Source organism: Gossypium hirsutum, chromosome A13, assembly GCF_007990345.1.
Source record: "Gossypium hirsutum isolate 1008001.06 chromosome A13, Gossypium_hirsutum_v2.1, whole genome shotgun sequence".
Classification (NCBI taxonomy): domain Eukaryota; kingdom Viridiplantae; phylum Streptophyta; class Magnoliopsida; order Malvales; family Malvaceae; genus Gossypium; species Gossypium hirsutum.
The window spans coordinates 20,561,681-20,633,769 of NC_053436.1; the positions used below are offsets into that span (position 1 = coordinate 20,561,681).

The 72,089-nt window shown below is 38.9% G+C and overlaps 1 protein-coding gene and 1 non-coding gene across 2 annotated transcripts; both read right to left on the minus strand.

The window, feature by feature from the left end:
• Positions 1 to 30,135: 30,135 nt before the first annotated feature.
• LOC121212965 (small nucleolar RNA R71) lies at positions 30,136 to 30,241 on the minus strand. The gene has a single exon (XR_005908335.1). It is a non-coding gene; the product is annotated as a small nucleolar RNA R71 (small nucleolar RNA).
• A 13,215-nt stretch (positions 30,242 to 43,456) lies between these two features.
• LOC121212289 (uncharacterized) lies at positions 43,457 to 49,954 on the minus strand. The gene is made up of 8 exons (XM_041084742.1): positions 49,808 to 49,954; positions 49,680 to 49,735; positions 49,365 to 49,526; positions 48,510 to 48,756; positions 47,720 to 47,948; positions 47,191 to 47,393; positions 46,953 to 47,084; positions 43,457 to 43,588 (listed from the first exon to the last, which is right to left on the minus strand). The coding sequence occupies exons 1-8, from the start codon at positions 49,952 to 49,954 to the stop codon at positions 43,457 to 43,459; spliced, it is 1,308 nt and encodes a 435-aa protein (XP_040940676.1).
• Between the last annotated feature and the right edge of the window lie 22,135 nt (positions 49,955 to 72,089).

Genomic DNA, 72,089 nt, shown 5'->3' on the forward strand with positions numbered 1-72,089 from the left:
ACACTAGTCGAACGAGCCTGCAAGGCGGAAGAACTTGGAAAGGAGAAGAAGAAGGCTGAATTTGAAGCTAGAGACTACCGTAAAAGATCGACGGGTAAAGCCCCGTTCTCAGCCGTAAAGAAGTTCAGGGAGGACACTAATAAGTCGAGGACGACTACGGGAATTTCCATCAGAGCAAGACCATCGACGGACTCCCGAGCTACTTCGGTAGCTAGTGTGGGCAATAATCGTCTAGAGAAACCTGAATGTCCCCAATGTGGAAGACGACACATAGGTGAATGTTGGGGTAAGTCTATTAACAGGGCCTGTTACGGATGCGGTTCGAAGGACCACTTCATTAGAGATTGCACGGAGCTTGATGAGAAGAATAAGATTCAAGGTGCAAGACCTAGTGGAGTGACAACTAGAGGTAGACCACCGAGAATTTTAGGAGGTAGGGGTGGTAGTCAGAGAGGGCCTCTGATATGGCTGTTCGAGCCGAGAACCGCACTCCTGCTAGAGCATATGCCATCCGCGCACGAGAGGAGGCATCCTCCCCTGACGTCATCACTGGTACCTTCACTCTCTTTGATACTAATGTGATTGCATTGATTGACCCTGGCTCTACTCATTCATATGTATGTGAAACCTTAGCATCTAGTAAGACTCTACCTGTTGAGTCTACTGAGTTCGTAATTCGGGTGTCAAATCCCTTGGGTCGTTACGTGCTTGTCGACAAAGTGTGTAAGAGATGTCCCCTAGTAATTCGAGGTTCTTGTTTTCCTGCGGACTTGATGCTTTTGCCGTTTGATGAATTTAATGTTATTCTTGGTTTGGATTGGCTGACCGCGCATGATGCGGTTGTAAATTGCAAAAGCAAGACTATTGATTTGAGGTGCGCAAATAACGAGGTAATCCGAGTTGAGTCTACGGATTTGAAGGGGTTGCCAGCTGTAATATCAGCAATGTTGGCCCAGAAATATGTAAGAAAAGGGTGCGAAGCATACCTTGCGTATGTACTTGATGATAAAGAATTAGAAAAGAAACCCGAATCTGTGCGGGTGGTTTGTGAATACCCGGATGTTTTTCCTGAAAAATTGCCGGGTTTGCCACCTGTTCGGGAGATAGAGTTTGGTATTGAGCTTGTACCTGGAACTGCGCCAATTTTGATAGCTCCGTATCGTATGGCACTAACTGAGTTAAAAGAGTTGAAAGCTCAGTTGCAAGAATTGACGGATAGAGGTTTCGCTCGACCAAGTTTCTCACCTTGGGTGCACCAGTATTGTTCGTGAAAAAGAAGGATGGAACCATGAGGTTGTGCATTGACTATCGTCAACTAAATAAAGTGACGATAAAGAATAAGTATCCGTTACCACGTATTGATGATTTGTTTGATCAATTAAAGGGAGCATCAGTGTTTTCAAAGATAGATTTGAGATCGGGTTATTATCAGTTGCGGATTCGAGATTCGGACGTACCCAAAACTGCTTTCAGAACGAGGTACGGTCACTATGAGTTCTTAGTGATGCCGTTTGGGCTCACTAATGCCCCTGCGGTGTTTATGGATTTGATGAATCGGATCTTCAGACCATATTTAGATCGGTTCGTAGTTGTGTTCATTGATGACATCTTGGTCTATTCAAGAGATGAGACCGAACATACTGAGCATCTGAGGCTAGTGTTGCAAATTTTGCGGGATAAGCAGTTATATGCTAAGTTCAGTAAGTGTGAGTTCTGGTTAAGAGAGGTTAGCTTCTTGGGTCATGTGGTATCCGCATCGGGTATTCAAGTTGACCCGAGCAAAATTTCAGCCATACTTAACTGGAAGCCTCCGAGAAATGTTACCGAAGTTCGGAGCTTCCTAGGGCTCGCCGGTTATTACCGACGATTTGTCAAAGGTTTCTCGATGATAGCCACACCAATGACGAAGCTACTTCAAAAGGATGTTAAGTTCGAATGGACGGAGAAATGTCAGAAAAGTTTCGATCAACTGAAAACTCATTTGACTGAAGCACCAATTTTAGTGCAACCCGAATCAGGCAAAGAGTTTGTCATTTATAGTGACGCATCCCTACTTGGGTTGGGTTGCGTGTTGATGCAAGAAGGTCGAGTTGTGGCCTATGCGTCGAGACAATTGAAGCCACACGAGAGAAATTATCCGACCCACGACCTCGAACTAGCTGCCATCGTATTTGCTTTAAAAATATGGCGACATTATTTATTTGGTGAGAAGTGCCATGTATTTTCGGATCACAAAAGTCTCAAATATTTGATGACTCAGCGAGACTTGAATCTGCGACAAAGACGTTGGCTTGAATTGTTGAAAGATTACGAGCTTGTCATTGATTACCACCCGGGAAAGGCTAATGTGGTTGCGGACGCCTTAAGCCGGAAATCATTGTTTGCTTTACGAGCGATGAATGTGTACTTGTCTGTTCTACCCGACAATGTGTTAGTAGCTGAATTAAAAGCCAAACCATTATTGATTCATCAAATTCGTGAAGCCCAGAAAGTTGATGATGAATTGGTTGCAAAACGGGCTGAGTGTGTTCCGAACAAGGAATCGGAGTTTCAAATGGATGATGATGATTGTTTGAGGTTCAGAAGTCGTTTGTGTGTTCCAAGGAATTCGGAACTTATTTCGATGATTTTGAATGAGGCTCATAGTGGCCGAATGTCTATCCACCCGGGTAGTACTAAAATGTACAACGATCTGAAACGTCAATTTTGGTGGCCGGGCATGAAACGAGACATTTCTGAATTTGTTTTAAGGTGTTTAATATGTCAACAAGTGAAAGCGGAACATCAAGTGCCTTCAGGATTACTTCAGCCAATCATGATACCTGAATGGAAATGGGATCGAGTCACGATGGATTTTGTATCTGGGTTACCATTGTCGACGAGTAAGAAAGATGCGATTTGGGTTGTTGTCGATAGACTGACTAAGTCGGCTCACTTTATCCCCGTATGTACGGATTTTTCATTGGATAAACTAGCCGAATTGTATGTTTCTCAGATTGTGAGATTACATGGAGTACCTATTTCTATCGTGTCAGATAGAGACCCAAGATTTACATCGCGATTTTGGAAGAAATTGCAAGAAGCTTTGGGTACCAAGCTGCATTTTAGCACCGCTTTTCATCCACAAACCGATGGTCAATCCGAGCGGATAATTCAGATACTTGAGGATATGTTGAGATGTTGCATCCTCGAGTTTAGTGGTTCATGGGAACGGTATTTACCTTTGATCGAATTCGCTTACAACAATAGTTTTCAATCAAGTATTAAGATGGCACCTTACGAGGCTTTGTACGGTCGTAAATGCCGTACTCCATTGTTTTGGACCGAGCTCGGTGAAAGTAAAGTTTTCGGAGTTGATTTGATTAAAGATGCCGAACAGAAAGTAAAGGTAATCCGTGAAAGTCTGAAGGTAGCCACAGATCGTCAGAAATCGTATGCGGATCTGAAACGAAAGGACATTGAATATCAGGTGGGAGATAAAGTGTTCCTTAAAGTTTCGCCTTGGAAAAAGGTACTTAGGTTTGGCCGTAAGGGCAAGTTGAGCCCGAGATTCATTGGGCCGTACGAAATCTCCGAACGAGTAGGGCCGGTTGCGTATAGATTGATTTTGCCCCCTGAGCTCGAAAAGATTCACGATGTCTTTCATGTTTCGATGCTTCGACGCTATCGATCTGATCCATCGCACATAATTAGCCCATCAGAGGTTGAAATTCAAGTCGATATGAGCTATGAAGAAGAACCGATTCGTATCCTAGCTCGTGAAGTGAAAGAGTTGCGAAACAAAAGGGTTTTGTTAGTTAAGGTGTTATGGCTCAAACACGGGATCGAGGAAGCTACTTGGGAAACCGAGAGCTCGATGAAAGAACGATACCCAAACCTATTTACCGGTAAGATTTTCGGGGACGAAAATTCCTTAAGTGGGGGAGAGTTGTGACAGCCCAAAATTTACCCTAGTCGGGAAGTGGTTTCGGAACCACAAAACTGAGTTATGAAGATAATTAATTGTTATATTCTATGTTTATTATGTGTGTGCATGCATATGTGGAAGTTTCATGCCTTAATTTTGCCAATTGCATGAGGAATTATTAAATAGGGATCAACATGAGACATGGTGAAAAATGATAGGCTAATTTTAAAGGGGCTTATTAGTGCATGTCAACACAAAGGTGGACTTGCATGTCAAATTGCCCAATTTTCCTTATAGTGGCCGGCCAAGGTGGGTTGATGATGGGCAAAATATTTGTTGAAATTGATATTGGGTTATGGGATTTAATAAATAAAAGAAAAGAATGAAAATGTGATGAAAAAAAAAGGGGCTTCATTCTTGTCTTCTTGGCCGAATTGAAGGAAGGAATAGGGGCAAAGAACTTTCGGCCATTTGAATGTTTAATAAGGTTAGTATATTGTGTTAAAATTGTGAAATTTTAGCTTGTTTTAGGTTAATTATCATGGTTCTTACTTAGACCATGCTAAATTTTTTTTAAACTTTGATGGATGGATGGACCATTCGGCTATGGCTATTAAAGAAGGAATTTGATTATTTCCTTTAAGTTTTGATGGATAAAGAAACAAAAGGTTATAGATGGAAGAAGTTAATGTGTTAAGAGATTATATGAAACTTATTCATGTTTATATATGTTATATGCATTGAAAATGGTTGATGATTTTGGAAGTGATTAGATTGAATCGGCCATGGTATATCCATAAACCCGATTTATGCTTGTTATGTGGTGGAAATTAAGGGTTAAATGTATGAAATTTGATGTATATTAACTATAGGTAATCACATACGTAAGGTCAAATTTAATTTGGTATATTCGGCCATATAGGTGTATATGTTTGTGATACTATTTTTGTTAACTCTTGATAACCGATTGAAGGAGTAATATTGGCTTATAAGGTTGAGTTGATTCATGATGTTGTATATTAGAATCAAAAATACTCAAGACTAGGTTACCATAATAGCGATAATGCATTCGGCCTTGAAGCATTAATCGAATATGGTTAAGGTTTTGATATTTTGAACAAGGATAATTGTGAAATGGAGTGAAAACCATTAAATTATACATAAGTATCCAGCAAGAAAATTAAACCACTAAATGTGTTTATTATAGATCAAGACATCAAAGGGAGAGAATCAAGCAAAGGCAAAGAAAAGATCATCGAGTAGCCGAGTTGGAACCGTCTTACCCAACATAAAGTAAGTCATTAAGCATATAGTTGGTATTAATTCAAATGGTCATAACGTTTATGTAATGATGCTGAATGGAATGAATAAATATATATATATGCATGTACGTATGTGATGATGAAAGTGTTGAATGAAAAGAAAAGAGGTGAGATGTATTGAGTTGTTGATCTCGGCACTAAATGTGCGGGTATAAACATTTATGACCATGAGATTGGTGCTACGTGTGCGGGTTTAAATTGTGCAGCACTAAGTGTGCGAATTGACTATGTAGCACTAAGTGTGCGAGTTTGACTATGTAGCACTAAGTGTGCGAGTTGACTATGTAGCACTAAGTGTGCGAGTTTAGTTATGTAGCACTAAGTGTGCGAGTTGATTATATATAGCACTGAGTGTGCGGACTATATATATATTCTTGAATCATTATGGACACTAAGTGTGCGACGCTATTGAGTCGATCACGGACAGCGGATCGGGTAAGTATCTTGAGTTCATGGCTAATAGGTGCTATGTTTATAGTTGGAGTTGAGCTTGGTAAGTTGAACCTATGTGACAAATATACTTGAAGTCACGTACATAAGATTTATCGTGGAATGGGTGAAAGGCCGTTTAGTTGTATGATTGTAACGAAAATGAAATGATTTATGAAAATGCCTCGAATATTCTATTGATGAGTATATGGAATGTGAATGCATGATTTGGTATGAGATTGAACCGATAGGTCGGAGGAACTATGGTATGGTTCAGTATGGATGGAGTAACTAGCCTCGTTCCATTTTGTTTCCTCTTGTGATAATGTTATTAATGGATGGTAGTGTATTGCTTATGACTTACTGAGTTATAAACTCACTCGGTGTTTCCTTGTCACCTATTCTAGGTTTCTTGGACTCGTCTCTTTTTGCGTGGTCGGGCCGTCATCGAAGTCATCACACCGGATAGCAAGTTTTGGTACTTTCTTCTTAGTTGGCTTAGGAGAACATTTCGGCATGTATAGGCTATTATGTTGTGTTTGAACTTTGGTATGTAATCTTTTAGCCATGCGAAAATGGCATAAATGTTCGGTTGGGTTTGGATTCATAACGTTAGGTCGCAAATCTTGATAATTCGACCTTTTTATGCCATACGTCATGGTTGATTATTTTGGTGTTAAAATTCATGATATGGCAATAGTGTAGTAGGGGGAAATTTGACAATGATTAGCCTTTGGCATGGTTAGTCATGATCATAATTTGTGATATGCATGATGAATTATTAGTTAGATCAAGGAGTAATCACGAAGTGGGCATAGTTGCTTTCGTAACAGATGTTGGCAGCAGCAGTGACATGAGATTGAAAAATCACAAAAAAAAAATAGTAGGAGTGGAATTAATTGATGAATAAATTATGTAATTGAAGTTCGATGAGTCTATTTTCATATAGAAGTAACGAAAAGATCATATGGACAGTATGTTAAGAGATAATCAGGTTCTCGTGGGACAGGGCCAGAACGGTTTCTAGTTTCCCTGCTCCGACTTTGAAAATTCATTATAAATTAACCAGAGATAATTAGGAGTCATACCATATATGTATAGATTCCTCTCTGAGTCTAGTTTCTATAGAAACAAACGGCATCAGCATGGAAGTTCTGTACAGGGAGATATCCAGGTCGTAATGCGCAAAGGTCAGTGTAGTCGACCCCAGTAACATGGGAGACTTTTACTAATAAACTGTACTAATTGGCCCGACTAAAAATTCTAGAAAAAAATATGTAGATGGGAATATGATTCTAGTTTCAGGGAAAATTCACGGAACTGGATTTCGAGTTCCAGAGCTCAAGATATGATTTTTAAAGCGACTAGTACGCAGATTGACAGCTTGTTTGGAACATCTTAAAAAAATAAAAGAACATCTTAAAATAAAAGAACATCTTAAAAAAAATAAACTCCTTTCAATCACTTGTTTGAAACATAAGATTTGATGAAAATATGTCACTTAAAAATTTAGTTGCGGAAACGTAGAAAAGACATACTATAGTTTAGGAAACCATGTTCAACTTCTTATAATTACAATGAAAATAATAATAATAATTCGAGTAATAATAATATAATGAAAACCTTATAACAATCTGATCTGAACACACTTAAAAAGAAATAAAAACTTAAATGCTTAAAAAAAAACCAAGTCCGAATTATCTTACTAGCCGGCCACCCAGAGTCACTCCAAACATCGAACCTTCTACTTAGCATCACCTGAAAATAAAATAAAAGAGGGGGTGAGTTTTCGCAAACTTAGTGTGTACAACCCTCGATGAAAAACAAGCATTCAAAGATAAATCATCAAACATGCAATGCAATCCAATCCAAATTATCCATCCGCTACAGACCAGCTCCGTCCCCCATCACACCATGTGGGGATATAAATATCGACCCGCCCAGCCCACACACCAAGAGTAGCCCGGTTGCGGAACTACCTTTATTTACATATTGGGCTTTAGAAGCCGTCGGTGGATCCACGATTGTCAGGCAACCATGCGATCTTCATATACTTCTTCCGTACCATAATTCCCAACCCATGTGCAACCTAAGCAGAATATCATATGTATACATGTCACATCCACAAAACTTACATTCAACACCTAGGGATTTTTTGGTCATTTTTGCCCTTAGAGGCATTTTGGTAGTTTTCCTTTAGTTATGGTTTTCACTTACCTTGACCCGTTAACAAGTCTCGCGAGCTAAGATGAACGAATACTATGCACCAGGTAGGATTCTAGAGAAAAGAAGGTGGGTCATTAAGACCGCTTAAGTACCAAGCTGTCCCTAGATCCAATCCTAGACATGTATATACTCGTTGCCACACCTTAACCCTTTGACTTGTCCACAATCGCAATAATTAATTAAGTCTTATGTAGTTATCATATACTAGGCCCAAAACCCCTTACAACGTGTAACGCCCCAATTTTCGGGGCTTCTGTGAATTTTGGTAAATTTTAGAATTTTTGTGTTTTGACTGTTTGGCATAGGTTTAATTATGTTAGTGGGCCAATAGAAGGCCCAAGTTTAAGATTAAGTCTAGGGTTTAATTAATTTTGATCCATAAGGGAAAAGAGGGTTCTGGTTAACAGGGGTCTTAAATACTATTTGGGTAAAATAAGACATAAGAAAGCAAGTGGCAAAGTGGCATGTGGCGCCACTGGGAAGGCTATAAAAGTGGCGTGTAGAAGTGTAGGAAGAGCCCAAGTTCGACCCCTAAGACAACCAAATAAGGTGTTTATTTTTGTGCACAAAAAGGGAAGGTGATGGAACTCAAGGGGGAACTCTATTAAGGAGAGTTTAAGATGATAAGGGGATTGAGTAAGGATAAAGATAAGGGAGGAAATCTAGGAGCTGATCAAGGAGCAAGAGGTGGCCGGCCAAGGGACTTTAGCATGGGAAATTTGGCTAGGGTAATGCTTGTATTAATTCGACACAAGGGGGTAAGTGAGCCGTTTTCTGATCACTCTTCCTCTCCTTTTATTTTTCTTTTTCTCTACATTTGTATTCTTTTCTTTTTCTTTTCCCCATAGCCGAATCCTTCAGCCACCTTACTCTATACCACCTTCCTTCCATTATTTTTAAGACTGTAGCCGATTGCCTCAAATCCCGAAATCCCAAAAACTTGATTCCTCTTATACCGATTTCCCTAGCCAATTCTCTTATTTTTTTCTCATCATCTTTGGCCGATTCTCTCACCCTCTAAACCCCAAGTTTCTATCGACAATACTATAGTAAAACCCTCATATTTTAGCTTTCTCTACACTATTGCAAAAAAAAGCCGAAAATCCCACACTATCCTAGGGACATAGCCGAATACTGAGATCACTGAAGGCTTGACTTTTGTTATCGTTTGAGGGCTTAAAGCTGCAACAAAATCAAGTAGAAACTAAGGGGGGGACGCTGACTGAAAGAATCGGTGGTAAGCCTTTCCAACTTAGTCTATCTTTCGTATTTTAAGAAAAGCCAGAATCCCTAAAAGTTAGAGAGGTTGTCATTTTTGGAGTTGTAGCCCTAAAGGGTTGTGGTAATAGTATTAATTTGGTAATAGTGTGATTAAGAGGCTGTTGATCAAGGGCTTGGACAAGTGGAGCGAATGGATCTGGATCGAGAAGCTGCTTTCGGCAAAGGTAGGAACGCTAAGGCCTAAGGTGTTGTTGGCCGAATATGGTAAGGAGTTAATATGTAGTTCGTTTCGGTAGTTAGATTAACGTGGTAGTAATATAATTGTAGGTAGTCCGTGAGTGGATCTCGTCAGTGAATCATCATAAAACAGGTGTGTAACTGACACCCTATCGTAGACTAGATCGGCAAAAATCGAAAAGCCAAAATGCTGAAATGCCAAAAAGTCGGTATTTTGGGGGTTGCAAGTGTGCGAATGCTCGTAAGAAAGACTGATTAACCTATTTGGTAAGTTCAAGTGTTAAGACTGTAGAATGCGATATTTAGCATTATGACGTTTTGGGCTTAATAGGCCTAAATGGGCCAATGGGCCAACAGGCCCACTTTGGTTAAAAGATGAGGTAAGTGTTTTTGAATACTTGGTGAATGTTAAAACGAGCATGAAACCCTAGCCATAGGTAATAATTACTGAAATACCCTTATGCATGCAAAATTACCATTATACCCCTAGATGTAAATTCACCATTATACCTTTAGGGTTATTTTTGACTAAAAAGCATGATGACCTGATTCTGTATGATGTATGCCATGATTGTGAATCTGTGCATGGGGACATGGGTTATATTATGGAGGAAGCGTCCTGGTGGCTATGCCACAAATTATCTGATCTGGTGGCTCTGCCACATATATATCTGTTCTGGTGGCTCTGCCACGATTATCTGTATCTGGTGACCCTGTCACATTATCTGTTCTAGCAGCCATGCTACATATTTCTGAGGCGTGTAGTGGTTGGGTGGGTCAAGTAGTCTCCCTACATGGTGAAAGGTTGGTAAGGGGGTGTATGTGGATGGTTATGGGTTGGGTTCTGCATATACATGAAATATCTGATCTGATCTGTTATGGGCCTATGGGCTTAATTCTGTATACTGTTCTGGGCTAAGGCCAATTTATTCTATTTCTGTGGTTTGAGATGATATGGGCTATGGTTGGGTTAATTTTACACACTGAGTTTCCCCAAACTCATCCCCTATCTTCATCCATGCAGGTAACCCCCAACCATAGTGGGCTTGGAGCTGCGAGGGATTCGGAGTGGCCACTCGTTCTGTAATATGGTTTTCTTCTGGTGAATTGGACTTCATTTTTCATTTACTTTGATTATTTGGGTTTATGTAATAAGGCCGTTCTATTATTTTTTTATGGGTTTGGTTCATATTTTATTATGATGAACTGAATTTATATTAACCATCAAAATGGGCTAGATCTAGGGTTCGTTTTCAAAAACATAAATTGATTTCAAAATAACATGATTACAAACAAGGCTTCTGCTATGGTAACGTTTTCCAAATTTAAATATATTTTGTTCTAAAACGGACATAAATACAATGGTAACCTAAAAATATATGCGCTGTTAGAGTGTGGCAATGGCGGTGTACATGTCTAGGATTGGATCCGAAAGAGCTTGGTACTTAAGTAGTCTGATGGACTCACCTCCTCTTTTCCATTTTCCTACCTGGTGCACAGCTTCCATTCACTTTAACCCTTAATGAATTAATCCTTTGAACATCAAGTACGATTTTCTGGACATAGGAATGTTAAAAGTGTTGATGTGGCACGTCGGATCTGGTCATAACGTCTAGGCCGAGTTTGGGATGTTACATTTAGTGGTATCAGAGCCAGGTTGTAACAACTCGGCTGTGGAATGGGTTTACAAAAACAAAGATTTTCAAAAAAATATTCCTCGGTTTTTAAATTTTGGATCTTCTGAAGGTGGTATTCCGAATCTCCGGCCCAAGCCTGTAAGTATTACTCTGAACTTCTCTGAATATTTTATTGAAATATCTGTCTGTACTGAAAACCCACTAGGATAGGATGATACTGAAACCATAGGAAAATTTGATAAGAGACTGAAACTGTAGCTAGACTTCGGTTCTGTGAAAACAATCTCTGGAATACTGTCTGATTCATAAAACATCTGTAATAAACATTGGAATGATATTAATGCATAAAATTCATAATCAGATAATACGATATGAGTACAAGAGCCACTCATGGAAGAGGCCGTGGACGTGGCCGTGGAAGGGCTCGAGCGGGATCTTCGTCTTCGGGACATATGCTGGCGGCAGATGCACTGGCACCATCGGTAATGGAAGTAGAGTCTTGTGATCGTGGTCCCGGGGATGACACCCTGTCGCAGGCAATGCTTCGTGTTCTGAAAAGGGTTGCCGGGGCAAGTACGGGCAATAGAGTTTGGGGATCCATTTTTGAACGACTCCGGGCCAACGGAGCGGAGATCTTTAGAGGTGTGTCCGGTGTAGCCCCAAATGTGGCAGAATATTGGTTGGAGGCCACGAAACGGATTATGGACGACTTGGACTGCTCGGTGGAGCAGAAGCTAAAAGGAGCCGTATCGTTGCTACGAGACGAGGCCTATCAATCGTGGCTCACTGTGAGAGAAAGGACCCCAGCTGATAGGGTAACTTGGGAACTGTTTAAGACAGCCTTGAAAGGGAAGTATGTTGGAGCAAGTTATGTGGACGCCCGCAGGAAGGAATTCCTGAATTTGGTGCAAGGAGGTAAAACAGTTGCCGAGTACGAGGCCAAGTTTCTGAGGTTGAGCCGGTATGCCGTGGGCATAGTTGCTACGGAGTATGAGCGAAGTGTTCGCTTCGAGGATGGTCTTAGAGATGACCTCAGGGTGTTGATCGCTCCGCAGAGGGAGCGAGACTTGGCGGTCTTGGTGGAGAAGGCAAAGATTGCTGAGGAGGTTAAGCATGCTGAAAAGCAAAATCGAGAGAAGGATCGGAACTGTTTCCGGAGGGATTCAGGACCCTCGGGTGGTGCAAATAGGATTATTAAGAGAGCAAGAGTGGAGGAACCAGTTCGAGCAGTGCCGATGAATGTGGTCAGACCACCAATCTGTGGAGACTGTGGTAAGGTACATTTGGGTGAGTGTAGGAAACACTTTGGTGCTTGTTTCCGATGTGGATTTATGGAGCATAGAGTAAGGGATTGCCCTCAGAAAGCTGATTAGGTTCAAGTTGCTGAACAGAGGATTGCTCAACCCGCAAGAGGTAGACCCCAACCACCGAGAGGACATGGACAAGGTAGGGGTGGAAATGGAAATGGTCGAGGTCGAGGGGCACCTAGCAGGAGTGTTAGAAATGCTGAAGCTCGACAACTAGCATTGGTGTATACAGCTCGACGTCGAGAGGAGGCTGACGCACCTGACGTCATAACTGGTACGTTTTTGGTTTCTGGCATGCCATATACTGCTTTGGTGGATATTGGATCTACTCATTCCTATGTTGCATGTGCCATATCTGGGTCGTTGGGTGTGCACTCTGAGAAGATTGTGAGTGGGGTATCTGTGTTGAGTCCTTTAGGTCATTCGGTTAGGGTAGACAAATTGTATAGGGATGTACCCTTAGAAAGTCAAGGTAGGATTTTCCCTGGGGATCTGATGGAATTACCATTTGGAGAATTTGATCTTATTCTAGGAATGGGCTGGCTTGTTAAGCATAAGGCGACTTTAGATTGTGCTGCTAAAAGAATGGTGTTAAGGACTACGAGGGATGAGGAGGTTATGATGATAGGCGAGCGAAGGGATTATTTGTTTAATATGGTGTCGGCATTAAAGGCCGGAAAATGGATTCGAAAAGGTTGTAAGGCCTATTTGGCATTTGTAAGCCAGTCAAAAGTGGATGGACTGATAGTGGACAAGGTTAAGACTGTAAAGGAATTCCAAGATGTGTTTCTAGAGGAGCTTCCGGAATTGCCTCCAAACCGAGAAGTGGCGTTTGGAATCGACTTGTTGCCTAGAACGGCGCCAGTGTCTATCACACCATATAGAATGGCATCGAAGGAGTTGGTGGAGCTAAAGGCACAAATTCAAAAGTTGTTGGATAGGGGCTTCATTAGGCCAAGCGTGTCTCCATGGGGAGCACCGGTGCTATTCATAAAGGAGAAGGATGGTACAATGCGGATGCACATTGATTATCGCCAACAAACTGACAATTAAGAATAAGTATCCACTGCCAAGGATTGACGATCTGTTTGACCAGCTTAGGGGGGCTTCTGTATTTTCCAAGATCGACCTTCGATCTGGATATCATCAGTTAAGGGTCAAGGAGGCAGATATCCATAAGACGACATTCAGGACTCGGTATGGTCATTACGAGTTTCTGGTTATGCTATTTGGGCTGACGAACGCTCCTGCAGCATTTATGGATCTGATGGATCGTATGTTCCAACCATTTTTGGATCAGTTCGTAGTCGTCTTTATTGACGATATTCTGGTATATTCTGAAACTGAAGCAAAGCATGATGAGCATTTCTGTGTAGTGCTACAGTTGTTAAAGGAGAAGGAACTTTATGTGAAGTTCAGAAAGTGTGAATTTTGGTTGAGAGAGGTAACTTTCTTAGGACACGTGGTCTCTGCTGAGGGAATTAAGGTGGACCCTCAAAAAATTGAAGCGGTTTTGGAGTGGAAGCCGCCTAGGTCGGTGTCGAAAATACGGAGTTTCCTAGGATTGGCAGGATACTACAGAAGGTTTGTGGAAGGTTTTTCTGCGTTGGCTGCACCTCTGACAAAAATCATAAGGAAAGGGGTACCGTTTGTAGGGACTGAGACCCAGCAGGAAGCTTTAGAAAAGTTGAAGAAAGTTTTGACTGAAGCACCTGTGTTAATCCCGCCGGAGTCTGGGAAGGATTTTACTGTGTACAGCGACGCATCACATGTAGGTTTGGGCTGTGTGTTAATGCAGGAGGGTAAGGTGGTTGCATATGCGTCACGGTAGCTTAAGCCTTACGAGGGGAACTATCCTACTCATGATTTGGAATTAGCAGCAGTGGTATTTGCAGTTAAGATTTGGAGACATTACTTGTACGGAGAAAGGTGTATTATATACACAGACCATAAGAGTCTTAAGTATTTGTTGACGCAGAAGGAGCTGAACCTTAGGCAAAGGAGATGGATTAAGTTGCTTAAGGATTATGACTGTTCGATCGAGTATCACTTGGGCAAGGCTAATGTGGTAGCCGATGCTTTGAGTCGTAGAACCGTATCTAATCTGAGAGCAATGTTTGCTCGTCTGAGTTTGTATGATGATGGAAGTCTGTTGGCTGAGCTGCAAGTGAGGCCAACCTGGGTGGAGCAGATAAAGGAAAAGCAGTTGGAAGATGAGTCTTTGGTCGCTTGTTTTCAACAAGTTAAGGAAGGGGAAACTTCTGGGTTCGATTTAAATGATGATGGAGTTCTGTGTTTTCGAGGAAGAATTTGTGTTCCGAAGGACTCTGATTTAAGGCAGGCAATATTGAAGGAAGCTCATAGGGGACTATGTGCCATGCATCCTGGAGGGAATAAGTTGTATCACGACTTGCAAGAATTGTACTGGTGGCCTGGGCTTAAACGAGAAGTAACGGAATTCGTGGGGAAATGTCTGACATGCCAGCAAGTGAAATCTGAGCATCAATTACCTTTTGGACTGTTGCAGCCAGTGAAAATACCACTTTGGAAGTAAGAGAGGGTAACCATGAACTTTGTGAGTGGGTTGCCTTTGACACCATCGAAGAAAGACTCGGTATGGGTGATTGTGGATAGGTTGACCAAATCGGCCCATTTCATACCAATACGTACTGACTTTTTGCATCAAAAGTTAGCCAAGTTGTATGTGGCGGATATTGTACGGTTTTGGCAAAGGTTGCATGAGGCGTTGCGGACGCGGTTGAACTTCAGTACGGCTTTCCATCCCTAAATTGATGGTCAGTCGAAAAGGGTCATTCAGATTCTGGAGGGCATATTAAAGGGATGTGTGATTGACTTTCGAGGTAGTTGGGAGGATTACTTGCCGTTGGCAGAATTTGCGTACAATAACAGTTATCAGGCGAGTATTCGAATGGCACCGTATGAAGCACTGTATGGACGAAGGTTTCGTACACCTAGTTGTTGGACGGAGCTAGGGGAGCGACAAGTTCTTGGACCGGAATTGGTGGCAGATACTGAGGCTAAGGTCAGAATAATTAGGGACCGTTTGAAAGAAGCATTTGATAGGAAAAAATCATATACAGATTTGAAGCGTAAGGAGATTGCGTACTCAGTAGGGGATATGGTCTTCTTAAAAGTTTCTCCTTGGAAGAAGATAATGAGGTTTGGTAAGAAAGGCAAGTTGAGTCCGCAGTTCATTGGGCCTTACCGGATTTTAAGGCGAGTAGGCCCAATGGCTTATCAATTGGAACTGCCTCCTGAGTTAGACAGGATTTACAATGTTTTTCATGTCTCCATGTTACGGCGCTATCGTTCTGATCCTGCTCATATCGTGTAAGTTGCAAAAATCAACGTTCAAACTGATTTAACCTTTGAGGAGAAGCCTTTGCAAATATTGGCTCGAGATGTTAAGGTCCTCAGAAGGAAATCTATCCCATTAGTGAAAGTGCTTTGCCGTAATCATGGCGGAGAGGAAGCTACGTGGGAGCCAGAAGAGGCGATGCTACAGCAATACCCTCATCTGTTTGAATCAGGTAAAATTTTGAGGACGAAATTTCTTTAAGGAGGGTAGAGTTGTAACGCCCCAATTTTTGGGGCTTCTGTGAATTTTGGTGAATATTAGAATTTCTGTGTTTTGACTGTTTGGCGTAGGTTTAATTATGTTAGTGGGCCTCTAGAAGGCCCAAGTTTAAGATCAAGTCTAGGGTTTAATTAATTTTGCTCCATAAGGGAAAAGAGGGTTCTGGTTAACAGGGGTCTTAAATATTATTTGGGTAAAATAAGACATAAGAAAGCAAGTGGCAAAGTGGCATGTGGCGCCACTGGGAAGGCTATAAAAGTGGTGTGTAGAAGTGTAGGAAGAGCCCAAGTTCGAGCCGCAAGACAAGCAAATAAGGTGTTTATTTTTGTGCACAAAAAGGGGAGGTGATGGAACTCAAGGGGAACTCTGTTAAGGAGAGTTTAAGATGATAAGGGGATTGAGTAAGGATAAAGATAAGGGAGGAAATCTAGGAGCTGATCAAGGAGCAAGAGGTGGCCGGCCAAGGGACTTTAGCATGGGAAATTCGGCTAGGGTAATGCTTGTATTAATTCGGCACAAGGGGGTAAGTGAGCCATTTTCTGATCACTCTTCCTCTCCTTTTATTTTTCTTTTTCTCTCCATTTGTATTCTTTTCTTCTTCTTTTCCCCATAGCCGAATCCTTCAGCCACCTTACTCTATACCACCTTCCTTCCATTATTTTTAAGACTGTAGCCGATTGCCTCAAATCTCGAAATCCTGAAAACTTGATTCCTCTTGTACAGATTTCCCTAGCCAATTCTCTTATTTTTTTCTCATCATTTTTGGCCGATTCTCTCATCCTCTAAACCCCAAGTTTCTATTGACAATACCACAGTAAAACCCTCATATTTTAGCTTTCTTTACACTATTGCAAAAAAAAGCTGAAAATCCCACCCTATCCTAGGGACATAGCCGAATACTGAGATCACTGAAGGCTCGACTTTTGTTATCATTTTAGGGCTTTAAACTGCAACAGAATCAAGTAGGAACTAAGGGGGGATGCTGACTAAAAGAATTGGTGGTAAGTCTTTCCAACTTAGTCTATCTTTCGTATTTTAAGAAAAGCCAGAATCCCTAAAAGTTAGGGAGGTTGTCATTTTTGGACTTGTAGCCCTAAAGGGTTGTGGTAACAGTATTAATTTGGTAATAGTGTGATTAAGAGGTTGTTGATAAAGGGCTTGGACAAGTGGAGCGAACGAATCTGGATCGAGACGCTGCTTTCGGCAAAGGTAGGAACGCTAAGGGCTAAGGTGTTGTTGGCCGAATATGGTAAGGAGTTAATATGCAGTTCGTTTCGGTAGTTAGATTAACGTGGTAGTAATATAATTGTAGGTAGTTCGTGCGTTGATCTCGTCAGCGAATCGTCATAAAACAGGTGCGTAACTGACACCCTCTCGTAGACTAGATCGGCAAAAGCCGAAAAGCTGAAATGCTGAAATGCCGAAAAGCCAGTATTTTGGGGGCTTGCGAGTGTGCGAATGATCATAAGAAAGACTGATTAACGTATTTGGTAAATTTAAGTGTTAAGACTGTAGAACGCGATACTTTGTGCATTATGACGTTTTGGGCTTAATGGGCCTAAACTTGGCCAATGGGCCAACAGGCCCACTTTGGTTAAAAGACGAGGTAAGTGTTTTCGAATACTTGGTGAACACTAAAACGAGCATGAATCCCTAGGCATAGGTAATAATTACTAAAATACCCTTATGCATGCAAAATTACCATTATACCCCTAGATGTAAATTGACCATTATACCCTTAGGGTTATTTTTGACTAAAAAGCATGATGACCTGATTCTGTATGATGGATGCCATGATTGTGAATCTGTGCATGGGGACATGGGTTATATTATGGAGGAAGCGTCCTGGTGGCTATGCCACAAATTATCTGATCTGGTGGCTCTGCCACATATATATCTATTCTGGTGGCTCTACCACGATTATCTGTATCTAGTGACCCTGTCACATTATCTGTTCTGGCAGTCATGCTGCATATTTCTGAGGCGTGTAGTGGTTGGGTGGGTCGAGTAGTCTCCCCACATAGTGAAAGGTTGGTAAGGGGGTGTATGTGGATGGTTATGGGTTGGGTTCTGCATATACATGAAATATCTGATCTGATCTGTTATGGGCCTATGGGCTTAATTCTGTATACTGTTCTGGGCTAAGGCCAATTTATTCTGTTTCTGTGGTTTGAGCTGATATGGGCTATGGTTGGGTTAATTTTACACACTGAGTTTCCCCAAACTCATCCCCTATCTTCATCCATGCAGGTAACCCCCAACCATAGTGGGCTTGGAGCTGCGAGGGATTCGGAGTGGCCACTCGTTCTGCAATATGGTTTTCTTCTGGTGAATTGGACTTCATTTTTTATTTACTTTGATGATTTGGGTTTTATTATGTAATAAGGCCGCTCTATTATTTTTTTATGGGTTTGGTTTATATTTTATTATGATGAACTTAATTTATATTAACCATCAAAATGGGCTAGATCTAGGGTTCGTTTTCATAAACATAAATTAATTTCAAAGTAACATGATTACAAACAAGGCTTCTCCTATGGTAACGTTTTCCAAATTTAAATATGTTTTATTCTAAAACGGACATAAATACAATGGTAACCTAAAAATATACGCACTGTTAGAGTGTGGCAATGGCGGTGTGCATGTCTAGGATTGGATCCGAAAGAGCTTGGTACTTATGCAGTCCGATGGACTCACCTCCTCTTTTCCGGTTTCCTACCTGGTGCACAGCTTCCATTCACTTTAACCCTTAATGAATTAATCCTTTGAACATCAAGTACGGTTTTCTTGACATAGGAATGTTAAAAGTGTTGATGTGGCACGTCGGATCCGGTCATAACGTCTAGGCTGGGTTTGGGGTGTTACACAATGCCTAAACAAATTCACATACCTGTATCTGGCCCATTAAGCCCAATTATTTTCATATGGCTCATTAGGCCCAAATCACCTCTATGTGGCCCGTTAGGCTCAAATCACATTTATATGGCCCGTTTGGCCCAGTCACATTAATATTCATGCTCACATACAAATTCCTATCACATAGCATCAATATTCGATTTTTGCCTATTATGGCCCCAACAGCCTATCGGACCCATTTAGCTCATTCTGGCCTGTATGGCCAAATCACAACCCAAGTCCACAGAATCACCCATGGGCCTCAGGCAACCTATCAGTTTCCTCTCCCCGAGTGTTCACGCACTCGTGTGACTACCGTAGCCTAACTTTCGGCGTTTCGGCATTTCCGCTTTAGCCGATTCAGTGTGTGTGTGTAGTGTATGTACACACCTGGTAAGCAAGCATGATGCAATCTCCTTAGCCCAAACCTACAATAGATATCACTCAAATATTAATCTTACATACTTATCGAATACTTTCCCAAAAGCCAGAATCTCACCTTAACCTTACCTTGAACGTAAATCCCAAATAGCTTCTCCTTGATCACGTACTCCTTAGATCTGCATTAATCTTAACTATTAAACTGGAATAATAGATGACTCGTATCCAACAGAAGTCCCCTTACCTTAACTATGAACATTCGGCCAACCAAGATCAAAAGCACTTACCAAAGTCTCTCACCGGAGGAGCAAATCGGCAAATATCCAAGGATTGAGATTCATTACCTATTCTTACCCAAAATCGATTAGAAGAAGTGAGGGACTGTATACTCAATACTTAGCAAAACCTGATTATGAGAATAAAACACTTACACTAGGCTTTACCGATTAGAAAGGGTACTGGCGGCACCAAGATTATTCGGTTCCAAGGAAAAAGAAAGAAAAGTTAGCAATGAGGTAGAGGAAGAATAGAATTCAGCACAAGGAAGAAGAAAAAGAAAAGAAAGCACAGGGTTTTCGGCTTTTAAAGAAAAGAGTTTCTGGTAACAGGGTGAAGGAAATTCAGCTTTAGCTTCATACCCTAGCATTCAACACCTATTTATAAGCCTTATACCTGAATTTTCCCATGCCCAATTCCCCATTTGGCTCCATCACTTCTCCCTTCTCATCTCCTCGTTTTTCTCCCTGATAACCCCTTGATCCTTTCTTTAATTTTCTCTCCTGAACACTTCCCTTAGAGTCCACTTTCACGCCACTTCCATCCTTCTAGAATGTCAAAATTAAACTTCTAAAAACGCTAAGCTAGGATTCGAACCTTGGACCTCCTTGCTAGCTACTAACATCACGTCCTTACACTTTAAGTGGCGTCACTTAGCCAATCGTCTACAAGGCTTTTTGATACTATTTCCCCTAACTTTATTTAAAAGCCCAACTACTGGCCAGCCCTGATTCTTTTAATATCTAAACTATAATTTCATTTATTCCTAGGTTCGAACTCAAACCTTAACTAAGACCTACTAAAATTATCGCTTGGATAAGAATATTAAACATAATTTTTATCAAAATTGAAACAAAGAAAGTTCGAGATTTCGGGATTTTTGGGTTTCAGGATTTTTGGGGCGTTACATAATGTATTTAGAAATGAGATAAATTGTGATGATTATGGTACATTGTTTTGGTATGTTTTGAATATGAAATTGAGAGGTTGAATGGTTATGAATAGATGGCATGATATGAGTATGAATCGGCATGTTTTAGGTTCCTTAAAGATGTACTAAAATGGTATCATTTGGGTTTCTTTGTGTACATGAGAGTAGGGTGGCAAATAGGCTTTTTAAATGGACTATTTTTGTTCACACCGGAAGAGACACAGGCGTGTGTCTCAGCTGTGTGCGACACACGGTCATGTTATACGGCCGTGTGTCCCCTGGGGTACCCTTCGAATTAAAGTCAGTATACCCTACAGTTTTGACACGGCCTAGACACACAAGCGTGTCTATTGGCCGTGTGTGGCACACGGGCTGGCACATGGGTGTGTGGTCAGCCATGTGACCCAAGTCAGTAACCACTCTAGATTTTACAAGGCCTGGCACCCACGGGCATGTCCTCGACTGTGTGGTATAAGTCAGCATGTATACCCTGTTTTCACACAGTCTGTGACACTGGCGTGTCTAGTAGTCGTGTGAGGCACACGGCTGTTCACATGGGCATGTGACCCTTATATCCTTAGAAATTTTTTATGTTTCCTAAATTTTGTGAATGTTATCGGTTTAGTCCCGAACCACTTCTAAGCATGTTTTAAGTTCTCGTAGGACCTTACAAGGGACAATGTGATTGATATGAATAGATTTTGACTATGAATATATGAATGAATGTGAATTGTGTGTGATTTTCGGTAATGCCTCGTAACCCTATTCTGGCGACGGATATGGGTTAGGGGTGTTACATTTAATTAGTATCAGAGCTACAGTTTAGTCGATTCTAGGACTAACATAGCGTGTGAGAGTCTAGTATATAAATTGTAATAGTGTGATGATTCCTGATTTTAAAAATGTGTTTATCATATAGTAAATGGATCTTGATCGAGCCGTAGCTGATGATCTGGAAAGTAATACGCCTGCTCCTGCTCAAGGGGCAGTGCCAGCTGATTCCAGGCTGATTATGAGTAACCATGAGGGAGAGGCTAAGCAAGCCTTCTTCTAGATGATGAATGAGTGGTTCATTCAGTATATTAGAACTAATCCAGCTACTCCACAACCTTCACCCCCGCATAATCCTTCACAAATTCCTGTCATGCCATAAGTTGTGAATCTGGTTCAATTGAGTAAGCCTCTGATTGATAAAATTAGAAAATATGGGGCTGAAGAGTTTCATGCTACTACTGATGATGATGCTGAGAGAGCTGAGTTTTGGCTCAAGAATATGATAAGAGTTTTTGATGAAATGTCATGTACTTCTAATGAATGTCTTAAATGTGTTATTTCACTTCTGAGAGATATGGCATACCATTAGTGGAAAACATTGATATCAGTGGTTCCGAAAGAACGAGTCACTTGGGAGTTCTTTCAGACTGAGTTTAGAAAGAAGTACATCAGTCAGAGATTCATAGATCAGAAATGTAAATAGTTTCTTGAGTTGAAACAGGGCCATAAGTCTATTACAGAATATGAACGAGAATTTGTGAGATTAAGTCAGTATGCACGAGAATGTGTTTCGATTGAAGCAATTATGTGCAAGAGATTTGAAGATGGTTTGAATGAAGATATCCGCTTATTAGTCGAGATTCTGGAAATAAAAGTGTTTGTCGTGCTTGTTGAACAAGCGTGTAAAGCTTAGGAACTCGGGAAAGAGAAAAGAAAAGCCGACTTGGAAGCTAGAGAGGTACGAAAAAGATCATCGAAAAAGTCATTTCATTAAGCATCAAAGAAATTCCAAGATGATTTTAGCCATTCAAAGGTTACTGCGGGTTATTCTTGACGTGATCGAGACAGACCACATGTGAGTTCAAAAGCTACCTCAGTAGCTAGTGTTGGTAACATCAGGCCTAATCAAACTGAGTGCAAGTATTATGGTAAATGACATCTCGATAATTGTAGATTGAATGATCGAGCTTGTTCCAAATGTGGATCATTGGATCATTTCATTCGTGAATGTTCTGAGTTAGCTGAGCAAGATACAGTATAGAATACGAGGCTGAGTAACATTGCAACTAGAGGTAGACCACCTAGAAAAATGGGTAATGTGAGTAGTAGCCAGAAGGGAACTAAAGACACTGCTAATAGATTTGAGGCTCGTGCACCTACTAAAGCTGATGCTATTCGCACTTGCGAAGAATCTTCGTCTTCAGGTGTTATTTTGGTACTTTAACTCTCTATGATACTATTGTAATTGCATTGATAGATCTAGGATCAACTCATTCTTATGTATGTGAAACTTTTGTATCCAGTAAGACTTTGGCTGTAGAGTCTACTGAATTAGAGATTAGAGTATCGAAGCCCTTAGGCAGATATGTATTGGTTGATAAAGTATGCAAGAACTGTCCGTTGATGACTAGAGATTCATGTTTTCTGACTGATTTGATGTTGTTGCCATTTGACAAATTTGATATAATTCTGGGTATGGATTGGTTAACACTGCATGATGTGATAGTGAACTGCAAATGAAAGACGATTGATCTGAGATGTCAGAATGTTGAGATTATTCGGATTGAATCAAATGATTTGAATGGTTTGCCAGCAGTCATTTATTCAATGTTAGCTCAGAAATATGTGAATAAGGGTTGTGAAGCTTATTTAGCTTATGTGCTTGATACAAAAGTGACTGAAAGGAAGATCGAATCTGTACCAGTTGTGTGCAAATATTCAGATGTATTTCCTGAAGAGTTACAGGATTTTCCGCTGATCTGAGAGGTAGAATTTGGTATTGAGTTAGTTCCGAGAACAACTTCTATATCAATAGCTCCATACAGAATGGCTCCAACAGAATTAAAAGAATTGAAATATTAGTTGCAAGAGTTGACAGATAGAGGATTTACACGACCGAGTTTCTCGCCTTGGGGTGCACCGATTTTATTTGAGAAAAAGAAAGATAGAACTATGAGAATGTGCATCGATTATCAACAACTCAATAAAGTGACGATCAAGAACAAATATCCGCTACCGCGAATTGATGATTTGTTTGATCAATTAAAAGGGGTTATAGTGTTTTCAAAGATAGATCTAAGATCAGGTTACTATCAGTTGCGAGTTAAAGACTCTGATGTGCCGAAAACTACTTTTCGAATGAGGTACGGACAATATGAGTTTTTAGTTATGCCTTTCGGACTAACGAATGCACCTGCTGTTTTTATGGATTTAATGAATCAAATTTTCATGTCGTATTTGGATAGATTTTTTGTTGTGTTTATAGATAACATCTTGATTTATTCCTGTGATGAATCTGAACATGCTGAACATCTGAAATTAGTGCTACAAATTTTACGAGATAAATAGCTTTTTGCAAAGTTTAGTAAATGTGAATTCTGGTTGCATGAAGTTGGTTTCTGGGGCATATTGTGTCAGCATCGAGTATTCGAGTAGATCTGAGTAAGATTTCAGCAATATTGGATTGGATCCACTGAGAAATGTATCCAAAGTCTGAAGTTTTCTAGGACTCGCTGGTTATTAAAGACAATTCGTAAAAGGTTTCTCAATGATTGCAACTTTGTTGATGAGATTACTTTAGAAAGATGTTAAGTTTGAGTGGTTAGATAAATGCCAAAAAAGTTTTGATCAACTGAAAGCTTTATTAATTGAAGCTTCAGTGTTAGTTCAGCCAGAATCGGGTAAAGAATTCGTAATTTATAGCGATGCATCGTTGAATGGTATGGGGCTATGTTTTGATGCATGAAGGTAAAGTCATAGCTTATGTCTCGAGAAAATTAAAGCCGCATGAAAAGAACTACTCGATGCACGATTTGGAATTAGTAGCTATCGTGTTTGCAATGAATATTTGGCGCCACTATCTGTTCGGTGAGAAATATCATGTTTATTCTGATCACAAGAGCTTAAAATACTTAATGAATCAGAAATATATGAATTTGCGACAACGAAGATGGTTGGAATTGTTGAAAGATTACGAGTTAGCGATTGACAACCATCTGGGAAAGGCTAATGTTGTGGTTGATGCTTTAAGTTGGAAATATTTGTTTGCACTTCATACGATGAATACTTATATGAATTTTTTATAACGACTCGATTGCAGCTGAGTTGAAAGCGAGACCGTTGTTTTTACAACAGATTTGTGAAGCTAAGAAAGTTGATAATGAATTGTTAGCTAAAAAAGCTCAATGTGATTTGAGTTCTAATTCAGAGTATCGAATTGATGATGATGACTGTTTAAGGTTTAGAGGCCGAACTTGTGTTTCGAAAAATTCAGAGTTGATTCAGATGATTTTAAATGAATCTCATAGTATAACAAAAATGTATAACGACATGAAACAACTTTAATGATGGCTTGGTATGAAGCATGATATCTCAAAATTTGTTTCAAAATGTTTAATCTGTCAGCAAGTCAAAGCTGAGCATCATGTACTGTCTGGGTTACTATAGCCGATTATGATTCCTAAGTGGAAGTAGGATAGAATCACGATGGATTTTGTATCAGGTTTTCCCCTATCTCCGAGTACTAAAGATGCGATATGGGTGGTTGTTGATAGACTGACAAAATTATCTCCTTTCATTCTTGTGTGTATAGATTTTTAGCTTGACAAGTTAGCTGAATTGTACATTTCTGAGGTTGTGAGATTGCACTGAATACCTATTTCTATTGTTTCGGATAGAGATCCAAGGTTTACATGCGTTTCTGGAAGAAATTGCAAGATGCACTGGGTACAAAACTACACTTTAGTACTACCTTTCATCCGCAAACGGATGGTCAATCTGAGCGGATTATTCAGATACTTGAGGATATGTTGAGATGTTGCATTCTTGAGTTTGAAGGTACGTGGAAACGATACCTGCCATTGATTGAATTGGCGTATAATAACAGCTTTCAATCGAGCATTAAAATGGCACCTTTCGAATCATTGTATGGTCGCAAATGCTGAACACATTTATATTGGATTGAGGTCAGTGAGAATAAGATACACAGGGTCGATTTGATCAAAGAGACTGAACAGAAAGTAAAGGTGATTCGTGAAAGTATGCAAGCAGTGTCAAATCGAAAGAAATTGTAAGCAGACTTGAAACGGAAAGATATTGAGTTTCAGATTGGGGATAAAGTGTTTTTGAAAGCATTTCCTTGGAAGAAAATACTCCAATTCAGTCGTAAAGGCAAATTAAGTTCGAGATTCATTGGGTCGTATGAGATTATTGAACGTATTGGACTGGTTGCTTACAAATTGTTGTTACCACCTGAGTTAAAAGATATTGATAACGAATTTCATGTATCAATGCTTCTACGATACCGATCTGATCCCTCTCATGTGATTTCTCCATCTAAGATTGAAATTAAGCCTGATATGACATACGAAGAAGAACTGATCCGGATTTTAGATCGCGAGGTTAAAGAATTGAGAAATAAGAATATTTCTTTAGAGAAAGTCTTATGGCATCGACATGGGATTGAAGAAGCTACGTGGGAGCCTGAGGATGCTATGGGAGCCCGAGGATGCTATAAGAAAGCAATATCCAAAACTATTCCCCGGTAAGATTTTCGGGGACAAAAATCCTTAAGGGGGAGAGTTGTAACAGCCCGATTTAAACTAAATCAGAATAGTGGTTTTGAAACCACAAATCTGAAGTCGTAAACTTATTTTAATATTATTTTATGTGTTTATAGCATGTGATTATATATGTGTGAAAATTTCATGAGCTAATTTTATCGTTTAATAGCTCAATTTGAGAAAAAGAACTTAATCGCGTAAAATACAAAAGTGGCATGCTATAATTTAGAAGTCTTTATTTGCTATGGTTTGTTATTAATGAGGTCCTTATGATGTTATTAACCCATTGATAATGTTAATGGGCATTAATGGGAATTCTATCATGAATTTTGGTGGTTTTAATTAATGGATAAAATGGTAATTTGATTATTAAGTTATTATAATTAAAACAAAATCAAATTTTGATTCATCTTTCATCGTACTTAGCTGAAATTAAAGAAGAAAAAGCCATTTTTCATGTTCTAAGGTTCGACCATTGATAAGCTTAATTGAGGTATGTATTTTGCTCGATTTTTGATGATTTTTATGTTTTTGTGATCGTTGCTTTTAGTACTAACTAGCCCATACCATAATTTCTGAACTTGTTGGTGATTTTGAAACTTTCCATTGATGAGTTCTTGTGTTTTTGAATGTTTGATGATGAATTATTAAAGCTTGATGATAGATATCTATGTTTTGTAAAGTGATTTTTAGTGAAAATGCTTAAATAGGATTAAATTGTGAAAACTGTAAATTGAGGGTTTAAATTATGAAATAAATGAAAATATGGGCTGCTAGGGACCTATAAAGAACTCAGCTAAGCATGAGTTTTGTCAAATTTTGTGAATTTTGTGTATTTATGAAATAGGGACTAAATTGAATAAATGTGTAATTTTAGGGGCTAAAGTGTAAAAATACACAAATATGTGTTTGAGGTTGAAATTGAATGTGTTGATGAATAAAAGGGTTAATTTTGAATGTATATAGATCAAGAACGAAAGAAATCAGATTTAGATTGGGAAAAATAAAAGTTATCGAATAGTCGTCCCGTCCGTTTATTCCAACTACGAGGTAAGTTCATATGCAAATAAATGTATTTGAATTGATTTATTCATACTTATATGATATTGAAATGTAATGAATGGCCATGGAAGATGAATATGTGAAATTGAGAAAGCATCGACAGTGTTACGACGTCTGAAAGTCCCGTACGAACCATAGGAATAGAATAGCATACATTTGTCATGACATAGGATTCTGAGATGTGATACATGTAAGACCATGTCTGGGACATTGGCATCGTATATAATTTCGTATAAGACCTTGTCTAGTACAATGGCATCGATATTTGATAACATGTAAGACCATATCTGGGATATGGCAATGTACCAGTTTTACGAGTTATTTGAATATCCTTATCAATTCTAAATGGTTCAACAGGCATTATCGAGAAAGGGATTAATATGTGACTGAGTATCCGATTCAGGTACGTATAAAATGTACATGTTATTCAAGAATGAAAGGTGAGTATGTTACAAATGATGACATGTGAATTATAAGAGAATGAAATATGATTATATGTAAGTGAACTATGAACAAGTGAACTAGAGGTGATTTATGAAGTGAAATTGTGATTTGTATGATCTTTCTATGGATGAATTGGTTTAAGTTTATCTCATGTGTTATGATTATTTTTCTATGGCTTACTAAGCTTTTAAAGCTTACTTTGTGTGTTCTTTCTATGTTTTATAGATCATCAAAGCTAGCTTGGAATCGGGGATTGTCAGGAAACATCATCGCACTATCGATCATCTCGTTGGTATTTTTGGAAGCTTTGAATTTATGGTATGGCATATGTAGGCTGGTGTCATTTTGGTATATTTTGAGTTGTGATTTCAACCATGTAATATGGCTTGTAAATGTTAGTATATGGCCATTTACATTGGCTTGAATTATATGCGTGATAAATGATATATGAGATGTACAATATGTTCTAAGTGTTGGCTTGTTTGGAATTGTTGTTTTTTTGATTGGTTATTAATTCTGGTAATAATGTTAGGAAGTTGGCATATTGTGGCTTGATTTTGAGATGACCATATGGTATATTAAGTGACATGAAATGGATGATAGGTTGATGAGTTGATGTATCTGGAAATGAGATAAATTGTGATGATTATGGTACATTGTTTTCTTATGTTTTGAATATGGAATTAAGTGGTTGAATGGTTTTGAATAGATGGCATGATATGAGTATGAATTGGCATGTTTTTAGTTGCTTAAAGATGTACTAAAAGGGTATCATTTAGGTTTCTTTGTGTACTTGAGACTAGGGTGCAAATTGGCTTTTCAAATGGCCTATTTTTGTCCACACGGGAAGAGACACGGGCATGTGTCTTAGCTGTGTACGACACACGGTCATGTTCATGGCCGTGTGTCCCCTGGGGTATCCTTCGAATTAAAGTCAGTATACCCTACAGTTTTGACACGGCCTAGACACACGGGTGTGTCTATTGGCCACGTGTGGAACACGGGCTGGCACATGGGTGTGTGGTCGGTCGTGCGACCCAAGTCATTAACCACCCCATATTTCACATGGCCTAGCACACGGGCATGTCCTCGGCCGTATGGTGTAGGTTAGCATTTATGCCCTATTTTCACGCGGTCTGTGACACGGGTGTATCTGGTAGTCTTGTAAGGCACATAGCCTGTTTACTCGGGTGTGTGACCCTTATATCTTCAGAAATTTTCTATGTTTCCCAAATTTTGTGAATGTTATCGTTTTAGTCCTAAACCACTTCAAATCATGTTTTAATGTCTCGTAAGACATTACAAGGGAGAATATGATTGATATGAATAGATTTTGACTTTGAATGTATGAATGAATGTGAATTGTGTGTGATTTTCGGTAATGCCTCGTAGCCCTATTTCGGTGACGAATACAGGTTAGGGGTGTTACATCCTAAATCGATTAAATTGCAGGTTGCATAATAACCCTAACCAGTCTCTGTTATCTGCATAGTTTTTAGATTTGTGTGATTAAACTGTTTCAAACCTAACACGTCCCTGTTGCCTCACACGAATACTAAGAAACCCTTAGTAAATAAGGATCAGTAAAATGCGGATTTACTAAGAAAAGGATTCCGAAAGGAACTAATGTGGTTTCCAAACTCATTAATGATTGAGTTGCAATGGAATGTTTTTCCGAATATTATTAAGCATGTTGATAATAAGTTAAGTTTAATTAAAGAAACTTTCTTAGTTTATTTATGTTATAATTGTTTCAAATTGTGTTTAATTTTTCTAAAATCTATTTCATTCATATAGTTTGCATACTTAGGTTAATTTGCATTAGGGATCATTGCATTTAGTCGAATATATTTTAATCATCACTTCTCAACTAAATTGTGTTATATTTACCAAATTGTTAATATAATTTTACAAATTAAGTGACTTAGAACAAATACAATCCCTGTGGAGACGGTAACTCGATACTTACTTATTACTTGATAACAACTGTATACACTTGCACAAACCTATGCGTTACAAGTTTTTGGCGCCGTTTTCGGGGAATGTCAACTGTTGCCATAGTCATTTCTTTCGTGAAATTATTTATTTTCAATTTAATTTATTTCTAAAATTACTAACTTATTCTTTTTAATTTTGTGATTTTCTTTCAGGTGTTTATGAGCATAGATTGAATTATCGATTTACTCCCTGTGGACCCTAAAATTGAGCGAACTTTCAGACAAAGAAGATGTGAACTAACAGCTCAAAGACAATCGAGATGGACCTTGGAAATCAAAATCAAGACCAAGGTAATGAAGCCGATCATGTACAAAATCCTATCCTCGTTGCTGATGATAGAGATTGATGCATTAGACAATATGCTGTGCCCGTTTTTAGTGAGTTAAACCCAGGAATTAGAAGGCCAGATATTGAGGCAAACCAATTTGAATTGAAACTAGTGATGTTTCAAATGCTCCAAACAATGGGCCAATTCAGTGGTATGCCCACAGAAGATCCACATATTCACATTCGATTGTTTATGGAGGTGAGTGATTCATTCATGATAGTCGGTGTGACTGAAGACGTACTGAGGTTGAAGTTGTTTTCGTACTCGTTGCAAGATTGAGCACGAGTATGGCTCAATTCATTGCCACCAAGTTCCATATCTACATGGCAAGAATTGGCAGAGAGATTTTTGGTTAAGTATTTCTCGCCTAGCAAAAACTCTAAGTTGAGCAATGAGATCACAACCTTCCAATGATTGGATGACAAGTCTTTGTATGAGGCTTAGGAGCGATTCAAGGAGTTACTGTGTAGTATCCTCATCATGGGATTCCTCATTATATCTTGTTGGACATATTCTATAATGGTCTCAATGCACATACAAGATTGATGGTAGATGCTTGTGCGAATGGTGCAATTTTGTCAAAGTCTTATAATGAGGCTTATGAGATCATTGAGAGGATCGCGAGTAATAACTATCAATGGCCAACAAATCAAATAGCTTTAGGAAGACGTGTAGCCGGAGTTCATGGAGTGGATGCCCTCACTTCGTTATCAGCTTAGGTATCGTCTATTTCCTCTATGTTAAAATAGTTTACCGCCTATAGTACTAATAATTTTGCAGCTCAGCCATCAAGTTCGTACGAAGTAGTTTATTGTGTGTATGCCAGGAAGGTCATTCTTTTGAGAATTGTCCATCAAATCCTGAATCAGTATACTGTGTGGGGAACCAACATCAAAATAAGAGTGGACAAGGACCCCAGTCCAACTTCTATAATCCTTCATGGTGTAATCATCCTAACTTTTCTTAGAGCAACCAAAGAAATTGACAAAACCACAATTTATTGCAGCATAAACCCAACCAATCACAAACGTTTAATCAGCAAGCTCCAAAACCACCTCAAGCTGAGGCATCAATAGTTTGGAGAACTTGTTGAAAGCATACATGGCAAAGAATGACGCTTTGATCCAAAGCCAAGCAGCAACACTGAAAAATTTGGAAAACCAAATGGGTCAGTTAGCCACAGAGCTTTGTAATAGTCCACAGGGAAACTTGTCGAGTGATACTGAGAATCCAAGAAATTTGGGTAAAGAACATATCAAGGAAGTGGCATTGCGGAGTGGTAAAATTCTGGAACCCCGATTGATTGATGTCGAAGATAAGCCCGTTGAGAAGAATCAACTAGCTATTGAAATTCTTGCACCAAAGGAATCAAAATCTGCAAAGACTGACAAGGTATATCCTAACTTAGTGAATTCAGATACTTTAACATCTTCATTGGATGCAGATTTACCTACTTAGAAAAGTTGTACGGTTCAACCGAAAGTTCCATCACCTCTATATCTGCAAAGATTGCAGCAACACAAGCAGAAACAGTAGGTGCAATTCAAGAAGTTTTTGGATGTTCTAAAGCAGTAAAAAATCAATATTCCGTTTGTGGAGGCTTTAGAGAAAATGCCAAATTATGTGAAGTTTATAAAGGATATACTGTCCAAGTACCTTGACAAAGGAGTACAGTGCGTTCCTGCAGAACAAACTGCCACCGAAATTGAAAGACCCAGGAAGCTTTACTATACCCTGTAACATTGGTGAATCTTACTGTGGTAAAGCGTTGTGTGATTTAGGAGCAAGTATCAACATGATGCCTAAGTCTATTTTCAAGATTCCAGGGATAGGTGAAGTAAGACCTACAACTGTGACGCTTCAACTAACGGATCGATCATTAGTATATCCCGAGGGAAAGATCGAGGATTTTTGGTTAGAGTCGATAAATTTATTTTTTCTGTTGATTTCATTGTCTTAGATTTTGAAACAGATAAGGAAGTGCCAATCATCCTTGGGAGACCTTTCTTAGCAACGGGAAGAATGTTAATTGATGTGCAGAAAGTTGAACTCACCATACTAGTTCAAGACGATCAAGTAACCTTTAACATTCTTAAAGCGATGACATTTCCCAATCCAGCAGAAGAGTGTTCAGTTATAGAAGAGATAAAAACCTTGGCTTCTATGGCAAGCAATTTTGAACAAGATCCATTGGAGAAAGCCTTAGATCTTGACCCTTTAGAGGATGAAGAAGGTGAAGAAAACATGGCTTTGATGGAAGCCAACTCGAGAAATTTTATTCAATCCACACGGTTTTAACCATTGGAGTTGGAAGTCAGAGAATTTGTGCAACCCAATTTGTCAATCGGAAAACCACCTAAACTCTAACTAAAGGTACTTCCTTCCCATTTGAAATACATTTATTTAGGTTACTATTCTACTTTGCCCATGATTATTGCAGTAGAACTGACGAAAGATCAAGAGAAGCAACTAATTGTTGTTCTAAAGAAATTTAATAAAGCAATTGGTTGGACCATAGTTAATATTCAAGGTATAAGCCTTTCTTTTTGCATGCATAAAATTATTTTCGAAGAAGGTGAAAGAGCTCGAATTGATGGGCAAAGGAGACTCAATCCTATTATGAAAGAAGTTGTGAGAAAGGAAGTGATCAAATGGTTAGATGTAGCAATCATCTATCCTATTTCAGATAGTTTGTGGGTAAGTCCGGTACAGTGTGTGCTGAAGAAAGATGGAATCATGATTGTTGAAAATGAGTGTAACGAGTTAATTCCAACAAGAACTATTATTGATTGGAGAATCTGTATTGATTACAGAAAATTGAATAAAGCCACTTGGAAGGAACATTTTCTGTTGCCTTTTATGGATCAGATGTTAGATTGACTGGCATGTACCAAAGTTACAGTATTTACTGACCATGTGGCCATTAAATACTTTTTCATGAAAAAAGATACGAAACTGAGGCTAATTCGTTGGATCTCTTGCTCCAAGAATTTGACCTTGAGATCCAAGATAGAAAAGGTGTCAAAAATCAAATAGTTGATCATCTGTCGAGGTTGGAACAAGATGAGGGAACTCGATCATGTGTGCCTATCAATGAGGATTTCCCAAATGAGCACTTAATTGAGGTAAATCGAATTCATGAAACACCTTGGTTTGCTAATTTTTCTATCTTGCATATGGAATAATTCCTCAAGAAATGACATACCAACAAAGGAAAAAATTCCTTCATGATAGTCGGTATTATTTTTGGTAGGATCCGTATTTGTTTAAACAATGTGCAGGTAATATAATCTGAAAGTGTGTAGCTGAAAGCGAGATTGCTGAGATCTTGTCTCATTGCCATTCATCTTCAAGTGGGGAACACTTTGGTAGTTCACGTACTGCAGCAAAGATTTTACAAGTAGGTTTCTTTTGGTCTACGCTATTTAAAGATGCTTATACTTATGTGAAGAACTGTGATAAATGCCAAACGACCGGAAATATATCAAGGAGGAATGAGATGCCCTTAACAAACATTTTGGAGATTGAATTATTCAACGTATGGGGCATTGACTTCTTACGCCCGTTTCTTTCTTCATATAGGAACAAATACATCTTAGTTGTTGTAGACTATGTATCCAAGTGGGTTGAAGCTGAAGCATACCCTACAAATGATGCAAAGGTAGTCACGTGATTCCTACATAAGCATGTGTTTACACGATTTGGGACACCAAGAGCTATTATTAGTGATGAAAGTTCTCACTTTGTGAACAAATGGCTTAAGTGGTTACTTGACAAACATGATGTGAAGCACAATATTGCTATTGCCTATCACCCCCAGTCCAATGGGAAAATTGAGAAAGTGAACCGTGAAATCAAAGGTATCCTTAAAAAGGTAGTACGCCCTAGCAGAAAAGATTGGTCTCGAAGGCTCAATGATGCATTATGGGCCTATTGAACAGCATTTAAGACACCGTTAGGAATGACTCCTTATTGGTTAGCTTTTAGGTAGGCATGTCATTTGCCATTAGAGTTGGAGAATAGAGCTCACTGGGCGTTGAAGCAGTTGAACTTTGATATTAAGCAAGCCAATGAGAGAAGGATGTTACAACTTGATGAGTTGGAAGAGCTGAGGTTGTTTTCCTATGAGAATGCCAAAATGTGTAAAGAAAGATCAAAGAGATGCCAAAATGAGTTGGAAGAGTTCGAAGCTCGAGCCCATTCCAAAAAATGAGTTTACATTTTTTTCCTTAGCCTGACCTGATTTATGAAAGGTAAACTTGAGCTTGACCGGACCTGTCCATATTTGATTTTTTAGATTGCTTTTTATTTAAAAACATTTTTTTAAAACAATTTGAGAAATGATATAATGAAATTCTTTGATTGGTTTTTCTCAGAGAGAGAAATGCTTCGTTTTTTTTTACCCATGGGTCTAACAAAACCAAACCATTACACAATTAACAATTCCAATTAAATTAATATTTTGTACTATTTAAATATTCAAATTGACTAGAAAATTGAATTTAATAATTTAAATGGTACCGTAATTTATTTAATTAAATTAAATATTAAATATTAAATAAATGAATTTAATAGAAATTAAATAGAATAAGAATAAAATTTAATAGTAATAGAATTTTCTAATTTCTAATTCAAATTTTGAATCCTAAAACTAAAATAATAATAAATAAATAGAGAGTTCTTGTTCTCATTCGGAACGCCGCGTGATCTTTAACCAATTTTGCACATCAATATAATTACTGGGAGTAAGTGCTATAGCCTAGCCTATTTCCAATACTCAGCGGCTTGATCAAACCAAGCCTTCACTATTTCAGAATCCCCCTGTCAAATGGCTTGTTCTCCCCAGTCAAAATAGGTAGTTCAATTCCTTCCCTTAGAACCATACTTGAAAGTTTCCTACCTCATACGGTTCGATAATCAATTATTTTGGTGTCCCATTTTTTTACCCTACCATATATCCAATTGAATGTGATTTCTCATAAATCTATCTATTTATCTCGGGTTAACCAAAAGAGCTTAATTACATGAGTTTCAAACTCTAATTTGGATGCACTAAAACACGCTAAAATAAAAGTTTTCTAACACATTAAAAATAAATTAAAAGTGTTTATATTAAAAAAACACTACCATAAATATAAAAAAAAATTATCGTATTAAAAAACACAAATAAATATTAGAAATATTCTATTATATTAAATATAATTTTTAAAATTTTATATTTTGGGTTAGGTTATTTAGAAGGGTAAGTTTTATTTTTTAGGTTTTGGGTGATGGGTTTTATTATTATTGGGTTAGTAATTTAATATAATTATAATTATTTAACATATACAATTAATATAATTTTTTTATAAAATAATATATTCAAGGTTTAGACCAAAGAATCTTGCTCAATACTGGGCCCATATAGAAAACAAGTCTTAAATTTTACTCAAGCCCATTTTTTGGGTCTTGTATTTTGCCCAAATCCTCCTATTTTTTGGGCGGCTCTTCGGGATTGATCAAGTGGCTCGACTCGTGAGCAAGTCTACTACCACCCCTCCAAATTTTGCCATTAGTAATTTACCCATTTTTTAATTATACGACATTAAATCAACAAGTGTTAGCTGCAATGGTAAGGCACATTACTCTCCCAAAAGAGAACATATATTTGAACCATAGAGACAACATTGTTAAAATAGAAAGCCAAGATCCCTAAACATAGACCGTAAAATAGATATGGAAACTACCAGATAAAATAATTTCATGACATTAAAATGATTATTTTTCAATTATCAAAAAATTAAAATTAACTTTTAAAACCATTACATTTTAAGTATATCAATTTTGATCTCAACCCAAAATTTCAATTCGATTAACCTAAATCCAAACTTGACCTAATTATATTTTATCATAAAATTTTAACGACTTGAACTTTACCAACTAGAACACAAAATTTACTTGAGCCTAAATTAATTCAATCCTAAAATCACCGAACATGAAATAATTCAAAAAAATAACCCAAAATAATTTAAAGTGAGATGATTTAACTTTAACAACATGAATGGAAAATCTAAATGACCTAAACAAAAAATGTCTAGCACAAAATAATCGGAACTCAAAATTTACTTAATTTCAAAATAATTTGAACACAAAATAATTCTAAAATTTTAAAAGCTCAATTCATATTAACCCAATTTAAAATCAACCGACTCACTCACACCACCGAGAGATCTAATTACTCCTCATTAATTCGATATCCTACCAATTTCCTTTGTTTAAAAGTTAATATATAGAGAAGTAATTGAATTTTGTAATTTGGACCTATTTGATACTTCAAATTTCTGTTTTAGACTTAATTAGTATCTAAACTTAAAAATTGTAAGTCAATTTGATATTTTTTTAAGGTAGAAGATTAAAATAATTAAAATACGTTTATGTGACACTGACAACTAATAACATAATGACACATGACAGTCTCAAAATTTTCATTGATAACCATTTGTGTCGGTTCATTTCAGACATACTTTTTAAGTTTTATATATATTTATTTTTTTATAACTTACCAAATTTTTATATTATTATTTTGAAATTTAAAATATATAATATCTAAAAAATAAAAAAATAAAAAAATATTAGAAATATTATTTGACACAAGAATGAATTTGGACAACTCGTTGTCTAGATATATTTAAACCTAGATAGCCATTTGTCCAATTTCATTCTAAAATGTTTTATTTAATAAATTTATATTTCTTAATTTTTTCATAAATAATCATATTTTTATATTATTAAATTAAAAATAACTATAATTTGATATTTTATAAATATGATGTTTTATACATTTTAGATTTTATATAAATTTTATTTTAAATGTTTGTCTAGATTATTTTGTAACCTCCCCAACCCGACCTAGACAATATATCTGAATTCAAAAGACTACATTAGCCACCAAGATGGCCTAGCAGGGTTATCGGAGCTTTTGAAAACAATTCCTTTAAAACATTTATTTGACTTAATAAAAAACTTGGTTTAAAAGACGTTTCACTATTCCTCGATGTTTTAATTATCATCTAGCAACTGAAAAAAAAGGGCATGTACTTGCATATTTATTAAAATCGGGGTTCATGCGTACTAATTAATAATCAAAGCATAATATTTTAAGAATTCAAATAAAATGTCATGGAAAATAAAAAAATCTAAGTCGTTAATCTCATGCCACAATTTGAATAAATTATTACAGTACTTAAATAATAAAATAAAATAAACCAAAAGATTAAACCTTAATAAATTGAAAATAAAATAGGCAGTGTCGAGACCCTCTAGATGTAGTGCCTGCATCCTAAACTGGTGGGCTATCTGTAAGGATGAAAATTTAAGGGGATGTAACACCCCTTACCTGTATCCTAGACTGGGACAGGGTACGAAGCATTACTAGATTTAAACAGAATCAAACATGCAAAACCGAGCCATAAAATTTCATTCAATCTAAAATCCTTCAAAACAAGATAAAATGTACCTATTATGGACCTACGAGGCCCAAAACCTACCTTATTGGCGGTCTGGGACTAAACCAAGTACTTACAGAGATTCCAAGAAAATTTCTAGGTTAAAGCCTTACACGCCCATGTGGAGGCGTTGCACACGCCTATGTGCTTGGGAACACGCCATGTCCCACACCTGTGTTGAATTTTTGGATTTATTATCTATTTCGAACCTATAGGGGTTTTCACACGACCATGCACACGCCCGTATCCTTTGCCCATGTCCCTCACACGGCCTGACACACGCCCGTGTGGTAGCCCATGTGACTTTAGTGAGCATTCTATTTATGACGTCATCGTACAAATTTGAGGCACACAGCCAAGCATACATCCGTGGCCAGAGGCCGTGTCCTACACACTATTGAGACACATGGCCGTGTCTCTGCCCGTGTGTTTACTACCATGCATGTTAACCTAAAATTCAAGGTGCAGGGGACACACGGCTGAATGACATGCCCATGGGGCTGACCGTGTGTCAAACACGGCCTAGACACATGCCTATGTGTCTACCCATGTCGACCATTTGGAGACTACTCTCCAAGCCATTGGTCACCCTTAAACAATCATACACTCCCATATGTTCAATGGCATATCCCATAACATATTTGGACAATTAAACATGCAACATTATAGCATCACTATGACTCCTTTTACATACTAGACCATTGGTATTCACACAAACTTATCTTTTAGTCATTCCACACCAATTTCATGGTTTACCATACTCCTTATTATTATTCCATTATGAATGCTAAATCATGCAACCACATACTAGCAATTGAATAGTCATCCATCAAACCAACACATACACATCTTAGTATGCATGTAAGGATAAACTTAGGGATACATCGTATTCATTAATATAGACCAAATCACATGGCCACATACAAAATAATCAATGCCCAAATGAGCCATTATACTTAGCTACTTTAACATGACACATATATACACAAAATAGACAAGTTTCCTATACATGCCATGCCCAAAATAATTAACCATTTTTATACCCAAATTTCTTGAAGATAGTGTGATCCGAGCTTCGATGTCCCCTGATCCTTCTAGCTAGCTTGACATATCTCCAAAGAAGGGAAAAGAGAGGAGGGTAAGCTATAAAGCTTAGTAAGTACATATACAAATAATCTACATTTTGCAACGATTGAATACTTAAGCATAATTGTTTATCCATTATGATACTTTTCATTATGTCATACATATACCTACCTTCCCTATTCATATGCACATGCTTGTCCAAATACATATCTTTTTCATATACTAAGTCCCCATAGGGTTTTAGTACGTACCTGTTCCATCCTGCACACACATGGCCTACTTAAATTTTACTTCTAGAATTCATATTACTTTACCTATTGAACACTTGGAATATGATTTGAACACACGGAAAGAATGCACCGAAGTGCCTGAACGTAGCCTTGGCTACCTGACAGAAAGTGCACTGAAGTGCCTCATATCACAGAATCACATGTCGCTCTCAACGGGGCTACTCAAAGAGCTAAAGCGTATCCGAACACTACTCAGGATACCTAGCACCCGGACCCTAGCATGTATCATATATCAATTGAGCTCATACAACACATAACTATCCTAGTGACATGTCACTTGTATCCTCAACTATTCCTAAGGTTCAAACGAGATTTTAGACATCCAAACCTTTATCGAGCGTACTCACATAATGGTTTCTTTCGCATGGGCAACGTCTCATAATCATATAGCAAAGCATCAAAACATGTTATATTGTCAACATAACCAAGTAAGCATATTAAGCATACATATATCAATAAATCATTTAATAACAATAATTAATGTATTTATTTGCATATGTACTTACCTCGATACAAAATATTAGAAATCGAGCCTAAACCTCGTAAACCTTGCTCTTTCCTCGATCAAGGCCCATATCTCGATTCTATTGATCTATAAATAACAAATTTAGCTCGTTTAATGCATACATTACTTAAAATGACCCAAAAATTCATTCTTGGGTAAAATAGTAATTTTACCCCTATACTTTCATATATTTGCAATTTAGTCCCTAGGCTGAGATAATGCAATGTATGGGATTTCTTGCTTACCCAAGCCTAACCAAACATTTTTCATGTTCATAACAGCCCACATTTTTCCTTCATTTCATATTTTCCTATCCTTTTCTACAACTTTTACAAAATAGTCCCTAAAGCCTTTTCTATGAAAAACTACTTAGTAAAAGTTGTTTACCATCCTTTAAACTCCCATATCCCTCCATAAATCATCAAAACATAAACTTCTCATGCATGGGTAAATTTCTAAACATGAGCACTAGCATGAAATATGGGTAGAAATAGAGAGAGTAAGTTACCGAGATTTCAAATATACGAAGAACATTAAAAATGGGCTTGGGAGTACTTACTATTGAGCTTGGAAAGCTTGAAAACCCTAGCTATGAAGAACCCTAATTTTCAGCAGCAACATGGAGAAAATGAGCTGATTTTTGGCTTATTTTCCCATTTTATTTCATTTATAAACCAAATGACTAAAATGCCATTAAAGCCTTTCTTTCAAATTTTACCATACAAGCTCATTTTTGTCCAAAAACTTAAAAATTGGGCAAATTTCTCTTTAAGATATCCTAATTAATAATCCAAAGCAATTTCATACAAATTGCTTCTAGAACACAAATTTTGCAACTTATTCAATTTAGTCCCTAATTTCCAATTGGACACCTTTTACTTAGAATTTCTTCATGAAACTTTAACACATGCATATATTCATATTTAAAATCTCTTAAAAATCATAAAATAAATATTTTAACATCAGATTTGTGGTCCCAAAATCACTATTCCGACTAAGCCCTATTTTGGGATGTTACAGGGGAGGTGAGCTTTGACACTCAGTGTGAGTCCATTTACAATAAAATCAATGTGACAATTATTAAAACACATAAATTAACATTGCATAAAATAATCATAGATAGCAATTCAATTCATATTATCTAATTTTCAAGTGCAACAATCATTAATATGTTAGAATCACAGTAACAGTTTTCAGACTTAACAAAATTCTCAGATTTGCCCACAATATACATATTCATGCACATATATACACATATTCATGCATACATATCATTACATAATTTTCCAGATTTGTAAGCACATGATTTGAACAATGCCATACAGTTTCGGATTTAAACAAAATAAATCCTACCACACCGCTATACACCATATTGAGAGTTATCCAGAACTCCCTTCTCCAACGCACGAGGATGTGGATAAACCACTATTGGTTCGTAGATAATAACTGTCATTTGGCTGTGGACACACTAGTCCCCACAATTGGAGTCTTCGTTTGGCTATGGGTTCATAACAAAAGTCCTGCAGATGAAACCTTTTTTTTTTGTTGTAGATTTTACAACATAAACCCGTCGTTGGAATTGACCTTTAGTTGTGGGTTCACAGTAGTACCTGTAGATGTAATCTACCTCTGGCTATAGGTGCATAACAATTTTCAAATAAGAACTATCACTTGGCTATGACTTTGCATCGCCATTTTTCTTATAGATAGACTACTTGTTCTTTCTCCGTACATATCGTCCCAACCAATGCAATGCATTATGACATATTGAATTTAGAAAAAATATGATACTCTTTAATCTACTAACACATGGAAAATTAGTAGTGTAGTTATGCTTTCTCATGTATTTAGTTTTCAGTATCATAGGCATGTCATTTCATGCAATCAAAAGTATAGATATAATAGTAACATATATTATTCATAATTCATATAATTACCTTTAGCATTTTTCATTCCCCATGCTTAGAATCATATTTTCATAGAGATTTTAGCAATTAAGCCTCTTAAAGAGCCCTTGATCGGCCACCTTAGAGAGCTATTAGCAAAGGAGCAAAGTGAAGGAATGAAGGAGCCTCGTCGGTCAGAGTCTTGGGTGACAGCCACTTTGATTTGGGTTTAATCTTTCTTTTCTTTGATTTAATCTGAAAATGTTTGCTATGTGTTCTTTGTTCTTGTTACAACAATGTTAGCTTAATTTTATTTAAGCTAAGATGATTGCTTTGATTAAATAATATTTATTTGATTCATGCTTATAATGTTTGTGCCTCAATCGATCATGTTTTCAATTAAAATCAAGTCTGTATTTAATTCATACATGATTGAAATGCACCTGAATTAGCTAAGCGATCTTAAGTAGACGATGGCTAGTAGACACATAATTGAGGCACATACTAAAACCACATGGCCCAGGTGTCTTAGCATCATCACAGCTCCACACTGTATCTCTAACTTCTTCTACAATGAAAGGTTGTTCAAGCCACAATCCTTCCTTCTCATACATTCGTTTGAACTCCAAGTTTAAACTCATGCCCCAATCTCTTCTAGAATAGCTAAAATGATTAATAAAATTCTAAAAAACTTTTTTCTTTAAATTCTTAGGATCCTTACACCAATTTGATCCAAATTTAAGGCCATGAATCGACTTTTTCTTTGCTTTTATTTTCACTACTTTATGAAAAAAGTCGCATTTGCATCACCTTCCTTTAACGACAGTGCTCTAGACTTCTAGTGCCATACTGATTCCCCAACCTTTCCTACATCTCAAAGCTCCACATTCAATCGTTGCACCTTATTCAATTCAACCTCATTAAGATTTCTACTACTCCCTATTTCATCCCACTCCACTATTTTCCTTTCAATTTATTTTATTTTTTAATCAACTGAACCACCTATTTTACCATTCAATTTTTCAAAGTTGTCTTCAACATTCTTAGCTTACTAGGCATCTTTGTGTTCTCCCCTCTCATTCCATCCCAAACATCTTCAATTACTTTATTACAATCTTCTTGATTGAGCCATGCATTAAACAATTTAAAAGACCTCAGGCCACAATGGACTAAAGAATTATATAATAGAATCAAGATATGATCAGACACTGATCTATCATATCCATATTGGATAAGATCATCAAAGAAAACCAACCAATAATCATCAACAATGAATCGATTTAGCCTGCTCATCTTATTATTCAGACCAAACCACGTAAATCTCTTCCCTGTAAGCGGTAGATCCACCATTTTGCTTTCATCAATAAAACTGTTAAAGGGCTTCGAACTAATCAGTAATCCTACACAGTTGCTTCTTTCACTCCTGATACGAATTGAGTTAAAATCACCTCCCAAGATCCAAGGGCTAAGGAACAACCCCTTCAACCCACATATCTCCTTCCAAACCATATTTTGATTTGAACAACCATTTGAAGCATATACGTTTATTAATGTTGCTGCCATATCCTCCTTACCCCCACTTCAAAACATCTGTGCTTTGCTTGAAGTGAACTAACCTTATCTCCCTTCTAATATCATTAATTCCTCCACCACTTCTTGCTCATCGCCCTTAATACTAAGACCGAGCTTTTTACCAACATTCCATGCTTTCATTGCCTCCCTAAGAATGACCATTTTCCTGTTGCTAATGTCTAAATCTGATAGTGAAGCATTCACTACGTTTTTTTTCCTTATCTCCAATACCTTTTCCTTTCTGTTTCTTTATTGCCCTGTCTCTCTTTCGCTTCTCAGTTAGTGAAAGAAATTTATCTTGAATGTCAAACGTCGATTGGATCTTCCTACTATTTGAATTAACTTTCTTACAGTTTTGAGACACTGGTTGACTTACTACTATATCTTTAGCCTCTTCGACTGGATGGTTCCCCTTGCTTGTCTTATTTGAATTTTCTTATTGAAAAATTGACTGTAATTGCTTTTTATTTGTAATAAAAACCACCTCATCTAAAAGGCCATTATCTTTCAAGCTTGTCCCTTTCACAATACAAAAATTATTGATTAAAATTATTTGAGCTCCCACCCCATTATCCATATCAATTTATCCCACAAATAGACCCATATTTACCACATCCTCTTTAGCCCTATTCGTTGAACCACTTGTACCCTGTACCACTTCCCTGCCTTTAGCCCTATTTCCACCTAGTAATTCTTTTTCCAGTCTACAAACTTGTTAAGACAAATTCTTTCACCTCTGTCATTTGACTTCTCTAGAAGCACTGCATTTAATGCTTCCATTTCCCAATCTGATCTTCCACCTCGCATCTTTTGCAATCCTGCCCCCATGATCGATTCATCTTCCGACGCCACTTACTCTTCCTTACTCTATGCAAATGATTACCCATCCCTATCGCTTATTTCTAGCCTTTGTCCATAGTCATACCCATCTTCAGTCAACCTCTTTACCACCACTCTAACTGGAAAGCATGGATTTCCAGCCTCAAAACCAATTGTCCCATCAACCCTTTCCTACTATTTGATTCTCACAGGCATTTTCATAGAGCCAAAACATCTCACCTTGCTTGGTTATTTTCCCAATGAAATTAGCTCCCCCAAATCCCCGCTACTCTTTTAAAGGATTCATAATTCCAATAATGAAGCGATATTCCTGTAACACCCCTCACCCGTATTTAACGCCAGGACAGGGTTCGAGGTGTCACCAGACTTAACTCAAACATACGCATGTAAAACTGGGCCATAAAATTTTGATCAATTTAAAACTTTTCATTTCATACTCAACCTGTTCCTTAATAGGACTTACGAGACCCAAAACATACATTCGAGATGATTTAAGTTTAAACTGAGAACTTAAGAAAAACTTGGAAAAGTTCATGCTTTAGGGTTCCACACGCCCGTGTGACTCAAGACACACCCATACCCTTAGCCCGTGTGCAACACTGACTTTAGGGCATGGCCATGACACACGCCTGTGTGGCCTACCCATGGACAATAATAACTTATAGACACAGCTATGGCACACGCCCGTATGGCCTACCCATAGAGAATATTGGCTTAACAGTTTAAGTGTCGGGGATGGACGGCCATAACACACACCCTTGGGGGTGAGCCGTGTGTCACACACGGTCTAGACACACGCCCGTGTGTCTTGCCCGTGTGGACAAACTAGGCTATCTTCCAATCCATTTTTCACAACCTACACAAGATCATTTCAATATACTAATTCCATCCCAAAAGACATCAATCCATTCATAGAAGGAACATCATATACATTTACCAAAATAAATAATAGCCATTATCTAGGCTTAATACAAAATGAAGGGCTTTTATCTTAAGCCAATATTCATAAACAATTTCTCAATAATACAACTTCCTAGTCTAGCCCTATACATGCCATAATCAAAAATATAAATCCAACTATACCGAGTATTACGGCTGAAAGTGCGATCGATATTTCTGACTTCAAGGGATCCTTGAGAAATTTGGCAGTACTGAAAGAAAAGAGAAAAGAAAGAAAGTAAGTATAAAGCTTAGTAAGTTGCATATAAATAAATATACAACAACAGTTTCACCATTTATCATCATGCTCATAGCTCAAACGTAAGCATAACTTGACTTACTCATTACCGTCCACTCAAGTCACATTTTCTAATTGAGATCATTACACATGTATACCAAAATAGGTACCTGTAACACTCAAAACATTATCATACTTTCCTTATTAAATCTTTTTCTTAACTCTTAAAGTTGAACCATTTGGAATACTACCGAATATTCTATAAGCCCCAAACATGGGTTAAGTTGCCGATGCCATGTCCCAGATATGGTCTTTCACTGGCTATCTTCATCGAGGCCAATGCCATGTCCCAGACATGGTCTTACACTAGCTCTCGTGTATAAGTGCTGATGCATGTCCCAAACATGTCTTAAACTAGCACGAAGCTTAGGCGATGCATGTTCCAGACACATCTTACACTAGCTACCATCATTGAGGCTGATGCATGTCCCAGACACGTTTTACACTGGCACTCATCTCTACGTCGATGCCATGTCCCAGACATGTTCTTACACTGGCTATCGTAATGTGGCTGATGCATGTCCCAGACACATCTTACACTAGCCCTCGTCTCAATGCCGATGCCATGTCCCAGACATGGTCTTACACTGGCTCTCACATCACACAATGTTATGGCATAAACATCCGGTTTGTTTCCTAGGGTTCTCACTGGATCTTTCTACTTTCTCAATCATAAATATGCATACTCAGTTCAAAATCTAGAAATTCATGCTATATCAAAATCAATAACAATCGAATACATGCATTTAACAATATAGTTGTAATATTTACATACAACTTACCTCGGTTTACAAAAAGTACTTGACTCGACAGCTTAATCGGATTGCTTGGCTTTGTCCCGGTCTAGGCTTGGTTTTGGTAAATCTTGATCTATAATAGAAAAAACGTACTCATTTAGTCATTAATTACAATTAGGCATTCATAATTTCACATCTTTGGTAAAATAACCATTTTACCCCTATATTCAAAAATCAATTTTTATCAAATTTCTTCGTATTTCAAAATAGCAACCCCAAATTCTCACTATTTCATACATTTATTACCTATTGCAACTTATGCAAAATGGTTCCTTCAGGTGTTTTCAAGCTAACAACTTTTTCAAAAGTTGCTTATAACACAACTAGGACTCATATTCCTCCATAAAAAAACTCAACATCTATCACAATTACATCCATGAAAAAATCCTAAACTCTTGACCATTTTGCAAGATATCACCCTCAATTGAAAGCTCATGCTTCAAGGGTCTCAAAAGTGTGAAAATCTTTAAGAAAACTCATTAAAATCACTTAGTTGTGAGAGGAATAAGTTGCTGAAAAATTTAAGCTTTCAAACCCCCTTTCATGGCTGAAAATTTAGGTGGAAAGAGATGAGAAGAAAAGAAATTAACAACCTTTTTTCTATTTTGTTTCTTTTTGGTCAAAATAGCTACCCAACTTCTACCTACTTTTAAAATTTGTCTCCTCTATGTCTTATGATCGGCTATGCCATCAATTAAGGGCCTATTTGCCCATTAAAGACCCCTAATTTTGGTTCTTTAATAAAATAACACCTTTAGCTATCAAATTAAGACTTTTGTACACTATGCGATTTAGTCCTTTTTCTCAATTGGGCTCACAATCGTTAAGATTCACTCGTCAAATTTTTCAAAAACTAATATAATCATGCTATAATCTCATAATTATAACAAAATAATTTTCCCAACTTTAGATTTGTGGTCCCAAGCCACTGTTCTGACTAGGCTCTAAATCGGGCTTCTACATTTCTCTCCCCTTAGGGATTTTCGTCCTCGAAAATCTTACCTATGAATAAGTTCGGGTACTGCTCTCTTAGAGACTCCTCGGGTTCCCATGTAGCTTCCCCGACTCCATGTATATGCCACAAAACCTTCCCAAGGGGTATACTCTTATTTCTTAACTGTTTGACCTCTCGAGCTAAGATCTTGAGCGGCTCCTCACCATAAGTCATATCTAGAAGTATCTCAACTTTAGTTGGCGCAATTACGTGTGAAGGGTCAGATCTGTATCGGCATAACATAGACACGTGAAACATGTCGTGAATCTTTTCTAACTCTAGCGGTAAATCCAAATGGTAGGCAACAGACCCTACTCTCTCGGTAACCTCATAAGGTCCTATGAAACGATGACTCAACTTGCCTTTTCTACCAAATCTGAGGGCTTTCCTCCACAGGGAAACTTTCAAAAATACCTTATTACAGACCTCAAACTTAATCTCCTTTCACTTCAAATCTGCGTAGGATTTTTATCTATCCGAGGCGGTTTTCAAGCAGCTGAGAATCACCTTCACTTTTTCCTCAGCCTCTTTTATCAAATCAACCCCGTGAATCTGACTCTCTCTCAACTCAGTCCAGAATAAGGGCATTCGGCACTTTCCCCCATACAAAGCCTCATAAGGCGGCATTTTTAAACTCAACTGATAGTTGTTATTGTAGGCGAATTCAACCAATGATAAGTATTTTTCCCAACTTCCTTGAAATTCAAGAACAACACCTCAACATGTCTTCTAAGATCTGTATTACTCTTTCCAACTGTCTGTCAGTTTGCAGATGAAAGGCCATACTGAAACTCAACTTGGTTCCTAGAGTCTCTTGTAACTTTTTCCAAAACCTCGAGGTGAACCTCAGGTCTCGATCGGATACAATCGATAACGGCACACCATGAAGCCTCGCAATCTCAAAAACATATAAGTCAGCCAACTTTTCAAGGGAGTAGTTGGCACACACTGTATGAAGTGTGCTGACTTAATGAGTTTATCGACAATAACCCATACTGCATCTTTCTTTTTCGGGGTTAGTGGCAAACCCGTTAAAAAATCCATGGCGATCTGATCCCACTTCCATTCGGGAACCATAATAGACTAGGGTAACCTAGAAGGCACTTGGTGTTCGGCATTTACTTGCTGACACACTAAACACTTAGAGACAAACTCTGAAATGTTTCTTTTCATTCCCGACAACCAATACATTTTCTTCAAGTCGTTATACATTTTCACGCTACCCGGTTGGATGGACGAACAACCACTGTGTGCCTCTCACAAAATCTTCTAACTGAGCTCACTATCTTTAGGTACACAAACTCTGTCTTTGAACATTATACAACCATCAGTACTAATACGAAAATCTGACTCAATCTCTGATTCACACTGAGTTCTCTTGGCTTGCAGTTTCTCGTCACTTTTTTGAGCTTCATGAATTTCATGAAGGAAAGTCAGTTTAGCCCTCAACTCCGCTAGGACCGATCCATCACTAGATATAGTCAACTGAGCGTTCAAGGCTCTCTAAGCGAACAATGACTTCATAATGAAAGCGTCGGAGACTACCTTCGCCTTTCCCGAATGATAGTCAATAATCAACTCATAATCTTTTATTATCTCTAACCATCGTCATTGCCTCAAATTCAACTCTTTCTGAGTCATCAGATACTTTAGACTCTTGTGATCGGTAAATACTTAGCATCTCTCACCATACCAATGGTGTCGCCAAATCTTCAGTGCGAACACCGCAGCTGCCAGCTCTAAATCATGGGTCGGATAATTTCTCTTGTGAGGTTTTAACTGCCTCGAGGCATAGGCTATAACCTTGCCTTCTTGCATGAGCACACACCCTAAACCGTTTAGGGAGGCGTCACTAAAAACTACAAATTCTTTGCCCGACTCCAGTTGCATTAAAATTGGGGCTTCGGTCAACAAAGCCATTAATTTCTCGAAATTTTGTTGGCATTCTACTGTCTATTTAAATTTGACATCTTTCTGTAAAAGCCTTGTTATCGGTGTAGCTATCATAGATAATCCGTTTACAAATCGTCTATAGTATCCTGCTAGCCCTAGAAAACTACCAACCTCTGTTACATTCCTCGACAGTTTCCATTCTACAATAGCTGAGCCTTTATTTGGGTTACCTCTGATTCTGTCACCCGACACAATGTGCAATAGAAATCCGACTTCGTTGAGCCAAAAATTGCTCTTACTAATCCGGACATGGAATTGCTTATCCCTCAAGGTCTGCAACACAGTTCTCAAATACTGTGCGAGCTCACTCTCGTTATGCGAATAAACCAAGATGTCATCAATAAAAACGACGACGAACCTATCCAAATACGGTCGAAATGCGGTTCATCAAGTCCATAAATACCACAAGGGCATTTGTCAATCCAAAAGGCATAACAAGAAACTCGTAATGCCCAAATCTAGTCCGAAAAGCAGTCTTCAGTTCATCTTGTTCCTTGACTCTTAACTGGTAATAACCGGACCTCAAATATAATTTAGAAAATATGGTGGCTCCTCTCAGTTGATTGAAGAGATCATAAATCCTCGGCAAGGGATACTTCTTCTTCACTGTTAGTTTGTTAAACTGCCTATTGTCGATACACAACCTCATCGACCCGTCTTTCTTTTTCATTAAAAGTATCGAAGCACCCCATGGTGAATAACTCGGTCTAGCAAAACCCTTATCTGTTAACTCTTGCAACTGCACTTTCAACTCTTTCAACTTAGTGGGGGCCATTCTATACAGTACAATCGAGATTGGCGTTATGCCAGGGACTAACTCGATACCAAACTCAACTTCTTTTTCTAGAGGTAATCCAGGCAACTCTTCCGGGAAAACATCTATAAACTCACAAACCACTAGTACAAACCCAATCTTCGACTCAGGACACTTGAGTATTCAGCATAAAAGCTAGATAAGTCCCATACCTTTTTCTCAAATATTTTTCAGCGTTCAGAGACGATATTATCACAGGCAATTTATCCAAGTCACCTGGTCCAACCCGAAGAATATTCCCATTTTCACAGTTTAACTCAATAATTTTCTTCCCACAGTCCACTACAACACTATGAGAAGTCAACCAATCCATCCTGAGCATTACGTCAAAATCATTGGATGGCAATAGCATTAAATTCACCGGGAAACAATGACCCCTAATTGTCAAAGATCAAATCCTACATACTTGGTCAACTAGAACATATCTACCCAAGGGATTGGACACTCTTATTACAAATTTAGTACACTTCACTATCATGCTCGTTCGAGGAATCAGTTCTACAAATATAGGAGTGTGTAGACCCTGGATCAATCAAAGCAACAACATAAATATCATGAATAGAAAAAGTACTCATAATCACGTCCAGAGACTTACCTCCTCACGGGCACGAATAACATAAGTTCTCGCAGGCACTCTGCCCTCAGAACTCACCACCGTATCTCTAGTCGCTCCTCTACTGTTAGCTCCACTACCCGGATTCTTTTGTGGTCTCCCCCTCAACGGAGCACTGCTTGCCTTCATTTCTTACTTCCTCTCTTTCTCTTCCATCTCAGGGCAATCGCGAATAAAGTGGTCTAGTGATCCACACTTGAAACAGCCCCTCTCATTTACTCGGCATTCGCCTAAGTGGCGTATCCCACGTTATGGACACTCTTGCCTATCTGGCCGAGTACTACCAACACTAGCAACCGAAGTAGTCTGGGCTTTAGACGTCATATTCTGATGATTCTTGTTCCCCCTCGAATATCCCACCGAAGCGTTCAATTGGGTAATAAATTCTTTCGACCTCTTAGAGGAGGACTGATGCGTCTTCCCCATCTTTCTTCTCTTTAAATCTCGCGACTCAATGGTCGCCTTCTTCCTCTCCTTTACCAACTCTTCTGCTTTATATGCTCTCTCAACAAGCACCACAAATTTTCTTAACTCTAGGATGCCCACAAACACTCAAATGTCTTCATTGAGGCCATCCTCAAACCTCTTGCACATAGTAGTTTCAGTGGATACGCATTCTTGTGCATATTTACAAAGCTTCACAAACTCACGCTCATACTCCGTCACACTGTTACTACCTTGCTTCAACTCTAAAAATTCCTTCCTTTACTGATCCAAGAACCTCTGGCTAATATATTTCTTTTGAAACTCTTCTTGGAAGAATTCCCAAGTGATCCTCTCTCTCGGTACAATAGAAACGAGAGGGCTCCACCATTGATAAGCCGAGTCTCGTAGGAGTGACAAGGCACACTTTATGCACTCATCAGGTGTGCATAATAGCTCATCGAATACCCTCATGGTATTTTCTAGCCAAAACTTCGCTCTCTCCAGGTCATCATCTACACTAACCCAAAATTCCTCGGCCCCTTGCTTCCGGATCTTGTCTATTGGAGGCTTCTCTCTCCTGAACATGTCCACACCTTGCGGAGCCACCGGGGCATACTGGGGAATTGGAGGAGGTGGGGGAGGTGGAGTGTTCGGGTTCGCACGAACGAACTCCGTATACCAAGCAGCCATCATTCGAAGGTAAGTTTCCCTAGCCCCTCTGCCTTGGCCCAAACTTACGGGCTCACTCTCTACCGGCGCGGTCCATTCTGCGGGAGCCATCACATTACTTTCCATGCCATCCGCCGTGGTTCTATCAGGATCTATTACCATATAAAAACAAATTTTATAGTTGTCAGGAATCGTCACACTATCAATATATATTTATGGCATGTATGGCTAGACTCGTACTTCAACTAGATTAGTCCTAGAACCGACTAAACCATGCTGTGATACCACTAAATGAAACACCCTCACCCATATTTGACGCTGGGACAGGGTTCGAGGTGTCACCAGACTTATCTCAACCATACGCATGTAAAACTGGGCCATAAAATTTTGATCAATTTAAAACTTTTCATTTCATATCAACCTGTCCCTTAATAGGACTTACAAGACCCAAAACATACATTCGGGATGATTTAAGTTTAAACTGAGAACTTAAGAAAAACTTGGAAAAGTTCATGCCTTAGGGTTCCACACGCTCGTGTAACTCAAGACATGCCCTTTCCATTAGCCCGTGTGCAACACTGACTTTAGGGCACGGCCATGACACACGCCCGTGTGGCCTACCCATGGAAAATACTGACTTATAGACACAGCTATGGCACACACCCGTGTGGCCTACCCGTGGACGATATTGACTAAAAATTTTAAGTGCAGGGGACGCATGGCCATAACACACACCCATGGGGGTGAGCCGTGTGTCACACACGGCCTAGACACACGCCCGTGTGTCTTGCCCTTGTGGACAAACTAGGCTATCTTCCAAGCCATTTTGCACAACCTACACAAGATCATTTCAATATACTAATTCCATCCCAAAAGACATCAATTCATTCATAGAAGGAACATCATATACATTTACCAAAATAAATAATAGCCATTATCTAGGCTTAATACAAAATGAAAGGCTTTTACCTTAAGCCAATATACATAAACAATTTCTCAATAATACAACTTCCTAGTCTAGCCCTATACATGCCATAATCAAAAATATAAATCCAACTATACTGAGTATTATGGCTGATAGTGTGATCAATATCTCTGACTTCAAGGGGTCCTTGAGAAATTTGGCAGTATTGAAAGAAAAAGGAAAGGAAAGAAAGTAATCATAAAGCTTAGTAAGTTACATATAAATAAATATACAACAACAGTTTCACCATTTATCATTACGCTTATAGCTGAAAGGTAAGCATAACTTGACTTACTCATTTCCGTCCACTCAAGCCACATTTTCTAATTGAGATCATTACACATGTATACCAAAATAGGTACCTGTAACACACAAAACATTATCATACTTTCCTTATTAAATCTCTTTCTTAACTCTTAAAGTTGAACATTTTGGAATACTACCAGATATTCTATAAGCCTCAAACATGGGTTAAGTTGCCGATGCCATGTCTAAGACATGGTCTTACACTAGCTCTCGTGTATAAGTGCTAATGCATGTCCCAGACATGTCTTACACTAGCACGAAGCTTAGCCGATGAATTTCCTAGACACGTCTTACACTGGCACTCATCTCTACGCCGATGCCATGTCCCAAACATGGTCTTACCTTGGCTATCGTAATGTGGCTGATGCATGTCCCAGACACGTCTTACACTAGCCCTTGTCTCAATGCCGATGCCATGTCCCAGACATGGTCTTACACTAGCTCTCACATCACACAATGTTATGACATGAACATCCGGTTTGTTTCCTGGGGTTCTTACTGGATCTTTCTACTTTCTCAATCATAAATATGCATACTCAGTTCAAAATCTAGAAATTCATGCTATATCAAAATCAATAACAATTGAATACATGCGTTTAACAATATAGTTGTATTATTTACATACAACTTACCTTGATTTACAAAAAGTACTTGACTAGACGGCTTAATCGGATTGCTTGGCTTTGCCCCGGTCTAGGCTCAGTTTTGGTAAATCTTGATCTATAATAGCAAAAATGTACTCCTTTAGTCATTAATTACAATTAGGCATTCATAATTTCACATCTTTGGTAAAATGACCATTTTGCCCCTTGGCCTTGACAAAATGACCATTTTACCCTAATATTCGAAAATCAATTTTTTATCAAATTTCTTCGTATTTCAAGCCTAGCTAAACTCTTTTTACTCTTATAGCAACCCCAAATTCTCATTAATATAATCATGCTATAATCTCATAATTATAACAAAATAATTTTACCAACTTCGGTTTTGTGGTTCCGAGACCACTGTTTCGACTAGGCCTTAAATCGGGCTGTTATATTTCTCCCCCTTTAGGGATTTTTGTCTTTGAAAATCATACCAGTGAATAAGTTCGGATATTTCTCTCTCAGAGACTCCTCGGGTTCTTATGTAGCTTCCTCGACTCCATGTCTATGCCACAAAACCTTCACAAGCTTGACCTCTCGAGCTAAGATCTTGACCGGCTCCTCACCATAAGTCATATCCGGAAGAATCTCAACTTCAGTTGGCACAATTACGTACGAAGGGTCAGATCTGTATCGGTGTAACATGGACATGTGAAACACGTCGTGAATCTTTTCTAACTCTGGCAGTAAATCCAAACGGTAGGCAACAGGCCCTACTCTCTCGGTAACCTCATAAGGTCCTAAGAAACAAGGACTCAACTTGCCTTTTCTACCAAATCTGAGGACTTTTCTCCAAAGGGAAACTTTCAAAAGTACCTTATCACCAACCTTAAACTTAATCTCATTTCGTGTCAAATTCACGTAGGATTTTTGTCTATCCGAGGTGGCTTTCAAATAGTTGCGAATCACCTTAACTTTCTCCTCAGCCTCTTTGATCAAATAACCCCGTGAACCTGACTCTCTCTCAACTCAGTCCAGAATAAGGGCGTTTGGCACTTTCGCCCGTACAAAGCCTCATAAGGCGTCATTTTTAGACTCGATTGATAGATGTTATTGTACGCGAATTCAACCAATACTAAGTATTTTTCCCAACTTCCTTGAAATTCAAGAACACAACACCTTAACATGTCTTCTCAGATCTGTATTACTCTTTCCGACTGTCCATCAGTTTGCGGATGAAAGCCCGTACTGAAACTCAACTTGGTTCCTAGAGCCTCTTCCAACTTTTTCCAAAACCTCGAGATGAACCTCGGGTCTCGATCGGATATAATCGATAACGGCACACCATGAAGCCTCACAATTTTAGAAACATATAAGTCGGCCAACTTTTCAAGGGAGTAGTCGGCACGCACTAGTATGAAGTGTGCTGACTTAGTGAGTTTATCGACAATAACCCATACCGCATCTTTCTTTTTCAGGGTTAGTGGCAAACCCGTTACAAAATCTATGGTGATTCGATCCCACTTCCATTTGGGAACCATAATAGGCTGGAGTAACCCAGACGGCACTTGGTGTTCAGCCTTTACTTGCTGACACACTAAACACTTAGAGACAAACTTCGAAATGTCTCTTTTCATTCCCGACCACCAATACATTTTCTTCAAGTCGTTATACATTTTCACGCTACCCGGGTGGACAGACGAACAACCACTGTGTGCCTCTCACAAAATCTTTTAAATGAGCTCACTATCCATGCTACACAAACTCTATCTTTGAACATTATACAACCATCATTACTAGTAAGAAAATCTGACTCAATCTCTGATTCACACTGAATTATCTGAGCTTGCAGTTTCTCGTCATCATTTGAGCTTCACGGATTTCACGAAGAAAAGTCAATCTGGCCCTCAACTCCGCTAAGACTGATCCAACACTAGATATAGTGAACTGAGCGTTCAAGGCTCTCAAGGCAAACAATGACTTCCTACTCAAAGCGTCGGTGACTACCTTCCCCTTTCCCGGATGATAGTCGATAATCAACTCATAATCTTTTATTAGCTCTAACCATCATCGTTGCCTCAAATTCAACTCTTTCTGAGTCATCAGATACTTTAGACTCTTGTGATCAGTAAATACTCGGCATCTCTCACCATACAAATGATGTCGCCAAATCTTCAGTGCGAACACCACAGCTGCCAGCTCTAAATCATGTATCGGATAATTTCTCTAGTAAGGTTTTAACTGCCTCGAGGTATAGGCTATAACCTTGCCTTCTTGCATGAGCACACACCCTAAACCGTTTAGGGAGGCGTCACTAAAAACTACAAATTCTTTGCCCGACTCAGGTTGCACTAAAATTAGGGCTTTGGTTAACAAAGCCTTTAATTTCTCAAAACTCTATTGGCATTCTACTGTCCATTCAAATTTGACAACTTTCTATAAAAGCCTTGTTATCGGTGTAGCTATCATAGAGAATTTGTTTACAAATCGTCTATAGTATCCCTCTAGCCCTAGAAAACTACGAACCTCTGTTACATTTCTCGGCGGTTTCCATTCTGCAATAGCTGAGACTTTATTTGGGTCAACTCTTATTCTGTGACCCCACACAATGTACCCTAGAAATCTGACTTCATTGAGCCAAAAATCGCTCTTACTAAACTTGGCATAGAGTTCCTTATCCCTCAAGGTCTGCAACACGGTTCTCAAATGCTCTGTGTGCTCACTCTCGTTACGCGAATAAACCAAGTTGTCATTAATAAAAACGATGACAAACCTATCCAAATACGGTCGGAGTTCATCAAGTCCATAAATACCGCTGGGGCATTTGTCAATCCAAAAGGCATAACAAGAAATAGTAATGTCCGTATCTTGTCTAAAAAGCAGTCTTCAGTACATCTTGTTCCTTGACTCTTAACTGGTAGTAACCCGACCACAAATCTATTTTAGAAAATACAGTGACTCCTCTCAGTTGATCGAAGAGATCATCAATCCTCGGCAAGGGATACTTGTTCTTCACTGTTACTTTGTTAAGTTGCCTATAGTCGATACATAACCTCATCGACCCGTCTTTCTTTTTCACAAAAAGTACCAGAGCACCCCATGGTGAATAACTCGGTCTAGCAAAACCCTTATCTGTTAACTCTTGCAACTGCACTTTCAACTCTTTCAACTCAGTGGGGGTCATTCTATACAGTGCAATCGAGATTGGTGTTGTCCCAGGAACTAACTCGATACCAAACTCAACTTCTCTTTCTAGAGGTAATCCGGGCAACTCTTCCGGAAAAACATCTATAAACTCACAAACCACTGGTATTGGTTCAATCTTCGACTCAGACACTTGAGTATCCAGCACAATAGCTAGATAAGCCTCACACCTTTTTCTCAAATACTTTTCAGCGTTCAGAGATGATTTATTATACGCGATTTATCCAAGTCACCTAGTCCAACTCGAAGAATATCCCATTTTCACACTTTAACTCAATAATTTTCTTCCCACAGTCAACTACAACACTATGAGAAGTCAACCAATCCATCCCGAGGATTACGTCAAACTCATTGAATGGAAATAACATTAAATTTTCCAGGAAATAATGACCCCTAATTGTCAAAGGACAACTCCTACATACTTGGTCAACTGGAACATATCTACCCAAGGGATTGGACACTCTTATTACAAATTCAGTACACTCTACTATCATGCTCATTTGAGGAATCAGTTCCATACAAATATAGGAGTGGGTAGACCCCGGATCAATCAAAGCAACAACATAAATATCATGAATAGAAAAAGTACTCGTAATCATGTCGGGAGACTCTGCCTCCTCACAGGCACGAATAGCATAAGTCCTCAAAGGCGCTCTACCCTCGAACCTCGCCACCATATCTCTAGTCGTGCCTCTACTGTTAGCTACACTACCAAGATTCTTTTGTGGTCTCCCCCTCAACGGAGCACTGTTTGCCTTCATTTCTTGCTTCCTCTCTCTCTCTCTTCCATCTCAAGGTAATTGCGAATAAAGTGGTCTAGTGATCCACACTTGAAACAGCCCCTCTCATTTACTCGGCATTCACCTAAGTGGCATCTCCCACACTGCAGACACTCTTGCCTATCTAGCCGAGTACTACCAACACTAGCGACCGAAGCAGTTTGGGCTTTAGATGTCATATTCTAATGATTCTTGTTCCTCCTCGAATATCCCACTGAAGCGTTCGATTAGGTAATAATTTTTTCGACCTCTTGGAGGAGGACTGATGCGTCTTCCCCATCTGTCTTCTCTTTAAATCTCGTGACTCAATGGCCGCCTTCTTCCTCTCCTTCACCAGCTCTTCTGCTTTACATGCTCTCACAACGAGCACCACCAATTCTCTTAACTCTATGATGCCCACAAACACTCGAATGTCTTCATTGAGGTTATCCTGAAACCTCTTACACAGTAGTTTCAGTAGATACGCATTCTCGTGCACATTTGCTAAGCTTCACAAAGACACGCTTATACTCCGTCACAGTCTTACTACCTTGCTTCAACTCTAAAAATTCCTTCCTTTTCTAATCCAAGAACCTCTAGCTAATATACTTCTTTCGAAACTCTTCTTGGAAGAATTCCTAAGTGATCCTCTCTCTCAGTACAATAGATATGAGAGTGTTCCACCACTGATAAGCCGAGTCTCGTAGGAGTGACACGGCACACTTCACGCACTCATCAGGTGTGCATGATAGCTCATCGAATACCCTCATGGTATTTTCTAGCCAAAACTCTACTCTCTCCCGGTCATCATCTACACTAGCCCAAAATTCCTCAGCCCTAGCTTCCGGATCTTGTCTACCAGAGGCTTCTCTCTCCTGAACATGTCCGCACCTTGCGGAGCCACCGAGGCATATTGAGGAATCAGAGGAGGTGGGGGAGGTGGAGTGTTCGGGTTCGTACGAACGAACTCTATATACCAAGCATCCATCATTCGAAGGTAAGCTTCCCTAGCCCCTCTGCCTTAGCCCATACTTACGGGCTCACTCTCTACCAGCGCGATCCCTTCTGCGAGAGCCAGCGCTTTACTTTCCACGTCATGCATCATGGTTCTATCAGGATCCATTACTATATAAAAACACAATTTATAGGTGTCAAGAATCGTCATACTATCAATATATATTTATGGCATGTATGGCTAGACTCGTACTTTAACTAGGTTAGTCCTAGAACCGACTAAACCATTCTCTGATACCACTAAATGTAACACCCCTCGCCCATATCAGACGCTGGGACAGGGTTCAAGGTGTCACCAGACTTAACTCAAACATACGCATGTAAAACTGGGCCATAAAATTTTGATCAATTTAAAACTTTTCATTTCATACTCATCCTGTCCCTTAATATGACTTACGAGACCCAAAACATACATTCGAGATGATTTAAGTTTAAACTGAGAACTTAAGAAAAACTTGAAAAAGTTCATGCCTTAAGGTTCCACATGCCCGTATGACTCGAGACACGCCCATGCCCTTAGCTCGTGTACAACACTGACTTTAAGGCACGGCTGTGACAGCCCTAAATTGACCCTAGTCGGGAAGTGGTTTCGGGACCGCTAAGCCGAGTCACCGAAGTATTTGGATGTGATAATTATTGTCTAGAATATGTGAATATGAATGTGTGAAAGTTTTAAACTTCGATTTAGTCGATTGCATGTGAACCTAGTTAATAGGACTTATGTGTGACACTTTTGAAATGCGATAGGTTAATTTATAAGGACCTATTTAAGCATGTAGTGAAAATATTGGCTTTGCATGTCAAATACTCCTTTTGTGTGCATAGTGGCCGGCCATGATGGAGCATATATTAGACTATGTGGTAAATTTCCATGAAGTGGTCATTATTTTAAGTAAAAGAAAAGAAATAATAAAAGAAATACTAAGGATACTAAAAGAAAAAAAAAAGAAAGAGGGAGGTTATCACCTTGTTCTTCTTGGCCGATTGTAGAGAGGAAGATAGGAGGGTAGCATTCGGTCACTTGAAGCTTGAGAAGGTTAGTAAAATTTTGTTAGTTTTGAAATTTTAAGCTTAGTTTAAGTCATTTAGCTAGCTCCATATTAGCCCATTTGAAAACTTGGAATTTTTGATGGATGGATGGAGCATTCGGCTATGGTTATTAAAGAAGGAATTTGATTATTTCCTTTAAGTTTTGATGAAGAATGTGTTGAGTAAATTAGGGGTTTGAACACTTAAGGATTCGGCATTGTTCATGATTTTTTTTAGAAGGTGAGTTTGAATGATATGAGTAATGTCATGTATGGGTTTCGGCTTTGATAAGTAAAAATGTAAGGGTAATTGAAATGAATAATTGGAGGCTTAATCATCAAGAGGTTCGGCTATGGACTATAAGTGTTAGCTAATTCGGCACAAGAGTATAAATGTTAATTACTTTATAATTGAAGCCTTGAAGAATAGGTTGTGGATCATTAAAGTGTTGAAGGTTAAATCTTTAAGCTTGGTTAATTTGGACATTCGGCTATTCTCATGACACTAGATACAAGGGTGTGAAAGGTTATCTATATATATATATATAAGTTTAATTTATTCATGGTAACTTGGCATGTGGATTGGATATATGTTAGTTAATATATGCATTTGGAGGTGATGTGTTAAATAATTAGGTATACGGGTTGGTTTCATTATTGAGTATAAGGGCTAAGTGTTTTAAATTGCCTTTGATGTATACATGTTTATATTGAAATATTAAGGCTATGTTAGCCAATTGAGGGTTTCGGCCAAGATATTCAAATAGATTGGTGTGAATGTTTGAGTGATGAATTTGACTCTTGTGTCGAGTTGGGATGATATGTGTATTTATATAAAACTAAATGATGCTAAATAAATTCGATTATACATGGTATTGAGCTAGTATCATGTTCGTTGGTACATGAGTAGAGCATATGTTTGATGTTTAATATCTAGTTAATAACATCTTTTGTACTTAGTTGTATGGTATACATGTATTAAATCGAATCGCTAATTTGATAAGTTATTTAATAAAATCTACTTGTTGAATCAAGCTCAAGAGCCAAGGGGGTCAAAATCTGATAAAGGAAAGGAAAAAGTGATCAGTAGTCTATCCACAACTATTCAAAGTATCCGAGGTAAGTCTTCGAGGAATGACCCTACTTGAATTATATTGAAATGATTAGTCATACTATGACGGATAGTCGAATGTGCATAGAGACTAAGTTATAAAGCCAATCGAAATCATGCTCTTTGTGAGTGGCTATTGAGCCGAAATTTGAAAGGTTTAATAAATGATTTGTGTTTGAGCCTTAGTAACGAAAATAAGATATGGATGTGTTAAGATTATAGATATATGTGTGCATGAGCATTTGATATATCCGGGCTAAGACCCGAAGGCATTTGTGCGAGTTGATATATCCGGGCTAAGACCCGAAGGCATTTGTGCGAGTTGATAAATCCGGGCTAAGACCCGAAGGCATTTGTGCGAGTTGATATATCCGGGCTAAAACCCGAAGGCATTTGTGCAAGTTGATATATCCGGGCTAAGACCCGAAGGCAATTATGCAAGTTGATATATCCGGGCTAAGACCCGAAGGCATTCGTGCGAGTTGCTATACCCGGGTTAAGACCCGAAGGCAATTGTGCTTGCGGTTATATCCGGCTAAATTTTGAAGAGACTTGGGTTTGAATGTGAGCGTTTTGTGCTGTAACTAATTCAATTAATACGCTCGACTAACCCGAACGATAAGGTATGTTTGCATGTGCTTCGGAAAAGTCGATTCGTTTTAAATAGTATTCGTGCAATCGGCTAACGAACTTTCGGCTTTTAGATAGGTTGATACCTTGTGTGTATATATGTTGATGAAGTGTGAAGTAAGTATGATTATGAGAATGTGTATCAATAAAGTGATTCAGTTAGCTATGTGAATGTAATACTTTAGTCAAAGCTGATTTCATTACTTGAAACTTACTAAGCTTAAATTGCTTACCCGGTTGCTTTGGCTCTCTGTTTTATAGATTTTGTTCGTTAGCTATCGGATTCGGGATCAACGAAGTCGAAGTCATCCACACTATCAAAGCTCTTTTGGTACTCTTTTTGTTGAACTCTGGATATGGCATGTATAGGACTACCCCTTGTTGTTTTAAGTACTTTTTGTGATGTATGTGTGTACAGCCATGCGAAAATGGCTTGTAGAAGTGGAGTATGGCATTAGACCATTTGTGTTTATGTATGTTTATATGGTTTCATGATGTGACTATGGTTTGGAATGGAAGTGTTGGGCAAATGATCAGCCATTGGAATGGCTAAATATGATCATATGTGGACCCATGTATGACGAATCCCTAGTTGGTCCATGGTAACCACGGAACAGGTAAAGTTTACCTTGAAAACAGATGCTGACAGCAGCAGTGGTGTGGATTTGAAAAATCACAAAAATTTGTAGGAATGGAGTTAAATAGTGAATAAATTGTGTAATCGAACCTTGATGAATCTATTTTCATATGAAAGTAACAAAAAAATCATATGGACAGTATATTAAGAGATATTAAAGTTCTCGTGAAACAGGGCCAGAACGGTTTCTGGATCTCCTGTTTCGAATTTGATAAGTCACCATAAACTATCCAGAGATAATTAGAAGCCATGCCTTATATGTGTGGATTCCCCTTTGAGTCTAGTTTCATTAGAAACAAACGGTATCAGTATTGGAGCCCTGTACAAGGAGATATCCAAGTCGTAATGCGCAAAGGTCAGGGTAGTCGATCCCTGTAACATGGGAGACTTTGACTAATAAACTGTACTAATTGGGCATACCAAAAATTCTAAAAAAAAATTATGTAGATGGGCATATGAGTCTAGTTTCAGGGAAAAATCACGAAACAAATTTTCGAGTTGTGAAACTCAAGATATGATTTTTAAAGCGACTATTACGCAGATTGGCAGTGTCTGGAAAATTTTTAAAAGTCTGTTAACACCTCGTGTTCGACTCCGGTGACGGTCTCGGGTTCGGGGTGTTACATTTGATTCGTATCAGAGCTACGGTTTAGTCGATTCTAGGACTACCGTAATGTGTTGGGGTCTAGCTATACATGCCATTTTATGTGATTAATTGATAGTGTGGTGATTTCTGACATTTGCAAATGTGTTTATTTATAGTAATGGATCCCGATCCCGACCGAGCGGTAGCTGATGATCTTGAGAGTGTAGCGCCTGCTCCCGCACAAGGGACAGCGCCGGTGGACTCTCAACCTAATGCTAGTAACCCGAATGATGAAGCTAGACAAGCTTTCTATAGAGTGATGAATGATTGGTTCAACCAATACATTCGAACTAATACGGCTGTTCCACAACCTCCATTCCCGACTAATACAACCCCCGCACCTACAATACCTCCGGTAACTGACCAAATAAGGTCAAATAAGCCCCCAGTTGACAGAATCCGAAAACATGGGGCCACTGAATTTAAGGCTACGGATAGCGACGATGCCGAGCAAGCTGAATTTTGGTTGGACAACACTATCCGGGTACTCGATGAGCTATCTTGTACACCCGATGAATGCCTAAAGTGTACTATCTCCTTGCTACGCGATTCTGCCTACTATTGGTGGAGTACTCTGACTTCTGTTGTGCCCCGAGAGCAAGTAACTTGGGAGTTTTTCCAAACTGAGTTTCGGAAAAAGTATATCAGTCAGAGATTTGTTGATCAAAAACGGAAGGAATTTCTTGAGCTTAAGCAAGGTTCTATGTCAGTTACTGATTACGAGCGAAAATTTGTTAGACTTAGTAGATACGCTCGGGAATGTGTTTCGTCCGAGGCTATCATGTGTAAACACTTCGAGGATGGGCTGAATGAAGATATAAAAATGTTCGTTGGCATTCTTGTGTAACACCCCGAACCCGAGACCGATACCGGAGTCGAACACGAGGTGTTAACTGACTTTAACCCCTTACAAAATTTATTTTCCAGACACTGCCCAATCTGTGTACTAGTCGTTTTAAAAATCATATCTTGAGGTTCGTAACTCGAAAATCAGTTCGTAATTTTTCCCAGAAACTAGACTCATGTGCCTATCTATGAAATTTTTTCTAGAATTTTTGGTTGGGCCAATTAGTACAGTTTATTAGTCAAAGTCTCCCAAGTTGCAGGGGTCGACTACACTGACCTTTGCCCATTACGACTTGGATATCTCCCTGCACGGGGCTTCAATACTGATGCTGTTTGTTTCTATGAAAACTAGACTCAGAGAGGAATCTGTACATATATGGTACGACCCCTAATTATCTCTGGTTAATTTATAATGAATTTCCAAAGTCGGAGCAGGGAATCCAGAAACCGTTCTGGCCCTGTCCCACTATAATCTGATTATCTCTTAATATACTGCCCATATGATCTTTTCGTTACTTCCTCATGAAAGCAGACTCATCGAGCTTCGATTACATAATTTATTCATCAATTAATTCCACTCCTACTATTTTTAGTGATTTTTCAATCTCATGACACTGCTGCTGCCAGCATCTGTTACGAAAGTGACTAGGTCCATCTCATGCCTACCCTTGATCCAACTCAATCGAACATTCGTGCCATTTTCGCATGGCTTAAAGTTTACATGCCAAAATTCAAACACAACGTAATAGCTTATACATGCCAAAATGTTCTTCTAAGCCAACTAAGAAGAAAGTACCAAAACTTGCTATCCGGTGTGATGACTTCGATGACGGCCCGACCCCGCAAAAAAAATAGATGAGTCCAAGCAACCTATAATGGGTGACAAGGAAACATCGAGTGAGTTTATAACTCAGTAAGTCATAAGCAATGCACTACCATCAATCAATAACATTATCACAAGAGGAAAGAAAATGGAACGAGACAATTTACTCCATCCATACCGAACCATACCATAGTTCCTCCAACCTATCGATTCAATTTCATATCAATTCATGCATTCACAATCCATATACTCATCAATAGGACATTGAAGCATTTACATAAATCAATTTATTTTCGTTACAATCAAACGACTAAACGGCCTTTCACCCATCCTACGATAAATTTTATGTACGTGGCTTCAAGTATAGTTGTCACATAGGTTCAACTTACCGAGCTCAACACCAAGTATAAGCATAGCACCTATTAGCCATGTACTCAAGACACTTACCCGATCCGCTGTCCGCGATCGACTCAATAGTGTCGCACACATAGTGTCCATAATGATTCACGAATGTATATTGAGCCCGCACACTCAGTGCTATATAATCAACTCGCACACTTAGTGCTACGTAATCAAATCGCACACTTAGTGCTACATAGTCAAACTCGCACACTTAGTGCCGCATGGTCAATTCGCACACTTAGTGCATCATATTCATTTCGCACACTTAGTGCAACATAGTCAAATCGCACACTTAGTGCTGTACAATTTAATCCCGCGCACTTAGCGCCAATCTCATGGTCATAAATGGTTATCCCGCACGTTTAGTGCCGAGATCAACAACTCAGTACATCTTACCTCTTTTCTTTCATTCAACAATTTCATCATCATATACGTACATGCATATATATATATGTATATTTATTCATTCCATTCAGCATCAATACATAAACATTATGACCATTTGAAATAATACCAACTACATGCTTAATGACTTACCTCGTGTTGGGTAAGACGGTTCCAACTCGGCTACTCGATAACCTTTTCTTTGCCTTGCTCGATTCACCTCCTTTAACTCCTTGAGCTAAATCAATAATTTAACTAGTTTAACCACCTTGCTAAATATTTACAATCCAATTTCACATGTATATGTATGTTAGTATATTCAGCTAATAACCTCATGCAACTACCAAAGCCGAATCAACTAAATATACTTATGAATATATATATATCATCATCGAAATCACCTAAGCTTAGACATCAATTTTTAATTCCAAGCAAGTTGCCGAATGCAACCTTACTAAATTTTCATGGATTCAAGTCATGGATTCAATATACCATTACCATGAAATCAACAACCAAAAATTCATAGACAATTTAGGAAAATCACATTACAAATCTCATATTCAAGCAAAGACCATGGCCGAAATGCACATATGACCACATAACAAAAATATTGAACCTTTGGTTGCCTAACTAGCTTAACATCCATCAAATTTTAAATCAAGAAACTCACCTCATCTATAATCAACCCTCAATACCCTAAAGCATCAAAAACGACATCAAAGAAATACAACCATCCATGGCCGAATGTCATCTTCTTAACTTTACAAAAAAAAAACATTTGCCATGAGCTAGCTTCTATACTTGATGGCCACTCCAAATATACAAAGATTTTCAATGATAGAGCATTAACATACCTTAATCCACTTAAAGGACCACCTTGGCCGAATCTTGCTTCCTCTTCTTCCTCTAGTTAGAACAATTGCAAAAGAAAGAAAACATGAACACTCCTTCTTCCCTCCTTATTAAGCATTCAAACTCCCTCATTTTTCATGCCACAACATCAAACACTCCTCCTAGGCACAAGCAATGGCCGAATTCTTTCCAAGTTTTTTTTCTCCCCTTCTTTTTCTTGGTTTTTCGGCTAGGAGATGGCAAGTATGACACCCATTTTTTTTTGTTCCCTTTTCTATTATTATCCCCATCATTTGTTCACCAAAAGAAAACATATTAAATTAGAATGAGTGGAGCATCATCACTCCTTGGCCGGCCACCATGAATTTTATGGGCAATTTGACATGCAAAGCCATGCTTCCTCACCCTATTATTAATTACTCCTTATAATTCATCTATCATCTTTTCTAACTTCGTCAACTAGGTCCTTTTTGAATTAATTCACAATCCTAATGCTAATATTAAGCATTTAATTTCTCATATATTCACTGTCACACAACAATTTATGCAATTAAAACACGAAAATAAATTTTTGTCTCGGTAATGTGGTCTCGAAACCACATTCCGACCAGGGTCTAATTTGGGTTGTCACAACTCTCCCCCACATAAGAAATTTTCGTCCCCGAAAATCTTACCGGTAAATAAATTTGGATATCGATCCTTCATAGAGTCCTCAAGTTCCCAAGTGGCTTCTTCAATTCCGTGTTTATGCCACAGTACTTTCACTAATGAGATTTTCCTGTTTCGTAGTTCCTTTACTTCATGTGCTAAAATACGAACTGGTTCTTCTTCGTAACTTAAATTAGATTGAATCTCGATCTCCGATGGAGGAATTACGTGCGATGGATCGGACCTATATCGTCGAAGCATCGAGACATGAAAAACGTTGTGAATCTTTTCGAGCTCAGGGGGCAAAATTAATCGGTATGCAACGGGTCCAACTCGTTCGGATACTTCGTACGGACCGATGAACCTCGGACTCAATTTGCCCTTACGACCAAATCTAAGCACCTTCTTCCAGGGTGAAACTTTGAGAAATACTTTGTCTCCAACCTGATATTCAATGTCTTTTCTTTTCAAATCCGCATACGATTTCTGACGATCTGTGGCTACCTTCAGACTTTCACGGATTACCCTTACTTTCTGTTCGGCATCTCTAATCAAATCAACTCCGAAAATTTTACTTTCACCGAGCTCAGTCCAAAACAATGGTGTACGGCATTTACGACCGTACAAAGCCTCGTAAGGTGCCATCTTAATACTTGATTGGAAACTATTGTTGTAAGCGAATTCGATCAAAGGTACATACCGTTCCCATGAACCACTAAACTCAAGGATGCAGCATCTCAGCAGATCCTCGAGTATCTGAATTATCCGCTCGGATTGACCATCGGTTTGGGGATGAAAAGCGGTGCTAAAATGCAGCTTGGTACCCAAAGCTTCTTGCAATTTCTTCCAAAATCGCGAGGTGAATCTCGGATCTCTATCCGACACGATAGAAATAGGTACTCCATGTAATCTCACAATCTGAGAAACATACAATTCGGCTAGTTTATCCAATGAAAAATCCGTACGCACGGGGATAAAGTGAGCCGACTTAGTCAGCCTATCAACAACAACCCAAATCGCATCCTTCTTACTTGCGGACAATGGCAGTCCGGACACAAAGTCCATTGTGACTCGGTCCCATTTCCACTCGGGTATCATGATCGGCTGAAGTAACCCTGAAGGCACTTGATGTTCCGCTTTCACTTGTTGACATATTAAACATCTCGAAACAAAGTCGGAGATGTCTCGCTTCATACCATGCCACCAAAACCGACGTTTCAAGTCGTTGTACATTTTCGTGCTCCCCGGGTGAATTGACATTCGGCTACAATGGGCTTCGTTCAGGATCATCGGAATGAGTTCCGAATTCCTTGGAACGCACAAACGACTTCTAAACCTCAAACAACCATCATCATCAATCTGAAACTTCGATTCCTTGTTCGGAACACACTCAGCTCGTTTTGCAACCAATTCATCATCGACTTTCTGAGCTTCACGAATTTGATGAGTCAATAATGGTTTGGCTTTTAATTCAGCTACTAACACATTGTCAGGTAGAACAGACAAGTGTACATTCATCGCTCGCAAAGCAAACAGTGATTTCCGGCTTAAGGCGTCCGCAACCACATTAGCCTTTCCCGGGTGGTAATCAATGACAAGCTCGTAATCTTTCAACAACTCAAGCCAACGTCTTTGTCGCAGATTCAAGTCTCGTTGACTCATCAAATATTTGAGACTTTTGTGATCCGAAAACACATGGCACTTCTCGCCAAACAAATAATGTCGCCATATTTTCAATGCAAACACAATGGCGGCTAGTTCGAGATCATGGGTCGGATAATTTCTCTCGTGTGGCTTCAATTGTCTCGACGCATAGGCCACAACTCGACCTTCTTGCATCAATACGCAACCCAACCCAAGTAGGGATGCGTCACTATAAATGACAAACTCTTTACCCGATTCGGGTTGCACCAAAATTGGAGCTTCAGTCAGATGAGTTTTCAGTTGATCGAAGCTTTTCTGACATTTCTCCGTCCATTCGAACTTAACATCCTTCTGAAGTAGCTTCGTCATTGGTGTGGCTATCATCGAGAAACCTTTGACAAATCGTCGGTAATAACCGGCGAGCCCTAGAAAGCTCCGGACTTCGGTAACATTTCTCGGAGGCTTCCAGTTAAGTATGGCTGAAATTTTGCTCGGGTCAACTCGAATACCCGATGCGGATACCACATGACCCAAGAAGCTAACCTCTCTTAACCAGAACTCACACTTACTGAACTTAGCATATAACTGCTTATCCCGCAAAATTTGCAACACTTGCCTCAGATGCTCAGCATGTTCGGTCTCATCTCTTGAATAGACCAAGATGTCATCAATAAACACAACTATGAACCGATCCAAATACGGCCTAAAGATCCGATTCATCAAATCCATAAACACCGCAGGGGCATTAGTGAGCCCAAACGGCATCACTAAGAACTCGTAGTGACCGTACCTCGTTCTGAAAGCAGTTTTGGGTACGTCCGAATCTCGAATCCGCAACTGATAATAACCCGATCTCAAATCTATCTTTGAAAACACCGATGCTCCCTTTAATTGATCGAACAGATCATCAATACGCGGTAACGGATACTTATTCTTTATCGTCACTTTATTCAGTTGACGATAATCAATGCACAACCTCATGGTTCCGTCCTTCTTTTTCACGAACAATACTGGTGCACCCCAAGGTGAGAAACTCGGTCGAGCGAAACCTCTATCCGTCAATTCTTGCAACTGAGCTTTCAACTCTTTTAACTCGGTTAGTGCCATACGATACGGAGCGATCGAAATTGGCGTAGTTCCAGGTACAAGCTCAATACCAAACTCTACCTCCCAAACAGGTGGCAAACCCGGTAACTCTTCAGGAAAAACATCCGGGTATTCACAAACCACCGGCACCGATTCGGGTTTCTTTTCTAACTCCTTGTCATCAAGTACATACGCGAGGTATGCTTCGCACCCTTTCCTTACATATTTCTGGGCCAACATCGCTGATATTACAGCTGGCAACCCCCTTAAGTCCGCAGACTCAACTCGGATTATTTCGTTATTTGCGCACCTCAAATCGATAGTCTTGCTTTTGCAATTCACAACCGCATCATGCGCGGTTAACCAATCCAAACCAAGAATAACATCAAACTCGTCGAACGGCAAAAGCATCAAATCGGCCGGAAACAGGATTCTCGGATTATTAGAGGGCATCTCTTACACACTTTATCAACAAGTACGCATTGACCCAAAGGGTTTGACACTCGAATTACTAGCTCAGTAGACTCAACAGGTAGAGTCTTACTGGATGCTAAGGTTTCGCATACATATGAATGAGTAGAGCCAGGGTCAATCAATGCAATCACATTAGTATCAAAGAGAGTGAAGGTACCAGTGATGACGTCGGGGGAGGATGCCTCCTCTCGTGCGCGAATGGCATATGCTCTAGCAGGAGTACGGTTCTCGGCGCGATCGGCCGTATCAGAGGCCCCCCTCTGACTACCACCCCTGCCTCCTAAAAATCTCGGTGGTCTACCTCTAGATGTCACTCCACTAGGTCTTGCACCTTGAATCTTATTCTTCTCATCCAGCTCCGTGCAATCTCTAATGAAGTGGTCCTTCGAACCGCATCCGTAACAGGCCCTGGTAGTAGACTTGCCCCAACATTCACCTAGGTGTCGTCTTCCACATTGGGGACATTCAGGTTTCTCGTGACGATTATTGCCCACACTAGCTACTGAAGTAGCTCGGGAGCCCATCGACGGTCTTGCCCTGATGGAAATTCCCGCAGTCGCCCTCGACTTATTAATGTCCTCCCTGAACTTCTTTACAGCTGAGAACGGAGCTTTACCCGTCGATCTTTTACGATAATCTCTAGCTTCAAATTCAGCCTTCCTCTTCTCCTTTCCAAGTTCTTCCGCCTTGCAGGCTCGTTCGACTAGTGTTACGAATTCTTTTATTTCCAAAATACCCATTAGTAGCTTTAAATCTTCATTCAATCCTTCCTCGAATCTTTTGCACATAGCAACCTCATCAGCTACACACTCCCGGGCATACCTACTAAGTCTTACGAATTCATGTTCGTATTCAGATACAGTCATACGGCCTTGCTTGAGTTCCAAGAACTCCTTACGCTTCTGATCAATGAACCGTTGGCTAATAAATTTCTTCCGGAATTCCGTTTGAAAGAAGTCCCAAGTTACTCGCTCGTTCGGGACTATGGAAATCAAGGTCCTCCACCAATAGTAGGCTGAGTCTCGCAACAAAGATACAGCACATTTTAGACATTCGTCGGGTGTGCATGACAATTCATCGAACACCCGAATAGTGTTATCAAGCCAGAACTCGGCCCTTTCGGCATCATCAGTTACTATGGCCTTGAACTCCTCGGCCCCATGCTTCCTAATCAAGTCTACAGGTGGCTTACTCAGCCTCACAGGATCCGCGACTGATGGCATTACAGGCTCTTGGGGTGGATTATTCAAATTTGGGAATTGTTGGACAGCCGGGTTGGTTCGGGCATATTGCGCGACCCACTCATTCATCATGGTAAAGAAGGCTTGTTTAGCCCCCTCACCTTGATTATTCGCAGATGACTAAGGTTCAACAGGCGGCGTCCCTTGTGCAGGAGCAGCCGCTACGCTCTCAACGTCATCCGCTAGGGTTCTTTCTTCACCAGGATCCATTTACTAATCAAAACAAAAACATTTCAACCGTCAGAAGTCATCACCCTTTTAAACATTAACATTATGGCATGTATAGCTAGACTCATACGTGCTATGGTAGTCCTAGAACCGACTAAACCATAGCTCTGATACCAATAAATGTAACACCCTGAACCCGAGACCGATACCGGAGTCGAACACGAGGTGTTAACTGACTTTAACCCCTTACAAAATTTATTTTCCAGACACTGCCCAATCTGTGTACTAGTCGTTTTAAAAATCATATCTTGAGTTTCGTAACTCGAAAATCAGTTCCGTAATTTTTCCCAGAAACTAGACTCATGTGTCCATCTATGAATTTTTCTAGAATTTTGGTCTGGCCAATTAGTACATTTTATTAGTCAAAGTCTCCCAAGTTGCAGGGTCGACTACACTGACCTTTGCCCATTACGACTTGGATATCTCCCTGCACGGGGCTTCAATACTGATGCTGTTTCTTTCTATGAAAACTAGACTCAGAGAGGAATCTGTACATATATGGTACGACCCCTAATTATCTCTGGTTATTTATAATGAATTTCCAAAGTCGGAGCAGGGAATCCAGAAACCGTTCTGGCCCTGTCCCACTATAATCTGATTATCTCTTAATATACTGCCCATATGATCATTTCGTTACTTCCTCATGAAAGCAGACTCATCGAGCTTCGATTACATAATTTATTCATCAATTAATTCCACTCCTACTATTTTTAGTGATTTTTCAATCTCATGACACTGCTGCTGCCAGCATCTGTTACGAAAGTGACTAGGTCCATCTCATGCCTACCCTTGATCCAACTCATCGAACTTCGTGCCATTTTCGCATGGCTTAAAGTTTACATGCCAAAATTCAAAACAACGTAATTTATACATGCAAATGTTCTCTAAGCCTAAAGAAAGTACAAATTGCTATCCGTGTGACTTCGATGCGGCCGACCCCAAAATAGATAGTCCAGCAACCTATAATGGGTGACAAGGAAACATCGAGTGAGTTTATAACTCAGTAAGTCATAAGCAATGCACTACCATCAATCAATAACATTATCACAAGAGGAAACAAAATGGAACGAGACATTTACTCCATCCATACCGAACCATACCATAGTTCCTCCAACCTATCGATTCAATACATATCAATTCATGCATTCACAATCCATATACTCATCAATAGGACATTGAAGCATTTACATAAATCAATTTATTTTCGTTACAATCAAACGACTAAACGGCCTTTCACCCATCTACAATAAATTTTATGTACGTGGCTTCAAGTATAGTTGTCACATAGGTTCAACTTACCGAGCTCAACACCAAGTATAAGCATAGCACCTATTAGCCATGTACTCAAGACACTTACCCGATCCGCTGTCCGCGATCGACTCAATAGTGTCGTACAATAGTGTCCATAATGACTCACGAATGTATATTGAGTCCGCACATCTCAGTGCTATATAATCAACTCGCACACTAGTGCTACGTATCAAATCGCACACTTAGTGCTACATAGTCAAACTCGCACACTTAGTGCGCATGGTCAATTCGCAACTTAGTGCATTATATTCATTTCGCACACTTAGTGCAACATAGTCAAATCGCACACTTAGTGCTGTACATTTAATCCCGCGCACTTAGCGCCATCTCATGGTCATAATGGTTATC

Bases quoted from the DNA above. Each gene is read 5' to 3' on its own strand.
- LOC121212289 (XM_041084742.1), bottom strand. From the start codon at position 49,954: ATGAAGGCAAGCAGTGCTCCGTTGAGGGGGAGACCACAAAAGAATCCG. The intron at 49,527-49,679 runs GTGTACTAAATT...CGTAATGCTCAG, and splicing joins CGAACGAGCATGATAGTGAA to GATGGATTGGTTGACTTCTC. The intron at 47,394-47,719 runs GTTAGAAGATTT...CACTTCATACAG, and splicing joins ACCTAAAGATAGTGAGCTCA to TGTGTGCCAACTACTCCCTT.